This window comes from Papaver somniferum, chromosome 1 (assembly GCF_003573695.1).
Source record: "Papaver somniferum cultivar HN1 chromosome 1, ASM357369v1, whole genome shotgun sequence".
In the NCBI taxonomy this organism is placed as follows: Eukaryota; Viridiplantae; Streptophyta; class Magnoliopsida; order Ranunculales; family Papaveraceae; genus Papaver; species Papaver somniferum.
This window is the reverse complement of record NC_039358.1, coordinates 215,618,656-215,690,744: the sequence shown is the minus strand read 5'-3', so window position 1 is coordinate 215,690,744 and position 72,089 is coordinate 215,618,656. Positions and strand designations below refer to the sequence as shown.

The 72,089-nt window shown below is 37.1% G+C and overlaps 1 protein-coding gene, 1 long non-coding RNA gene and 1 pseudogene across 5 annotated transcripts; all 3 read right to left on the bottom strand.

The window, feature by feature from the left end:
* Window positions 1-39,300: 39,300 nt before the first annotated feature.
* On the bottom strand, window positions 39,301-40,218 carry LOC113336683 (transcription initiation factor IIB-2-like). Its single transcript, XM_026582330.1, has one exon. It carries the CDS (start codon window positions 40,216-40,218, stop codon window positions 39,301-39,303), a length of 918 nt encoding a protein of 305 aa, XP_026438115.1.
* A 14,094-nt stretch (window positions 40,219-54,312) lies between these two features.
* On the bottom strand, window positions 54,313-55,553 carry LOC113336672 (annotated as a pseudogene).
* A 628-nt stretch (window positions 55,554-56,181) lies between these two features.
* LOC113315783 lies at window positions 56,182-59,676 on the bottom strand. 4 transcript variants are annotated; one of them, XR_003342959.1, is made up of 3 exons: window positions 59,468-59,676; window positions 57,883-58,375; window positions 56,182-57,439 (listed from the first exon to the last, which is right to left on the bottom strand). It is a non-coding gene; the product is annotated as an uncharacterized LOC113315783 (long non-coding RNA). The 4 variants fall into 4 exon arrangements; XR_003342960.1 differs by having other exon boundaries at window positions 57,883-58,125; XR_003342958.1 differs by lacking the exon at window positions 59,468-59,676 and having other exon boundaries at window positions 57,883-58,125; window positions 58,286-59,457.
* Window positions 59,677-72,089: the final 12,413 nt, after the last annotated feature.

Sequence of the window (72,089 nt, the reverse complement as noted above, 5' to 3'; positions counted from 1 at the left end):
TAGCTAAGTCTCAGATTATGATAGATAGTGTAGTTGAGCATTAGACTTCACAGCGTTCCTCGATTGAAGACGAAGAACTACTAAGGGGAGCTTGTGGAACTTCATCAACAAAATGTATGTGGAGACTTGAACTCATCTATCACTCAAAAGTCGTATAGCTATATAGACTTCGATTAAACACATTTGATATTTCGAATGAGTTTAATTCGCTTAGATAATTCTCGAAATATGTGTTGGTAAGCTTTCGATTTAACCAACTTCATCTTATATTCTTGACGAAAGTCAAAAGAAGATGATCATGTGAAAATTTCCTTGTAACATCTTACATGATTTGTGTGAGACAGTCATTTGATGTAGACTCGGAATGTTTCGTATTAATCATTCCATCACTTGAAAATTGCTTCGAAGCTAATAGTTTGTGTGAGACAGCTATTGTCGTCTTCCAAGAATGTTTCAATGATTGAAATGGGAGTTTAGAACGATTAACCACGATTGGATATAAACACAGTACGCGTACTTGCATATGTGTAGTCCAAGACCGGCAATGTAGTATGCATACTCGTATGCGTACTGGTTGGTCAGGTGAAGTCCGAGAGCTATAGTATGCATACCCATATGCGTACTGGCGAAGTCAGTTGAAGTCCGAGAACTTTAGTATGCGTACCCGTACACGCACTATATTCAACTGAGCTCGGATGTGAACGACAATATACGTACCCGTTTGCATATTGGTGAACACAGTCCAAGTCCGGCTACTTAGGTATGCGTACCCGTTTGCATACTTGAGTAGGTTATGTTCTAAAATCGGGTTGTTCATGAACTAATACATTTATATATTAAGAAATGAAATATTGTGCAAACGGTGGATATAATGTTCATGAATTGATTCGAGTGAATCAAAATCGATTTTGCTTCAATTGTATCTTATATACTTCTATGAGAATATAAACAATTGAAAAACTCTAGAACTAGTTTTATTTGAGTCATTTGAACTAGTTATGGTTAAGATGAATATGGTTGATATGAAAGTGTCTGTGTTATTTCTTTTCCGCATTATATTTTTATATAATTGAAATATCACAGGTTGTACGTAGTTCAATCAATTAGATAATCGAACCTTTGGTTGTTGATAAAAATTGATTGAAACTTGGATATTGTTCTTTGGTACCATCCAAGTTATGACTCATGTTAATCCAACTCACAGATTTTTATCTGTTCGATTGCAGATTGATCTGAGAAATTGAGATATAACTCTTGGATGTATCTTCCTTGATTGAGTCTGATTGTCTATTTGATTCTCTTGGAAATATGTTGGAGTTAGTCCATACATATTTCCTAAACGAAATATTGGGTGTGGTTGTTAAACCCCTGCTTTTTAAGATGGAACTGGTGAAAATAGTTGTTATGGATCCCCATACGAAATATCAACACAATGATGCGGGATTGAAGGCAATTGATAACTCACTTTCTCAAAATGGAGGTTTGATTACACAAAATCAACAAGGAATAGCTGCCTTCTCTCAGATTCAAAACTTAATCCTAATTATTTTCTGATAGGATGTAGAATACATCATATTTATTATCTATTGGTTATGCTTTCTTTGTTATTTTTCTTGTAAATTATGTATTTTACGCGTGTTTTGAGTTTTATAGCTACTCTAGAGTCATGCGGAAGAAAAGAAGAAGAAATCTTCCTAAATGGATCAATAAGGCAAAAAGGTCATTCAACAGGCGAGCATTATTAGGAGCCCAGTCGAGATTAAGGGTCAGCCAGCTTTGAGTTTAAAGGGAATGTGTTAAAGGAACCCAAACAGTTCATCAGGGCACCCCACCTGTTATATTCTTCTTAAGAGGATTGCTATTGGGCGGCCCATATTAGTACCCAGGTCCGGACCCAAGTTTTACAACCTAAAATTGAGTTCCCTTAATCATTATTCACCTGAATGAGAGGAAGGAAGAAAAGCTGTGCAAGCAGCTGTGGCATATGCTGAAATCGAAAGATGGGTGAGGGTTCTTGATGAGAGATCGGCAGAGAAGATGTCAATCGAAGCAAATCATGGTGTTGGTCGCTGTAATTGATGAAACAGAGATGAGTCCGATATTGGAAGGAACTAGGGTTCCTGAGATGAATGTTGCTTCGACTAATGGTGGTATTGATTGGCTCGACAAAGAGGAAGAAATTGGGTTTTGCTATGATTGAAAGAACTGAGATCGAATTGAGGGTTTGAGCTGTTATGTTTATGAGGGTTCTGAAATTGAATGAATGTAGATGGGGTTTGAATTAATTCTAAGAGATGGGTTCGATCTGTAAATTACAGGGAGGAGATTGGTGTTGTTGATGGTCTAAGATCGAGAAGATAATGATGTTACAGACAAGAAAGAAGAATGGGTTTGTGTTAATTCGTATAGGAAGTGAAGAAATGTTATGCTTCTGTTAAATTAAGAGCAGAAGATGGAGCTATTGAAGATGACAAAAGATGGTGGTCATGGGTTTGAATGGAAGAAGAGTATGGATCTGGTGGTGCAGTTTCAGTTTGAGTCTGTAAGGAATTGGAGAAGCTGATCAGAAGGGGATCTTGCTGTTGCAGAAATAGCAGATGAATGAAATGACTGCTAAACTAGATGTAGGCTAGGATTTCTTAACAGGTGAAGAAACAAAGGCCTGAACTTGGCCTGAGAAAGTCCTGTAAATAGACAGAACTCGGCTGGAGTTCAGTTCTGATGAGTTGACTCAGTGACTCGTTAGGCTGACTCGGTGATTCAGACTACTCAGATCAGTCAGCTGGGTTAGACGGCTGACTAAGAAGCTGACTCTCCCTTGAACCGTTGACTTACGTTTTGACCATTTGACTTTTAAGTATAACAGTACTGTGACGGAATATTCCGTTCATGGAGAAGAGATCCCAACGACCGGTGATCAAAAGGACTATTCGGCTACCCAAAAGTAAAGATTTTTGTGTGAGCTTTTCTCATGGGTTTGAAGACTTGGACTAGGAATTGGTTTGAAAAATTGGGCTTGTATTTGGAAGAGAAGGTGGAAGAATTTTACAAAGACAAGGATATGGAATGTGGAATTGCTTAAGGAAATGGAGTCTTTTCCTAAGAGGATTGCTAGCAAATTAAAGCCTATAAATATATAAGTTCTCTACTTTTCTACATACTTTTTTTTACACACCTCTACACACACAACACTTATCTTTTCTTTATTCTTTGTGTGAACTCCTTAGCATGAGTAGCTAATTTTCTTATTGATTGAGGATGAATTCCTAGTTCTTGACATGTTTTTAGTTTTGTTTTAAATCTACTTTGAAGTATTTCACATGATTATCGTTTGTTTTTACTAATAGGAATGTTTTATACATTCATGGTTGATTGATAGATTGTTTAGAGTGCACGCTAAATTGATTTGTTAATTTGATCTAAAGCTAGTGAAAGTTAGGGGATAATTAATCGTTTCTTGATTCTTTACACAAATAGCAAACACGAGACCTTGCGGAGGGATTTCGTGGAGCAATTGTGTGTGGAAACAACATTAGAAAGTAGACCTTGATCTAAGAGTCTAATTACTAATATCAACCTAATAAGTTCATAAATCTTAATGTGTTTATTTAAATTACATCTTCAGTGATCTACTACTAGGTGGTTTGGTAAATAGAATTCGGTAGTCGAGAACTTCCGTATCCGGTGATACAAGGGATTTAGGGGTTTAGCACTGATCTAGCTGCTTTACCTGCGGTTGGTGATAATCTGTGACTAATAAAAAGTGGAAAAGAACATAACTTGATTCATTGTTTTGCAACGAAGAAGGATTCCTTGTTCTTGTTTCTCTTATTGATTTCCTTTATCTTTTTAATTGCTTTGTTTACTTTCTTTTGCTTCTAAAATCTAAAACCAAAACCCCTTTTTGTGACATTATAAGACAACTAAAACCTCTTGCTCCACGGTGGGAACGAACTTGACTACACTATATTACTTGTTAATTAAGTGGAAAAATATTAATTAATTTGTTGTGGTTACGACACGCATCAAATTTTGGCGCCGCTGCCCGGGAGCAGCGGAGCAGCTTTAGTTGTTTTTTTTTTTGTTTTTAGATTTTATTTTTGTTTCTAACTTTATTTTCTAGAATTTTTATTTCAGATACTTCATGTATGATGGACAAGCGCAAGCATATCGCAACAATCAATACGATTTTCAACCTCAACATTATGGAAACTTTCAACCATCCTTAGGATACAATAAAAACCAATTTTTTGGCTATGATCAATTTCCTACAGAACCTTACGGATATTCTCATACATATCAACAACCTTATGGCGGGTATGTAAGTGAACAATCACATAGATGGGATGATAGTTATACTTGTAATCAATTGTTTTCTAGTGTTGCACAAAGGACCAAGAGTTTGGAACTAAAAACTTATGATACCAAAATAGGATATACTCCTCTTCACCATGCATTTCCCTCACTCTTTCCATAAGAGGAGATACATTCTAGAAACTCTATTAATGTGGAAAACGTGTTAATGTCAGAAAACTTTATAAGCAATACAATGAGCTAGAAGAAGTCGGTGCATCGAAGAGACTCTTGAAAAACTTAACAAGGTTATTGAATTGGAATTTGAACGACGTGAAGATATGGAAGATTATGAAGAAGATTCTGATGATGAAGAGGAACCTTTGCAAATTCGTTGCAACAATGAGGAAGTCATTCCAACTCCGGATCATAATAACGATCCTTCACCTATTCAAAAGGAGGAGTTTGGATGTCACTTACCTATTGGTATAAACGGTGTAACACCGTCACAAAAAGATCTTACAATCTATACCGACGAGAATCATTTTAGTGAATGGCCCGATTCCGATGACGAGGATGTTAAAGAGATGATGCTTGAAACTAAATTGATTGATTTTGCGGAAGACCCAATTGAACTTGCCAATGATTTTAATGATGCCGAGACTTTGGTTAAGGTAGAAAATAACGACGAATGGTTGCAAGATTTGATGGAGGACCACGATATACAAGAGGTAAGTAATTCATATGAATTCTTCAAGGATGAAGAGGATTCCGCAAAACAAGAGATTGTGCAAGGTTTGTCTAAACCTTTGCATATTGATTCTTATCCTTTACCTCTTATTGGTTTGAATGTATGTGCTTCGAAAGTATTTTTGGATGATTTTTTTTCTAGATATCCACCATTGGAAACACTTGATGCTAACACCATCCAGCTTTGCCAAAAGGAGTACATGGAAGTTCCTAAATTCTATGTTCTTTATACACTTCCGAGTGTGGATAAGAATAAGTGTGGGCAAAATTTCTATCGAGCGATAATATTATTAATTGTTTTCTTGTGCTAACATTTGTATGAAGCTATTGTTTGCAAAACAGGTATTATGGGTGGATCCCCAAATTTTCCGATTGTTAGTATATGGGGAATGAATCTTGCAAGAGCTAATTCGGGCCGTCGACATTAAACAAGAGCTTCATGGGAGGCAACCCATAGGTTTTGTATTTCTTATACTTTTGATTTTTATTTTTGTTTATTTATTTTTCTTGTTCCATATCATATTAGGATTTCCCACCTTGACTTTACTAGGAGGATTCAATTACATTGAGGACAATGTAAGGTTTAAGTGTGGGGGAGTGGTGACGTATTTAAAAAAAAAAAATTGCATAAAACCTCTAACTTTTAGAGATTTTAAAGTCACTAGCATACTTTTAGGTATGTTTACATAGAGAATTATGACCGACATAGCTGAACTTGGAAGTGTTAGGGAACTACGTTCGAATTTCTTGCTTGTTAGAGTGTTAAATAATGGATTTAATCATGTCGGTGATGCAAATTAGATGCATAGGGAATGCATTATTAGAGTTTCTGATCAATCATTAGTGGAGACTACCCTATTTATATCATGTGAGGCACCGGCCAAATATTCTTTGTAGCTAACTAAAAAAATCTTTCTTTTGAGTGTGTGTCACCGTACGTTAATTCCGTGTAGAATGCTGAGCTACCTAACCTCCCACTAATAGAAGCACTACTCTTTGATATCTTGAGTGCTAATTTTGTCAATCATGAGGGTGACGTCTATAGATGAAAGTCTCCTTCTTGTAGTTCGATTTGCAGTTAGCACCATTCTCTCTCTCGACAACAACAGATCCATAGAAGCACCATCATCATCAACAAGGAGCAAAATCAAAATCTACAAGGAAAGTTGAAGACGTTCAAGGTTTACAAGCAACGGAACAAGAAAAGAGCAAATTTTATATCCAAGTAAAGCAACATACAATAAGCAGATTTTTACATATACGTTGAAGACTTACAATAAAATGAGCATAATTCTATATCTAAGTATGAAGACTTATTTACAAGAGCAAAGAAAAGCAAAAGGTGAGAATTATTGAAGTTTATGATTTCGAGACGATACAAGTTGTGAAGAATCAAGCGGTAAAGTACTTTTTCCACGACCATGGTTTGTTTTATTTCACTTCGTTTTGTATTATTTCTCTTATTAAAAAAAAATGATGATAAGAGAAATTGAAAAAAAAATGATGATAATAGAAATTGAAAAAAAAATGATGATAAGAGAAAGTTTTTGGTTTTTGTTTATTTAATAAGTCGTGGGGAAGGAAAATCTATAAGGAAGTTTCAAGCGACAAGGATTTAAGGTAAAGAGTTACAAATTGTTAAGGATTTACGAAATTCAAAAGTTTATCATCAAAAGTTGAAGCCAAAGACGAAGACCAATAAGACGAATACGAGGAGCGGAAGACGTTTCTATTGGATGTTGTGTGAGTGGTATTATCATCATTGCAATCGGATGTGAAGGTGAGTAAGTAATCTCATCCTCGATAATAGTGGTTGATTTCCTTTCATAGAGATCGTCAGAAAAATGGTTTTTTTAAAATGTTAAAAGATGTGGGGTTTTAAAATACTTCGGAAGTTGTCCTTCCCACCATTCAACGTGTTGCAGGATTTTTCTCTTTATTCTTACATGCACACATGTGAGAACCGTAAAAAAGCCGTCTTTTTGAGTGCAATTTCATAAAACCCTTTTTGGTGAGGCATGAGTCGAGGCAAAATGCTTATTGATCGCTTCTCAAACACGCGTTCTCTCATTATGGTGTGGTTATTTCTCACTCAACATTTAAGAATGAGAATATGTTCTTTAGTATTTCTAACTTCTTATTACTAGCATGCAGAAACTCTATGTCCTCATAGCTCTTTGGATGCTTGGGACGCTGGAACGCTTTGAAGTTGTAAGTTTTAATTTGATTTGCTCGAGGACTAGCAAAGTCCAAGTGTGAGGGAATTTGATAGGGTGCAGAATACATCATATTTATTATCTATTGGTTATGCTTTCTTTGTTATTTTTCTTGTAAATTATGTATTCTACGCGTGCTATGAGTTTTATATCTACTTTAGAGTCACGCGGAAGAAAAGAAGAAGAAATCTTCCTAAACGGAGCAATAAGGCAAAAAGGTCATTCAAAAGGCGAGCATTATTAGGAACCCAGTCGAGATTAAAGGTCAGCTATCTTTGAGTTTAAAGGAAATATGTTAAAGGCACCCAAACAGTTCGTCAGGGCACCCCACCTGTTATATTCTTCTTAAGAGGATTGCTATTCGGCGGCCCATATTAGTGCCCAGGTCCGGAACCAAGTTTTATAACCTAAAATTGAGTTCCCTTAATCATTATTCACCTGAATAAGAGGAAGGAAGAAAAGATGTGCAAGCAGCTGTGGCATATGTTGAAATCGAAAGATGGGTGAGGGTTCTTGATGAGAGATCGGCAGAGAAGATGTCAATCGAAGCAAATCATGGTGTTGGTCTCTGTAATTGATGAAAAACAGATATGAGTCCGAGATTGGAAGGAACTAGGGTTCCTGAGATGAATGTTGCTTCGACTAATGGTGGTATTGATTGGGTCGGCAAATAGGAAGAAATTAGGTTTTGCTGTGATTCGAAGAACTGAGATCGAATTGACGGTTTGAGATGTTATGTTTATGAGGGTTCTGAAATTGAATGAATGTATATAGGTTTGAATTAATTCTAAGAGATGGGTTCGATCTATAAATTACAGGGAGGAGATTGGTGTTGTTGATAGTCTAAGATCGAGAAGATAATGATGTTATAGACAAGAAAGAAGAATGGGTTTGTGTTAATTCGTATAGGCAGTGAAGAAATGTTATGCTTGTGTTAAATTAAGAGCAGAAGATGGTGCTATTGAAGATGAGAAATGATGGTGGTCATGGGTTTGAATGGAAGAAGAGTATGGATCTGGTGGTACAATTTCAGTTTGAGTCTGTAAGGAATTGGAGAAGCTGATCAGAAGGGGATCTTGCTGTTGCAGAAATAGCAGATGAATGAAATGACTGCTAAACTAGATGTACAGGGGGTTAGTCCACGAGTGAGTTTGGGGGAGTTTAATGTATTTTGAATCTTGGAGATTTTGAGGGAGTGTAAGAGAGTGTGGGGAGTTTGAGAGAGTTTGGTGTTTTGAGTGTGGGAGTTTGAGAGACTCTCCAGAAATCTCTAATTTTTTGAGAGATTTGGAGTGAGGAAAAAATACACTATAAACTCTCTAGAACTCCCCAGAACTCCCCCAAAAACACCAACTCCCTAGCATTCTAATTTTAACGACTAACAGGGAGTTTGAGAGTTTATTTCAAACTCCCCCACGACTAACAGGGTTTTCTAGGGAGTTTGGGAGACTCTTCTAAATTCTCCCACGACTAACAGAGATTTCGAGAGACTCCTTTGAACTCCCCCACGACTAACAGGAAAAAACCAAACTACACCCAACTCTCCCAACTCCCTTGAGGACTAACACCCTGGTAGGCTAGGATTTCTTAACAGGTGAAGAAACAAAGGCCTGAACTTGGCCTGAGAAAGTCCTGTAAATAGACAGAACTCGGCTGGAGTTCAGTTCTGATGATTTGACTCAGTGACTCGTTAGGCTGACTCGGCGATTCAGACTACTCAGATCAGTCAGCTGGGTTGGACGGTTGACTAAGAAGCTGACTCTCCCTTGAACCGTTGACTTACGTTTTGACCATTTGACTTTTAAGTATAACATTACTGTGACGGAATATTCCGTTCATGGAGAAGAGATCCCAACGACCGGTGATCAAAAGGACTATTCGGCTACCCAAAAGTAAAGATTTTTGTGTGAGCTTTTCTCATGGGTTTTAAGACTTGGACTAGGAATTGGTTTGAAGAATTGGGCTTGGATTTGGAAGAGAAGGTGGAAGAATTTTACAAAGACAAGGATATGGAATGTGGAATTGCTTAAGGAAAGGGAGTCTTTTCCTAAGAGGATTGCTAGCAAATCAAAGCCTATAAATAGAGAAGTTCTCTACTTTTCTACACACTTTTTTTTACACACCTCTACACACACAACACTTAATTCTCTTTTCTTTATTCTTTGTGTGAACTCCTTAGCATGAGTAGCTAATTTTCTTATTTATTGAGGATGAATTCCTAGTTCTTGACATGTTTTTAGTTTTGTTTTAAATCTACTTTGAAGTTTTTCACATGATTATCGTTTGTTTTTACTAATAGGAATGTTTTATACATTCATGGTTGATTGATAGATTGTTTAGAGTGCACGCTAAATTGATTTGTTAATTTGATCTAAAGCTAGTGAAAGTTAGGGGATAAGTAATCGTTTCTTGACTCTTTACACAAATAGCAAACACGAGACCTTGCGGAGGGATTTCGTGGAGCAATTGTGTGTGGAAACAACATTAGAAAGTAGACCTTGATCTAAGAGTCTAACTACTAATATCAACCTAATAAGTTCATAAATCTTAATGCGTTTATTTAAATTACATCTTGAGTGATCTACTACTAGGTGGTTTGGTAAATAGAATCCGGTAGTCGAGAACTTCCGTATCCGGTGATACAAGGGATTTAGGGGTTTAGCACTGATCTAGCTGCTTTACCTACGGTTGCTGATAATCTGTGACTAATAAAAGTGGAAAAGAACATAACTTGATTCATTGTTTTGAAATGAAGAAGTATTCTTTGGTCTTGTTTCTCTTATTGATTTCCTTTATCTTTTTAATTTTTTTGTTTACTTTCTTTTGCTTTTAAAATCTAAAACCAAAACCCCCCTTTTGTGACATTATAAGATAACTAAAACCTCTTTCTCCTCGTGGGAACGAACTTGACTACACTATATTACTTGTTAAGTAAGTGGAAAAATATTAATTAATTTGTTGTGGTTACGACACGCATCATTTTACCTAATTTTAAAATTCCATTTTTTTCCTTTAATTTGTTGTTAACCTTATTTGACTTTCAGTTTTATTTAGTTTTTAATGTCGCAAATCCTTATTTCATTAATATTCTATATTTGTCATGTATTTCACCCCTAAACCATATGTTTTCAAACATGAGATTTATTACCTGGAAAGCGGAAAGTTACGGTAACAAAGACATTAGAAACTATCTAAAGAATTTAGTGAATATCCAAATGTTATTTTTTTTTATCTGAAACTAAAAATTTATATAAAAAAATATCTTTTTTCATTAAGTCTTTGAAGTATCCTAATTTCCTCGTAGTTAATCCTATTGGTTTGTCCAGTGGTCTGTGTCTCTTATGGAAAGATGGCTTTAATTTAGAAATTATTAGCTCCCAATTTAATGTCACAAATTGTACCTTTCAATTTGATAGTACATCAAAGGTTTCTTTTTCTTGCATGTATGGTGCTCTAAGTAATGGTAGGGATGCCTAGTGGGATTTTATTATGCATTATAGACAATCTATTTCATACCCTTGCATTCCTCTAGGTGATATGAATTTCGTTCCAACTACTGAAGAAAAATCTGGTGGTCATCCTCATACTCATTCTGTTCTGGATATTTCTAGAGAATTTGTTAATAGATTAGGACTTCATGATATGAGTTATTTTGGTAACATTTATACTTGGACTAATAAAAGGTATGGCTCTGAATTGGTTCAAGAAAGGCTAGATAGATTTCTAGGCATTATTTTCTGATTCTCATTTAGCTCATATAGCCAGTGACCATGGTCCAATTATTCTTACCAGTTCTAGAAGTTGTAACATAGTTAAAAGACATAATAAGTGCAATAAATGTTGGCTTAAAGACTCTTCCTGAAAATATGTGGTGTTTAATAATTGGAAATCCAAAAGTAATGGCTCTGTTGCTTTTGGAATTATTCAATTTAATCTTAATGACATTAGAGGTCAAATTGAGAACCCGAACTCTCAAGGGGTGGTGGACACTAGTAATCCTATTTTGTCTGATTTTCTTAAACAACTGAATTATTAGCAGGATATTGAAGAAGAATATTGGAAACAAAGAGAAAAAGATGATATGATCAAATTTGATGGTACAAATACTAGGTATTTCCATACTAAAGCAAACTTTAGTAGAAAAAAGACACATATTGAATCTATTAAGGATAATGCTGGTATTTGGTTAACAGATAGACATGAGATAACTTCTAATCTTAGAAACCATTTTTCTTCCAATAGTAGAACTAGTAATCCTTGTAATAATACTAATCTTTTTGGTTGTGTTAATGCTTGAACTGCTGATGCTGAAAATGTATGCCTTATGAAATTACCTTCAAGTGAATCAATAAGGGATGTAGTCTTTAGTATGAAAACTTGTACTTCTCTAGGTCCTGATGGGTTTCCACCATGATTTTATCAAAATATGTGGGATATTTTAGTTGAGGATATTGTTAAAATGTTGCACTGCTTCTTTCGAGGTAAGTATATCTTTAGAGAAAACAATCATAACTTTATTTCACTTATTCCCGAAGTGGATTGTCCTAATAATGCAAGTGACTTTAGGCCTATTAGTTTGTGCAATACCTCTTATAAGATAATATCTAAAATATTGCTTATATGATAAAACCACTACTTCGTAATATCATTACTCTTTATCAAGCTTCCTGTATGCAAGGTAGACTAATGACTGATAATATAGTTATTGCTCATAAGCTTGTTGATACAATGAAAAAACACAATTCTAAGAAATTACTTATGGCCCTTAAATTAAGCATGTCTAAGGCTTTTGATAAGATTGAATGGTCCTTTCTGTATGACTGTCTTAAAGCTCTAGGTTTTTGTGATGACTGGTGTTATTTAATAAGCCACTGTGTATCAACAGTTTCTTCTTCTGTTATGTTAAATGTTGTTCCTGGTGAACAATTATGGCCTACTAGAGGCATGATACAGGGAGATCCCCTGTCTCCACACTTTTTTTTATCTTGTGTATGGATGTGTTATCAAAAAACTTGTTGGATTCTAAAGCTAAAAATATTATAAAAGGTATCAAAGTAAGTCAATATATATGCTCCTGCTATCTCATATCTCTGATTCTCTGTTTTGCAAATGACTGCTTAATGTTTACCTAAGCCAATCCTAAAGAGGTAAAATATTTGAACTCTATCATAGATAATTTTAGTGAAACCTTTGGCCAAGCTATTAACTTTGACAAATATGCTATGTCTTTTAGTAAAAAAACAGATAATCATGTGAAACAATCAATTACTCAAATCCTGAACATTAAGAATATAGCTTTGAAAGAAAAGTACTTAGGAGTTCCCCTCCTTCCACAACATGAAAAAACTGAGTCATTTTCGGGTATGATGTCTAAGTTTGGTGGTAGAACCAGGGAGAACTATTATCTCTCAAACTGTTCTATGAGCTATATCTACCCATCAAATGGCTGAGTTCCCTATGCCTAAAAAAAACTGATAAAATAGATAGTATCCAAAGAATTTTTTTCTTGCATCAGAATAATAATGGTAGGAAATGGTACCCTAAATCTTAGTGAAAAGGCGAGGGTACCCAAATATACCTCAAGCTAAAACTTTTCCTACTTATAAGTCCTCTCTCCGAAAGTGATTGTCTATGGACTGAGTCGAGACAATACAACTAATCGGTTCACACTTCGTGTGATCGTCTATGGATACGAGATCGAGACAATACAACAACGAAGTATGTTTACTTGATACAAAGGTTCAGACTTAACCAAACCCAATAGGATTGCTTATCAAGTAAATAGGAACTAACCTTTGTGTGATTTAATTTAATTATAATAAAACAATTATAATGCGGAAAATAAAAGTAAATGACACAGAAAGATTTTGTTAACGAGGAAACCGCAAATGCATAAAAACCCTGGGACCTAGTCCAGAATTGAATACTCTCAGGATTAAGCCGCTACACAAAATTACACCTAACTTCGTATAGTTGAGACCAAGTAACTAACCCTATAGTTCTCTTAGTTCCGTTTGTATTCCCACGCCTCCGACCTATGAATAAGTCACGTACTTGGAACAATCCCTTTGGTTCGTATTCCAAACAGTAAAGGAACAAGAAATATGTTGGGTATCAACTCTATTCAACCAAGTGATATAAGTCGGACAAAGGCTCTTCCATTTATCTCAACATAAACTCCTTCGTCGGGTCTAGATATATCTTATGTTCAATCACCCTAAGGTAATCGGTTAAGATTAATCCAATCAATACATTTAATCACAAAGAAACGTATTGATGCCGATCTACTCAATTAATCAATCCAATCTACCACAAGGATAAACCGATTATTAATTGGATCCTCTTTTCCCAAACAAGTATTGTGCACACCAAAGATTATATAACCCAAGTCAGATCTTCAATATCTTCTTTGTCTTCAAATATTCTTAAATCTTCAATAAAAACCTGCACACAATCACTTGGATCTCTTGTGATCAATCACGCACAGAACGGAGTCTGTTAACAATGGATTATCACAAGATCGTCATTAGAACTAACAATAGTCTAAAGATCCCTGTCGAAACTATGAACTAGTTTGAGTGAATCTTATACCAGAAGAGAAGATTATCAAGAATAAAAAAACTAGGTGCAATCAGATTTCAACGACCGTTAGTCAATCAAATCATTCGAAAACAAAGATAAACCGCAATTATCTAGTTTCCCACCAACGGGTTGCGCTAGAGCTTCTCAATTCCAAAGAAGACTTTAAAACGAGATGTCGTAAGAGATTTCACCTAATTAGATTACTCTCCTCTCCGATAGGAGGCTACACCAATAACAAAGACAAAAGAGGCAGTCAGTTGTTACGAAGGATTAGTTTGCTAGAAAGGAAAAACTTCGTGTATTTATAGACAAGGAAGTTTGGACACCAAGGAATTTCCAAAATAGAAATATTCTCAAGATATTCATAAAAGCACAAATTCGGTTTCCAGAGTTCCTAAAAATGCTCTGTCCAAAAATAACAATAGAAATCTCTCGGAATATATAATTAGTAAATGCACATTACTAATTCTGTAATTTCCATACAAATGAAATTAATAACCTTAATTAAAAGATTCTTAACTTATTTGTGTTTCGATCCTGGGATTCTCTTCCCTTAGCCGTTAAGGAATATCTTTGAACAATTATAGAAATAAACATTCTCAGCACGTGTTCAAAGTTTGTCGAAATTTTTACTTTGTAAGTTCTCTTTCACACTTACAACCTTGAAACCGATTTGCCACACTTCCAAACAAGTTTAGAATTGGTTCATCTGATTTTCAAGAACTATGTGATTGATCAAACCAGCATTCAATCACAATCATGGGTTTACGGTTCTACCAAAACAAGTTTCGGTTCTACCTCCATGTGAGTACTATGCATAGTCACACTAGATTCCCAAAAGATTCGGTTGACTAGGTACTAGGATCGGTTCCCCACATATATATGGTATCTAACTTATATGTGTTGCGCATGTTCACAGGATCGGTTCCCCTTTCTGTTGTAAACCTTGTTGCACCCATACAAGGATCGGTTCCCCTTGATGTACTGCACCCCTTACAAGGATCGGTTCCTCCTTTCCCATTCTAGGATCGGTTCCCATTTCCCTTACAAGGATCAGTTCCCTTTCTCCTTACAAGGATCGGTTCCCTTTCCCCAAGGCAGACATAATCCGATCGTACCAAGGTGATTACGTAAGATTGGTTTTACTAATAAAAGTTATACCAATACAAAAGTCAGGCCTATGTGAATAGTTCTACCAAAAACACAACAAGTTGTGAGCGGTTCTATTTTATCACACATATTGGTTGTTCATAAGATATGCAATGAATAACAAGACCAATAACACCTGGCAATTTCTTTTTCGGTTCACAAAACAAGTTTATGAAATTACTTCCTTAGAAAACATGTAAACATTGTTTCCTAGGATGAAATCCTCACCTCATACCCATACATAATCACAATAACATTCAAATGATTATGGCGATGTCTTATCTACAAAGTTTAATGGTTAAGCAATAAACCTCGTATTGTATTCCTTAATATTATGTCTATCTAGAGTTCAAATATGCTTCGCAGTTATGTTTTCAATATGCACGACTTGAAAGATACGTCAGGGAATGAAACAATTCAAGTCAAATATCACTAACCTCAAGTGGAAGGATGATTGTTGTCGTTGTAGATCCTTTCTTCTTCACATCTTCAAGTCTTCGCAATACTTGTAATGTCTCATATCCTAATACTTTCAATCTAACCTATACGAAGTTTAACTCTAGTACATAATCAAGCGACTCTTAACATGAGTTTTGATTCACTAAAATATGACAACCAAACTTGACATACAAACGCTTGGTGGGTTCAACCTAGCCATGCTTTAACAATCTCCCCCTTTGTCAATTTTAGTGACAAAACTCTTACATCATATGGATAAACAAATTACAATAGTTCATTACAATCCGCTTGATTCCCGATTCAACAGGACAGTGAAACTGCTTACCCTCAATCCTTGAAAATGTCGTTTTTGACATTATAATAACAAAGCTAATACTCCCCGTAAGGAATATAGGTAGATATTCAATCCGCACGTCTTTGTTAGACTAATCTATATGACATGTTACTCCCCCTTAATCTGTGCTTTCACTCTTTCGTTATATAAAACATTCAAGTACAAATGTTCTTTTCCTTAGTGATACCAATTAATATAAAATCAATGCCAGTATCACTGGTTTACTCCATATATTTCTCCCCATTTTTGTCACAAAAATAACAAAGAAACGAAAAAAATAAAGGACAACACGAAAAGAATCTTACAAATCTCAGAATAGACTTGCAAACCTGTAGAGTTAGGCACGAGGGTTCCACACATCATGTTCTTATTTTGATATGTTACCAAGGAAACAATTGCCCGAAAATTTTTTTTCCATTTAGTTTAGCAAACCAAAAACGGCTAATCACATTAGTTCCTTTTAAACCGATTGTTCAAAAACAATCGCTTAATTCGATAAGACCAAAATAAAGAATAAACTCCATTTTTTCATCAGGTTCTAATAATCCATAAACTTAGACCTTTCAATTTTAAACAAACCAAATACTAGGTTAATTAACTAGTATTTCTTCGTTTAGGCATTCGATTAGACTTGAATAACCGAAACCTCACTTTGATAAGACAAACTAGGACCAGAATTAACCTAGTTTCTTATCCGGAATCGAATTGGACTAAACAACTCATCCCGTACACATATTATTTCGTTAAGCCATAAATAATTCATGCAAACCAAAATAAATCAACTTGCATAATTATTCACCTCAACCGGAAGCAATTGAAACAATAATAGACATTATAAGCACCATAATTTTGTAAGCCTAAACGATTGATACCATACAAAAGCAAGATAACAATAGTTTTTCTTAACCGGAACCAATTGAATCACACACACATCAATTGTACCGAAAATTTTGTAAGCCTAAACGATTGACATCACACAATAAAGCAAGATAAAAATTGTTTTTCTTAACCGGAACCAATTGAATCATACACACATCAATCGTACCGAAATTTTGTAAGCCTAAACGATTGATATCACACAATAAAGCAAGATAACAATAGTTTTTCTTAACAAGAACCAATTGAAATACACATCCACACACACATCATGGAATAACTATCAATTGAACCTAAATTTTGTTAAGCAAAAGCAATAATATATATATATAATATAAACTCGGGCTTTTCTTAAACAGGAAAACAATTAACTAACAAGATTGTTACCTCGAATTTCACATCCACTTCTCCAATATGATTGCATCTTCGTCCATGGAGAATTGATATCGAAATATCACCATGTTGTCATCCTTATGCGTGAACAAAAGAATAACAACACACCTCAACCTTTACCAGAGAAAGGTTGAAAACCGGTTTTAACTATTGCAAGCAAAAGTTGAAAACCTTCAAAACACATATGCTTTTATGCTAAACCAAAACCGATTCAACATATTGTGACTTTTTCACATACTGTTTCTATTAGAACCCCTCATAATCCTTTGATAAAGCCTACCTACTAGTGATAGAACTTAATCCCTCTAAATCAAAAATTCACCCAAACCATGAGGGTTCACAATATATGAGATCAAATATTAAGGTAATAAAACTGAAATCAAACATCCCATAAACATACAAAGCAATAAGGTAAAAGCAATTGAGCACATGCTATGTAAACCAAAAACTATCACAAGAAAAATTACTAATCAAATAATTTTATTCATAATAGACCAATACAATCAATGAAAGAAATCAAAAATTGATTTCTATTAAACTAGATTAAGTAATAGTAATAACTTAATCTCTAATGGTGCTCTTGTTGTTCACTGAGGTCTCTTCAGTATTCAAACTCTTAAAGCATGTCTCCAAGGACTTGTCCGCAAACACTTCTTGTTTATCAAGTCTCTCAACTTGATTCTTCATACCAGCTATATCAGCTTTTGTTTCATCAATCTTGTCTTTGAGCCAATCTTGATTTCGAACAGTTATAATGAGATTGGATCTCAATTCCTCAAAACCTTGGATATATTCAATCATACTATCAGAACGAATCCACTTGGTTTTGGTTGGATCTTGAAGGTTGTAAGACAACAGACATGACTCATCTTGTGATCCAGCAGAGCTATCAGAGTTATAATCAGACATAATGCCTTTCTTCTTTCTCTCTGTATTTATTCCTTGACAATCCTTAACTTTCTGAGCTTCCTCCTTATTAGTCTTTGAGACACTGCGAGTTACTGGAGGCATGTTCGATTATGAACGAATATAAAAAGGATTCCTCAGGGTTTCAAATACAGACAAAGATAAAGTTTCTCTTCTTAGAGGAGACAACTTTCAGACCAAAATACCTCTGGAAAATCCGAAAATACTATATATTAAGTTTCCTTAGTCCAAGAATACTAAGTTGGAAGGTTTATTAAAAAACATTCGAAAATTCCAAACAACACCTATTTTTGGAAAATCATGATAAACATGAACAATTTTTGGACTCCCATGGATTCTCAGCAACCCATAAACTATCACAGAGATTATTTTTTTTTATAAACAACTACACAATGTACACGTGCTCCTTGTTTTATTGTGCCTTTCTCATCCAAGATTATGAGCACGAAAGGATGAGAAAGCACAACATACGATACAACTAAGTTGTATCGGAGTAAGATTTTTCCAGCTTACAGAGAATATCAGAAACATAGTTCATGTCTCTTTTAGGGAATTTCCGCCCAAAATATTTTCTCCCAAGACGATGATCTTTTCTAACTCTAGAGATATGATCATGTGGAGAAAGTGTGCTAATGTGAGAATTCTCGGAGATAGTTAGATCTCTCTTAATTCTTTCAATGAGATTTTCATAATATTTTCTCATTCTAAGGACTTACTTATTATTCACATTAGTGTGATCATCTGAAACAACTATCGGAAAATCATGACTGTTTCTTTTGGCAGAGATTCATTCTTTCCCTTCCTTCTGGAGTCGTTCCTTATCAAAACTAGAACTGTTTCGATATGGATATGGAGGAACCTTTTTCCAGAAGCGATTATCAACTCTTTCCTCTGACTCTTTTGAGTTGATTTTATCGGGATGTAGTATAATCTGTCTTTCTACTGTGGAATAATCTTTTAGTTTTTTAAGACAAGAAACTTCTTTCAAAAATTTTACCACCGTATGTTGAAGAAGTATAAGTTTCCTGTAAAGTGACTGAAAGTTGTATTCCTTAGAGACATCACGGAATCGGTTCAAAGTTTCCTTTGGACAAAATTTCGTTTGAACATCAGTAGATCTAGAAGCTGGTTTCTCATCCTCTTCTAACTTGATGTAGTTAGGAAAACTACCATCATCTTGATTTGTTTCAGATGTGATTAACCCGGTTTTGTCACAATCTGTAAAATTCGAGTAAGGACTTTTAGTTTCCTCATCAGAAGAAATCACAACAACATCATTAGTCAGAATCATGGGACGTGTAGTTGCAGGAAATTCTACACTACACCCCTCACAAGATTTCATTAACATTCAACTCATTTTAGATTAACAATCTTAATTTTATTGATGAATCTTTGAACAATTCTTACAAGAAAAGATAAAGGAATCAAGAATAACCACTACTCTAGATTTTCTCTCTCCCATTTACTTGCTTCTCACTCAGAAAAGATCTCTCTCTTTTTCCTTTACAACTGAACGGCTATTTATAGGGATTTACATAGTGGATGACTGCTAATCTGTCCTTTATTTTCGGATATGCCTTGCGACATTCTCGCAACCTTACAAATGTTAATCTCGCAAACTCTCTAATTTTCGCAGGACCATCACATTTTTCTCATGATTTAGTTGACGTCGTTTATTATGTCATTTCTGAAATTGTTCTGCGACATTGTTGTGTTGTGTTGTTAATAATTTCGCTGAGGCATTATTGCTGCGAGATTCTGATACTACATCTTGCCTCTTCTCATATCTTCTCTGCGAAGTAGAGAACGATGTGAGAAATGCCACAGCTGTCCATCTCTTCATATTCTGCATTTATCACACGTATCCTTTCTTCCATCTATTTCTTGACACGTCTTCTGTAACCGCTGCTTTTCATCCGCTCACGTTTTTTCGTATTAATGGTGTTTATATCTTCGAGTAAAAAAAATCTTCTCTATATATTCTTCTTACTCTTCTTTCCATTTTCCTTTTACTTTCTCTTCTCTTTTTACTCTCTCATCTCTGCAACTCTATTGTTCTTCCATAAATTCTGCCATTGCAACTTTTTCTTCTTTCTTCTTCTTTTAATCTTTTTAATTTCTTCTTCATCTCCATACTGTTCCTTCTATAAATCTTCACTGTTCGTAACTTTCTTCCTTTTTAATTTTTTACGAATTAATCTTCCTGCTGGTGTTTTCCATGGATTCATCGAGGTTAGTTTTCTTTTTTCTTTCTTATGGGTTTTGCTGAAATTGATCTTGCTTACTGCCTTATTTGATGATGATGTTTATGTAATTCCCATACTGTTGTTATTTCAGCAAAAACGCCTCTAACACCAAATTTACGGTTCAGAACCCTAATATTCCCAGATCGCAGCATAAGATTGTTGTAAACAAAAGAAAGTCTGCGAATCAGAAGGTAGTAAGAAACATTATTCTTTTCTAATAACAATATTGTTGCCTCTGTTTCTTATCTGGATTGTAATTCGCAGGGTGATAAGGATGCCAACAAACCTCTCAAGAAATCTCGCCACCTCAAAACCGTTGAAACCTCTGTTCCATTCCACTTACTTATCTCTTCAAAATCTCCTGCGACATCTTCGCAAGTTAAACCATTATCTCCAATTCGCGAAAAGGTTTCCTCAGATTTCATTTCTTCAACTGACCTTTCAATGATTGAAACCCCCCTTATTAATCCTTCTGTGAATGAAACTTCTTCTCCTCCTATTGATAATGTTTCCCAACCTTCTATCATTGCCAGTTCTCTACCTGAGCCTCTTCCTTTTTCGAAAGAAACCGTGGAAGGAATAGATATTGCTTTCAAAGTTTTGTCTGAGGTCCTGGATGATGGCAAGAAGTCTCCCATTGATCCTGTCAAGTCTGGTATTTGCGAAATTCTGAGTAAGTATTTTGGCTCTGACAGAGCTGCTTCGCAAACAACTTTGGAAAAAGAGTGTAATGCTCTTCGTCTCGAAAATCAAAAGCTCCAGAATGTTTCGCTGGATCGCGACAATCTTCGCAAAGAAGATGAACTGAGAGGTATGATTTCCTTATCTGTGTCTTCAATTTGCCTTTCTAATGATTTTATCCTTTCCATATTTAATTATCCTTGAAATCCCTCTTTCGCATGTTAAGCCTTAAACCAGAAACGAATAATGGAGAGATATCAATTTGAATCTGCTGTTGAAGAAGCCCGTGTTGATAAAGAGATTTTGACGGATCAATATAACCAATTAGATAACCTCTATTCATACTCTGTTGATCATATAAATAATCTTACCAATGAAAATACCCAATTAGTTCGGAGGCAAGATTTATTAAGTAATGAAATATCTCGCCTCTCTTATTCTTTAACTAAAGCTAATCTAGGGATGGAATCTTTATCAGATGAGAATAAAACTCTATCTCAAGAGAAGCGAATTTGTTTAAACAAGATGGCGATATCTTCGCAACAACTTAGCATCCTTCAGAAAGTATGTGATGACCAAGAACAATCTCTTCGCTCTTTGAGAAATGAACTTAAAGAAGTAACAGAGTCATCTATCGCTGAAAGAGATACACTCATTCAGGTAGAATAACTTTAAGTGTAAGGCGAACCACTTAAGACAATATTCCAAATTAGAAGAATCTTATTCTTCTCTTGCGAAGAAAAATGCCTTTCTTATTTCTAAAGAGAAAAATCTTCAGTCTCGACTTAAAGGTTTAGTTGGAGATAAATTTGATGATGCATGGACCGTTGGGAGAATAGTTGTCTGACCTTGATTCAACACCTTATTTCGCAAAAGGAAGGTAGTCATAATAGTTTGACTGCCTTAACTATCTTTTCTTTGTCATATCTTTTTGAGTTCTTCATCTTACTGAAATTTTGTATTCTACTTTTCGCAGAGTCTGAGAAAAATCTTCATTCCTCCATTTCTGTTTTGGAGGCTAAATATGCCAAAATTCGCAAAGAAAATGCACTACTCGTCTCTGTCCTTACTGGTTCTCGCGACCGAGCAGAAAGAAGACTTGATTATCTTGCTTACTTTAAGGATATTCAAGATAGGAATCATCAGAGCACTTCTTCGTCAAGTTCATCTCCGGTGAAGTCCTTGTAATGATATTTTATTGTCCAAATCTCTTCCTCCTACATCAATCGAACCTTTGGAAGTAGATGATGATGAAATTCCTCGTCCTGCTGACAGTGATTATGATTATGAAAGTGGTGGAGAGAAGTCTTTTGGAAGATGAGAAGAGATCCCTTCTAAGGAAGCAACTGCTGGTGCTAATCAAGATGAAACGAAAAAGAAATCTCTTCTAAAGAAGTAATTGCTGGCGATAATCAAGGTGGCGGCGAAAAAAAGTCCCTCTCAAGGAATTATTGTTGGTGAAGATCAGAATCGAAATGAAGAGAGGTTGGCGATAATGAGAACATTGGCGAAGAGCGTCCATTATCTCCTTCTACTGGAATTAATACTGAAGCATGAGCTTCTTATCTAGTTCTATCTTCTTGAATTGTTTCATCTTTATTATTTCTTGCGAATATATTCTTCAACCAACTTTGGAATTAATTTTCTCTTTTAGTATTTTGCTGGCGAGAAAGATAATGCCTCTTGTTTACTGATTCCCATACTTGCCTCTCATTATCTTTCTTGCGAGAAATGATCTGTTATGAATACTTATAAATATTTTGTTTTGTCATGTGGTCTTATTTTGCCTTCCTAATTAAAGGTCTTATTATGCCACCTCTTGTCATTGCGACAAAATCGCAGGACGTCCTTGCACTTTCATGCAAAAACCCATTGATCTTGCCTTAACTTTTTCTTTTGTATTATTGCCTCTTCAGGAATGTTGCGACAATATAGGCCTAAATATTCTTGCGAAAATAAAGCCCCATGACATTGCCGTCTTGCGACGAAATCGCAGGACGTCTTCGCACTTTCATGCGAAAACCCATTGATCTCGTCTTATCTTTTTCTTTGTATTATTGCCTCTTCAGGATTGTTGCACAAATATGACAAGCCTTAATACCCTTGCGAGTAAAAAGCCTCATGACATTTGCGTCTTAAGACACTTATCAGCTCCCTAATGGAGGGTGCCGCCCTTATCTCCCCCTGGTTGCCCCTTCAAGGAGGCGTACTCTACCATACAAGGTTAGCTCCTCCCATCGTCTTAACAACAACCAGTTGTTTTCGCAGCCTCTTATCCCTTTTACCTATAGGGTTTATGGTTACGAGACTGCACCCTAAGTGGGGTTTTCTTCGGGCCGAGTGCAGTATAAGCCAAGACTTGTCAAGAATGGCAAGGTACGCTCCAGACGCCCCTGGCACTCTTGACTCAACCGTGTACCTCGGCGCCTTGATCAGATTCTGCACTCCTTGGGAGAGTCCTTATTACCTTAGTCGCCCAACCTAAGTCATATGCTTAAGCTGAGAATCCAAGGTGCCTCTCCCGGATGGGCTTTATTGACCCCAAATCTCCATGACTCAGGTTCCGGTGGCGGTGTAGCCTTTCCCTGAGCCATGCAACAGGTACCCCCTTATATGACGTACTTTAGGTCTTACATTTGCCTCTTGCGAAATTTTATTCGCGAACTAGGGTGTACGCCATAAAGGTTCGCCCCTTTCTTTTATGTCATTGTTCTATGATTATCTCTGCGAAAGTTTCGCACATCATGATCTTGTTTTGATATGAATAATCTCGCAACTATTCTTTCAGAATCCATAACTTCTCAAAGCTTCTTACGGATAATATCTTTTTAAGTACAATCTGTTCCATGGTCTGTCAAGTCTATGACCAACATCTCTACCTTCTGGATCCATTAATTTATCCTGTTCCAACTATCTCCTTAATGATGTAAGGTCCATCCCATTTTTTCGCTAACTTTCCACCATTTTCTCGCTTATATATTGGTGTCTCTCGCAGAACTAAATCTCCTGGTTGAATTTCGCGTACTTTGACACGTTTATTATATTCTCGGGATAATCTTCGCTGATAATTCTCCATATTTTGTAAAGATCTTTCTCTTTTTTCTTCTAATTCATCAAGTTTGCTTAAGATCAAACCCGCACTAAGATTTTTTCCCCAAGCTTCTCTCTTTGTTGTCGGAATAACAACTTCTGTTGGTAACACCGCTTCAACTCCGTATGTTAAACAAAAAGGTGACATTCCAGTAGCTTCTCTCCTAGTTGTATTATAAGCCCATACTGCATGTACTTGTTCGCACCATGCTCTATGATGTCCTTCTAATTTCTTCTTTAATATATCTGCAATTGTTTTGTTTGTTGCCTCTGCCTGCCCATTAGCTTGTGGATACAGAGTAGACTTTCCACATTTTATCTTAAATGCATTAAGTAACATTTCTATGTTCTGTCCTTCAAACTGTTTCCCATTATCAGATACCAACTGCGCGGAATTCCGAATCTGCAAATGATATTTTCGAATATGAATGTAAAGATATCTTTGTCGCGAATATGTGTACTGCCTTTACTTCTGTCCATTTTGTGAAATAATCTGTTGCGACTATTAAGTATCTTCTTTGTCCAGATCCTGGTAAAAATGGCCCCACAATATCTAAGCCCCACTTTCCAAAAGGCAACTGGTTGAAGATGACAATGGTGCTCCAGGTGCATGTATTTTCTTTCCATGCCGCTGACAATCTTCGCAACGTCTTGATATTTGTTTTGCATCTTCGTGCATGTATGGCCAGTAATAGCCTTGCATTTTTGCTCTATGTGCCAAAGATCTTCCCCCGCTATGATTGCCAGCATCCCCACTATGTAACATTTTTAGCACCTTTTCTCCTTTTCTTCTTCTCGTGTCAAACATCTGAGTGATGGTCCATTAAAGGATTTTCGGTATAGCAGCCCATCTCTTAATTCATAATTTGTTGCGCGGCTTTTTAACTTGTGTGCTTCCAATCTATTTCTTGGTGTTTCTCCTTTCGCCAAATATGCATGAAGTTCTGTTCTCCAATCTGCGATATTGTTCGTTTGTTCTTCTTCTCCACCGTCTATTATCATCACGTCACTTCTTCTTCTTCTTTATTGATTGATGGTGACAGAAGTGTCTGTATTTTTATGCATCTCGCAGTTGGATCTGTCATCATGCTTGAGATGAAAGCAAAAGCGTCTGCGAGTCTGTTATCCTTCCTTGAAATGTGCCTCCATTTTATTTTGGGATTTTCGCTGACAATTCTTCAACGAGCTTCTTGTATTTCTTCAAGGATGGTTCATTTGTAGTGTACTCTCCCTTTATTTGGCGAATAACTAGCTGCGAATCACTAGTGATCCTGGCATTTTCTAGTTTCATTTCTATTGCGAACTTTAAGGCATGTATCACAGCTTCATATTCCGTTTCGTTATTAGTGGATGCGAATTCCAATCTGAATGAAAAAGCCATCTTCGTTTTGGCGAAATTAAAACATTCCCCATTTGATGATCCATCTACCAATATCTCCCATCTATTTGGTTCTGTTAATAAGTCTTTTGGATCTCCATGTTCTTCTTCTATATCCATCATCTCTTCCACCGCTTCATCTCTTCTAAAGGAAATTCTGCTAAGAAATCTGCACAACTTGTGATTTTGGTGAAGATAAATTTCATATTTATTCGAAATGTCCTACTTGTGCATTCCATCTCTCCACCTACCTGATCTTTTTGAATTCTTCATCACTGATTCAATTGGTACTTTTGTTAGCACCTTATTTTGTGTGCTTGAAAATATGCGAAGTTAAATGCGCGTATACTAATGCTAAATTAGCTTCTCAATCTTTGAATAATTCTCTCTGCAGCATTAAATGTTTTGCTGATGTAATAAATGGGCTTTTCCACTCCTGCGTCTTCGCAATAACACGCGCTTAAAGCATGTGATGTTGTCGCAAGATAGATCAATAGTTCTTCTCCTGGTTCTGCCTTTTGTAAAATAGATGTATTCATAAGGTGTTCTTTGATCCCTTGAAAAGCTTTTTCACATTCATCAGTCCATTTGAATTTCGCACCCTTCTTGAGTATATTGAAAAAATGTTTACATTTGTCTGATGATCGCGAAATGAATCTTCCTAGCGAAGCTAAAAGTCCGTTCATTTTTGTACATCCTTTATTGCTGGTGTTGGCATGTCACGAACTGCTTGTACCTTTTCTGGATCAACTTGTATTCCTTCTTTTGATACAATGTAGCCTAAAAATTTTCCCGATGCAACCCAAAAATGCATTTTCAGGGTTCAGTTTAATGTATAATGCCGCATTGTTCAAAAATCTCCCTCAAATCTTGTACATGATCTTTGGCTTCTTTACTCTTCACTAACATGTCATCCACGTACACCTCTAATGTTTTGTGTATCCATTTCGCGAACACCTTCTCTACCATTCTTTGATACGTTGCTCCTGCATTTCGCAAACCAAACGACATTTTTGTATAAAAGTATAAACCTCTTGGAGCGAAAAAAGCAGTATGTTCTTTATCTTCTTCAGCGAGGGGGATTTGGTTATAACCTTTGTACCCACCAAAAGAAGATACTCTATCATTTCCCGCTGCTGATTCAACCATTTGAGGAATATCCGGCAATGGAAAACTATCTTTAGGGAAAGCCTTGTTTAAATAAGTGAAATCTATGCAAATTATTATCCCTTTATTTTTCTTTGGAACAACCACCATGTTTGCTATCCACTATGGGTATTTAGCTTCTCTTATAATTCCCGTCTCAAGCATTTTCTGTAATTCTTCTTCTGTTTGAGGATGATAGGTTGTTGTGATTTTTCTTATTCTATGTTTAAATGGTCTCACATTCTTGTTAATCTCCAACTTATGACATGCAATTGACGGATCTATTCCAGGTATATCATCCATGCTCCCCGCGAAAATATCTTTATATTCCCGCAAAAGATTGACAGTTCTTTCTTCCTCTTCTGCATCCATCTTGGTTCCAATCCTCAATATTAGGGGTTCTTCTATAGTTCCAACATTTACTTCTTTTGTTGGTTTTGCCGCAGTGTAACTGGCCTTGGATTCTCCCATTGGTGTTGGCTCTTTTATCATCTTCTCAGGTCCATCTCCTTCCTCCGAAATTTCGCTGGGTATTCCCTTACCTTCTTTTGCTCTTATCATGTACACTCTAAATTCTTCTTCTTTCTTTGCCTCCTTTGCTATTTTTCTACGAAATTGTCGCCTTTTTGCTCGTCCTTCATAATTCTTTACTTCAATTTGATAACATAATTTCGCATTGTCAATATCTCCTCTAATCTCACCTACTCCATTTGGCATGGGGAACTTGATGCATTGATGCAATGTTGATGCTACAACTTTAATTGCGTGTATCCATGGCCTCCCCAATAGCATGTTATATGGTGATTACATATCCACTACGCATAATGTCACTTGTGTTTCGATCTCTCCTAGTGGAATTCACACCACTATTTATCCTTTAGGTTTTGTTTTGGATTTTCCAAATCCATGAACAAGATATTTCTTCATATTTGAATCCCATTCCTTTGAGCGCATGATAAAATATTATATCCACTGAACTCCCTGTATCGACTAAAGTTCTGTTCAATATCCATTCTTCCGTGGATTTTGTTGTTGTCCCCTTCTCTTTTCGCGTAATAGGTATTGTAATAACCAATGGAGATGTGTGGTTCAAATTTTATTTTGGTATTTCTGCCGCCATGAATGTGATTTTTTGCTTTTCCCAATCTTTCAAGGGTGATGTCTTTTCTACCGCCATAACCTTCCTTCCTTCCTTCAAAATCTCGTTTATGGATCCTTCCTTTGATGTTTTCATGGAATTTATTAACCATTGTTTTTGTTATCATATTACACTCCAATCTTTTGTCATCTTCATTGACTCTAATCATTTTTCTTTTAACTGGTTCACTGATTTGTTTAATCACTTTCTTGATTTGAACAATCTCAACAACAATCTTCAGCCTCCCTGTTTCTAGCGCCATTATGTAGCTGCAGGAAATCCTACACTACATCCCTCACAAGATTTCATTAACATTCAACTCATTTTATATTAAGAATCTTAATTTTATTGATGAATCTTTGAACAATTCTTACAAGAAAAGATAAAGGAATCAAGAATAACCACTACTCTATATTTTCTCTCTCTTATTTACTTGCTTCTCACTCAGAAAAGATCTCTCTCTTTTTCCTTTACAACTGAACGACTATTTATAGGGATTTACATAGTGGATGACAGCTAATCTGTCCTTTATTTACGGATATGGCTTGCGACATTCTCGCAACCTTACAAATGTTAATCTTTCAAACTCTTTAATTTTCGCAGGACCATCACATTTTTCTCATGATTTAGTTGACGTCGTTTATTATGTCATTTCTGAAATTGTTCTGCGACACTATTGTGTTGTGTTGTTAATAATTTCGTTGAGGCATTATTGCTGCGAGATTCTGTTCCTACAGGACGTGTCTCTTTATCTGCAAGAGATTTACTAAGAGCTTCTAGTTTGACAGCGAGATCTATTTTCTCTTTGGCTAGACAGTTCATTTGAATGTCTTTTTCTCTGATCTCATGCTTAAGAAGATTAGACTCTGTCTTTAAAATAAACACTTTAGAAGATAGAGATTGTATAGGCTTTAGGAGTTTTTCCAACTCTTTATCAGCATCTTCTTTTTCCTCAGAAAAAGACATAGATGTTTTTGTAACTCCTGGATCATGAGTCAACGAAGTATTAACATCTTCAACATTTGAGTATTCATACTCTTGCATAACGTTAACTGAATCAGGCATGGATCCAATTCTTATGGGTTGGATCGCACCAAACACAGATTGTTAGAACTTTTCGTGTTTGCCTTCTCTGATACCAATTGAAAAGGCGAGGGTACCCAAATATACCTCAAGCTAAAACTTTTCCTACCTATAAGTTCTTTCTCCGAAAGTGATTGTCTATGGACTGAGTCGAGACAATACAACTAATAGGTTCACACTTCGTGTGATCGTCTATGGATACGAGATCGAGACAATACAAAAACGAAGTATGTTTACTTGATACAAAGGTTCGGACTTAACCAAACACAATAGGATTGCTTATCAAGTAAATAAGAATTAACGTTTATGTGATTTACTTTAATTGTAATAAAACAATTATAATGCGGAAAATAAAAGTAAATGACACAACAAGATTTTGTTAACGAGGAAACCGCAAATGCAGAAAAACCCCGGGACCTAGTCCATAATTGAATATTCTCAGGATTAAGACGCTATACAAAATTACACCTAACTTCATATAGTTGAGACCAAGTAACTAACCCTATAGTTCACTTAGTTCCGTCTGTATTCCCACGCCTCCGACCTATGAATAAGTCACGTACTTGGAACAATCCCTTTGGTTCATATTCCAAACAGTAAAGTAACAAGAAATCTACTTGGTATCAACTCTATTCAACCAAGTGATATGAGCCGGACAAAGGCTCTTCCGTTTATCTCAACATAAACTCCTTCGTCGGGTCTAGATCTATCTTATGTTCAATCACCCTAAGGTAATTATTTAAGATTAAGCCAATCAATACCTTTAATCACGAGGAAACGTATTGATGTCGATCTACTCAATTAATCAATCCAATCTACCACAAGGATAAATTGATTATTAATTGGATCCTCTTTTACCGAAACAAGTATTGTGCACACCAAAGATTATAAAACCCAAGTCAGATCTTCAATATCTTCTTTGTCTTCAAATCTTCTTAAATATTCAATAATAACCTGCACAAAATCACTGGAATCTCTTGTGATCAATCACGCACAGAACAGAGTCTGTTAACAATGGATTGTCACAAGATCGTCTAACAACAGTCTAAAGATCTTTGTCGAAACTCTGAACTAGTTTTAGTGAATCTTATATCAGAAGAGAAGATTCTCAAGAATAAACAAATTGGTGCAATCATATTTCAACCACTGTTAGTCAATCAAATCAATCGAAAACAAAGATAAACCGCAATTATCTAGTTTCCCACCAACGGGTCGTGCTAGAGCTTCTCAATTCCAACGAAAACTTTAAAACGAGCGGCCGTAAGAGATTTCACCTAATTATATTACCCTCCTCTCCGATAGGAGGCTACACCAGTAACAAATACAAAAGAGGCAGTCTGTTGTTACGAAGGATTAGTTTGCTAGAAAGGCAAACTTCGTGTATTTATAGACAAAGAAGTTAGGACACCAAGGAATTTCCAAAACTGAAAATATTCTCAAGATATTCATAAAAGCACAAATTCGGTTTTCAGAGTTCCTGAAAATGCTCTGTCCAAAAATAACAATCGAAATCTCTCGGAAAATATAATTAGTAAATGCACATTACTAATTCTGTAGTTTCCATACAAATAAAATTAATAACCTTAATTAAAAGATTCTTAACTTATTTGTGTTTCGATCCTGGGATTCTCTTCCCTTAGCCGTTAAGGAATATCTTTGAACAATTATAGAAATAAACATTCTCAGCATGTGTTCAAAGTTTGTCGACATCTTTACTTTATAAGTTCTCTTTCACACTTACAACCTTGAAACCGATTTTCCACACTTCCAAACAAGTTTAGAATTGGTTCATCTGATTTTCAAGAACTATGTGATTGATCAAACCAGCATTCAATTACAATCATGGGTTTACGGTTCTACCAAAACAAGTTTCGGTTCTACCTCCATGTGAGTACTACGCAGAGTCACATTAGCTTCCCAAAAGATTCGGTTGACTAGGTACTAGGATCGGTTCCCCACATATATATGGTATCTAACTTATATGTGTTGCACATGTTCACAGGATCGGTTCCGCTTTCTGCTGTAAACCTTGCTTCACCCCATACAAGGATCGGTTCCCCTTGATGTACTGCACCCCTTACAAGGATCGGTTCCCCCTTTCCCATACTAGGATCGGTTCCCCTTTCCCTTACAAGTATCGGTTCCCTTTTCCCTTACAAAGATCAGTTCCCTTTCCCCAAGGCAGGCATAATCCGATCATACCAAGGTGATTACTTAATATTGGTTTTACTAATAAAAGTTATACCAATACAAAAGACAGGCCTTTGTGAATAGTTCTATGATAGACGCATTTATGTGTCTAATATGTCTCATTTGTATGTATTGTTAGTGCTCGATTTTGTATTTATTGTGTTATTTTATGTCTTTGTAGGAAATTTTAGAGAAATAAGTCCTTGCGGCGAAATGGGCTCGAAAAGTAGTGTTTTACACTCCAGGACAAAGTACTAAAGGCACCGCAGAAATGCATCGGAAGCACCCAAGAAATGCACCGGAGGAACCCAGAAAAAATGTTGGAAACACCCCATAAAAATTACTAAAGACACCCCAAGGGACATGTGTTATTCGGACTCCAGCATTCTACCAAAAACACAACAAGTTGTGAGCGGTTCTACTTTATCACACATATTGGTTGTTCATAAGATATGCAATGAATAACAAAACCAATAACACCTGGCAATTTCTTTTTCGGTTCACAAAACAAGTTTATGAACTTACTTCCTTAGAACACATGTAAACATTGTTCCCTAGGATGAAATCCTCACCTCATACCCATACATAATCACAATAGCATTCAAATGATTATGGCGATGTCTTATCTACAAAGTTTAATGGTTAAGCAATAAACCTCGGATTGTATTCCTTAATACTATGTCTATCTAGAGTTCAAATATGCTTCACATTTATGTTTTCCATATGCACGACTTGAAAGATACGTTAGGGAATGAAACAGTTCAAGTCAAATATCACTAACCTCAAGTGGAAGGATGATAGTTGTCGTTGTAGCTCCTTGCTTCTTCACATCTTCAAGTCTTCGCAATACTTGTAATGTCTCATATCCTAATACTTTCAAGCTAACCTATACGAAGTTTAACTCTAGTACATAATCAAGCGACTCTTAACATGAGTTTTGATTCACTAAAATATGACAACCAAACTTGACATACCAACGCTTGGTGGGTTCAACCGAGCCATGCTCTAACACTTGGAACATAGTTGCTAGTCCTAAGAATGAAGATGGTCTTAATATTAGGAGATCAGCTGAGTTTGATAAGGCCCTTTTGTGTAAACTAGATTGGAAATTAGTTACAAAGCATGATGCTTTCTGGGTTCAAATTATGGCCCATAAATATTTTCCTGACTTTAATCCCTTGTATGATACTGTGAGTAGTAATGGATCTTGGATCTGGGAGTATATGTCAAGGAATATAGATTGTTAAGCAGCATTCTTGTTGGGAAATTGCAAATGGAAAATATATTGATGTTTAGAAAGATGTTTGGGTCCCTAGTCTAGGTAAACAAGTGCCTAATAACATGTCTTCTAGTAGTATTACCAAAGTTTCTCAAATTATTGATAATGATACTAAAAACTAGAATTATAATTTTTTACAGGCTTTGTTTCCTAATGATATAGTTGAACATATCCTGAAGTTAAGAATTCCTATGACAGGTAAAGATCAAATTAGATGGCTAGGAACTAGAAATGGATATTTTACTATGAAATCTGCATAAAATATTTTATTGTAAGATTATTTAAGACTTCACAATGTTAATGTTCCAAACTTTCCTTGGAAGAAGTTATGGAAAATCCAACTTCCTCCTAAAACTCTTCACTTTATATGGAGAATTATACAGAACTATGTGGCAACTGGAGATAAATTACACATGGTAGTAAGTAATATTGACCCTATTTGTCCTTTGTGTAAACATATTGATGAAACATGTCAGCATCTATTTATTGATTGTCCTGTTACTAAAAAATTATGGTTTTCTCTTGACCATACCATATTAGGTACTAATATAAACATTAATCTTTGCGACTGGTTAGCTGCTTTATTCAATGCTAACAATTTATGGACTCAAGCTATGCAGGTAAGAGTCAGACATATATGTTGTGTTATCTAGTGGATATGGAAACACAAATGTGCTGCTGTTTTTGACAATAAGCAATTCAATCCTTTTGGTTTTATTAATTCTGTGAGGGAATTCATTTGTGATTGTGAAAGAGAAATTAATCCAGTTACTGTGAAAGACTAGTTAATAGAAATAGTAACTAGAAACCCCTTATTGGAGATTATTTGAAACTAAACTTTGATGCTTCTTTCATTTCAGATAATCAACCTATTTGATTTGGATTGTTTTACATTCTGATACATGTGCCTTCTGTGGAGCTAAAGGTGGGAATGCAAAGGCAGTAGATGGAGAGCAGCCTGAAGCTGTGGCTGCTTTAAAAGCTATGAAGTGGGCTAAGGAAAAAGAGATCCAATTTTTTAGAAATTGAAGGAGATTATATCAATTTAGTGAATTCTATCAATGGCAGTTTAGGTTCTGTAAATTGGTCAACAAATGAAGTTGTTCAAAAATGCATTTTTATCTTTAAAAACTTTTATTGGTCTTGTAAATATGTTAAGAGAGAGGCTAATGAAGTAGTTGATTCTCTGGCAAAAAAATCAAGACCACTTATTGATAATGTTTGTCATGATTATCCTCCAGAATTTCTAAATGAGACTCTAGAAAAGGATAAAAATTGTATAATAGTTTTAAATCATTATTAAAAGTTCATTTTCCTATATAAAAAGAAAAGAAAAAAAATATGTTTTTCCCTTTTCCTCTCCTATCCCGTTCCGTAGGTCATAGAGCCTCAAGCTAGTGAAATATGTGTTATAGCAAACGACACATCCTAGGATAATCAATCAAAAACTGAAAATAGAAATGAGATCATAACATAAACATAAACAAGCACACACAACACAAGGATCTGCAGTGGTTCGATCAAGATGGTCTACGTCCACTTGCGAAAACCACGGATTGATTCCACTATGTATCAAACAAGATTACAAGGTATGATATAAACCCCACTCAAGAACCCCCTTCCTTATTTTTGCCTCCTACTCACAGTAACGTAAGGTTTCTCTCTTTCTTAAATGTAGGGGTAAGCAAAACACCCATATCCGCGAATTTTACCCGGTCTAACCTGGAATTTAATGGGTGGACACCCGATCTGTAGTTTGGTGGATTGGACGTGGATTTATTTTTAAAACTGTTTGTTTTCACGCGTTGGACGCGGATGAGATATCACCAGACCAATGGATACCCGGTCCGCAAGATAACTTTGATATATACATAAATGAATATAAAGGATACTTTGGGAAAATCATACACCATATATATTCTTCTCTACCGACAAGGGATCAGTGACACAAAATTTTCCCCTCTTATTCCGTAGATGCCATTCCTTTAGTTTTTTTATTTTTCCTTTACGAAATCTTCATTCTATTTTTTCTTTATCTCTATAGATAATACTCGGCCTATAAGATTTCGTAAAGAAGGCCGAGCTTAATTTTTGGTAAAATTATAACACGGGATAAGATTTAGTTGTGTTAAATTTTGGGGGAATTTGCATGTTGTTCTTTATGAATTGTGACTATCATGTAATTGTAACTTGCAGTGGATTTCGTGTTCATCTTTCTATAATGTGCAGTAAACCGTGAGGCTTCATTCCCCCTGCTTTAATCAGTTTTCGACCCGATGATGTACTTATCTTTTATTGAACATAAAAATTTTAAGGAATGAAATTTTGGTGGAGGAATCATATCCGTTATCCAATATTAATTTAGCTCAGCTGTACTTATTATTTTGGTTCGCTCACTTAGGTACTGTGTAGTTTATGATTTTTAAGACTATCTTAATTGAAGCACATCCATTATCTTGTGAAATTTCAAAGTTCAAGTGGTGGAAAAGTAAATTGGAGGAGCATACTCATCTTAATTAAAATCCACCAATCCACTCGTATGCACTCGGTTCATCTGTTCACCCGCGGATATTGCATCCTTCGGGTAATAAACTGGACATGGGCACACTTTTAAAACTGGTCGTTTAGATGGATTGGACACGGTGGTACCAAATTCGCATCCATCCATCTGTTGCTCACCCCTACTTATAGGGAATCTCATTTCCTTTTATATGAGAACTGTTGACCTAAAAGTACTTAAAACTATGTTTTAGGGAACACATAAAAATTTTGAGGCATACAAATTTATTTTCCCAACTAAGGTATGTTTATAAGGGGCGTCTAATGGGTATGCAATGACTTATATACCCTTAAACAGTTTAAATTATCAAAATTGCCCTTATCCTTAATTTACAAACCAAAAATCAAAATCAGTTTTAAACTTAAACATCTTATTTTCTTCTCTACCCGATCCCCTCTTGCGAAACCACCGGAAAAAAAATTGATCGTGAAAATTTGATCATCGATTGGTCGATCAAACAAAATTATAAAAAAAAACTCGCTCAAATAAACCTGCAGTAGGTAGTCATTCAAAATCTTCTTCTAATCTGCCAGTTGAAGGACACGAAAAAGTTAAAGGATCGATGCAGAAATTCAACGGAATCAAGAACCAACTCCTAAAATGATAGTTAGAATGTATTTTCTATAAACCCTCTCTTATTTTATTGTTTTCGATTGATAGAATATGATTAATTCAGAAAAAAACTAGAGCTTTTTGTGTTTACAGAACGAAGTTCGGTTGATTAGCGAGATGAATTATGAGCCGAACAGTTCATTGTTCTTCTTTCTAAAAGTGCTTATGAAAAGTTCGACTGATAATTCATTTCTATACGATAGCCGAACTTCCGATGTGGTTAATACAGTGTCAGGTTCGACTAATACCTTCCCAACCTTTCCCTGCCGAACTTAAGAAGTGAAGTTTATCTCGGGTGGTTGTCAGGTTCGTCTAACCCGATTAGATAACTTTCAAGCCGGAAATATCTATGTAGACACTTAGAAATTATTGATTTCTAGGCTTTAGGTTCGGCTGGCTCGTGCTGATGATTATTAGCCGAACTTTGTAGACTCAAGTCTTTCGATCTTGTTTTGGTCATAACTTCTTCGTCCGATGTTGGAACGACCTCATTCTTTTTGAGTTGTCTTCATATTTTCATTCTCTTGAAGATGGAGGTAAAATCTCCTTTATTTTAACGAGTTGAATTTGGACCTTGGTATTCTCCATTAGTAGACTTCACTTTCTTAACAATTTTATAGTCATTTCCACTTCTTTTGGTTGATTAATCCTAAAAAAGGATGCACAATAGAAAACATACGTAATAAAAAGTCGGACCCATATGTACTTAAGTGTTTTTTTGTAAATCAGAAACATGTTCGGCTAATATGATTGTTTGAATATGAGCCGAACTTGGAAAGATATATGGTTCGGCTAATACGATATTTAGAGTAAAAACCGAACCTTTAACTTCAATTTTTTCCAAAACTCTCAGGAGAAGGTTTCGTTTGTAATGAAAATTTCATATTAGCTGAACGTTTAACTAGTAAGTAGGCCGGAAATGACAAAATATAAGTTCGACCAATAACTATTTTATTTCGAGTAAGCTGAACTGTTCATCTTCTGTAGTATACCAGTTAGGTTCGGCCAATAATTTCAAGCCGAACATATCTCTGGTTCGCCGAACTTGATGAAGAAAAATCAATTTTTTGATGATTTCAACTGACAAAAATGAAATTAAACATAATCTAGAAGTAAACTTGTGTATTGTTAGCATTGGGTTCTTCATCGATGTATTCATCTTCTAGATTTGGCTCATAAAAATCGTCATTATGAGTTTGAGTTTGGGTAAAATCATTCTCATAATTTAGAAATCAGCCACCTTCAGATCATTTTTGTAGTTGACGTGAAATTTCCTAGCTTTTCTATATGAAGATTCTCCTTCCTCATCCATTTTGATTACTTAATCAAAAAACAAGTTTTTTCCACCGTTCCCTTTCTCTTTCTCAAAAAAAAAAAAAAAAGAAAAAAAAAACTTAACTTTTTTTTCTTCCCCCAAAATTATCAACCCAAAGTTTATAACTTAGTATACTATCAATCCAAAGTTTATAACTTATTATACTTAACCATTTTTTTATTAATACTAATCACTAATCAAAATTTAGTTTAACTAATCATTAGTATTAACACTAATACTAAAAGGAAAGTTTTACCATTGCCAAAAATATTTGGTTAAAAGGCTTTTGGATTTACTATCTAATGACCCTATTTTGACATTACTTGATATGCCATAAAAAAAATTCAGTATGCCCTAAAACAAGGTTCAAAATTTATGCCCAATTGTTACAAGTTACAGTAGAAACTCTATAAATTAATGCTGTCGGGACCATCAAAATTTATTAATTAAACGAGATATTAATTAACCGAACACAACTTCAAAAATGTTGAATTATTTTTTTTTTGCCACCAAACGCAACTTAAAAGATTTAACCTTGTGATGCAGGGATTATACGAGCTTTTAAATTGTATTATCATCGTCGATTTTATAGAGGTCTTTTGGAAGGTTATGAATTAGGGGCGTCAAATCCAGAAAAAATAAATGAGTTAGATGCAATGAATCTTGCAATTTCAGGATGGACTATCGATGTTCGTACAAGTACACTTGCAAAAAAATTTTCGTCGTTGTAAACTTCGATCAACAGATAATACAAGTTTAGACAATTTGGATGAACATACAGACAATGAAATCACTCAAGACTTGAAAATTTTGACCGAGAAGTTGGGCTATCGCAATTCAATCAATGTCGAAGATGTCCTGAATTATCCGGAAGAAAATAAAATACATAGTTGTTGACAGATGAAGAAATAATCGAGAGCGTTATGGGAACTAATAAAGATGTGGAAGAAGATGATGAAAGTTCTACAATAGAGCCCCCTTCATGAAACGAGGCTATTAAAGCGGCAATCACATTGAACAATTTCTTTCTGAGTTAAGAGCAAACAACGCCAAAAGTTCTTACAATGATAAGAAAAATTAGAGATGAAATTGATTTTAGCAAAAAAACAGAAGACAATTAAATCATTTTTCAAAAAGTCTTTGTAAATCTTTAATGTATTGAATATATATATATATATATATATATATATATATATATATATATATATATATATATATATATATATATATATATATATATATAATGCATTATTAATTTATATTTTATATGGGGTCTACATAGGTAATCATAAATGTATTATCTTATAATTTTAACGAATTATTAATTTGTCACGTTGTCCCCGACTAGGGACTGGCCAAAAATATTATTTAAGAGAATTTATTAAATAATCAAGTATTAATTAAAAGAATTTCTACTGCAGTAAGTTACAACAAGAAAACTAATGGGCTAACCTTGCTGTTGGGTACCAGGCCCATACAGAAAACCCAACATCACTATTCAAGGCATCATATACAACAAGCTTGTAAATATTGACTAAAGTGTATTTCAAATTTTCAATGGTCAGATGATATAAGAAATGGAAAGCATGAAAGACCAAGATAAAACCTCAGACCGAAACGGTGTAGGAAGTTAATGTGCAGATTAAATCTTCTAAGTCCGGAGACAGAACAACCAGGCTAGCGTTTTTTGAGATTTTTGAAGAAATTTGGGGTGTCTTTATACCAACGGATACAGTTGAAATATGGGCATATCGCTTGCAGCCTTGTGCTGACACCATCATCCGATTTGATCAAAGTTATGGTACGTAGCCAACGATATATATTCCCTTGTGGCTATGAGCTGCTGTCGATCAGTTGAGGTGACATGGTTGGTTTGTTAGTAGGTAGGAGAAAGACGATGAAGAATCTGAAATACAAGATTGAGTGGCTTCATTAACACTTTAACAATGTAAAACAGGATGTCAATGAGATGCAGGAACTGAAGACCCCACTACAGGAGGAAGTTCAGCCTACAATAGTTACCAAGGCACAAGTAACCGCAACAGAAGATGAGTTATAATTAACCACGGAAGTGATACACATCCCGCGGGTTGTACCGCAAGAGAGAAAAGGAGTGGTGGGGACTAGTACAAGAGTTAATTCCACTGCAGCAATCTGATACTCAACTGTCCTTAAATGAGAACAACCTGTAACACAAGCAGGTATATTAAGACTTACTTGTTGTCAGTCATTACTAGCAATTTGCAATCATTGGGCTGTATTATCAACTGTTTTAGCATATAATTCTAATGCACAGCTCAAAATTTTGGTTGTCATTGTTAAAGTGTATAAACCATCCAACGGGGAGAGGGTATGCCGTATGCATAAGCATGGTGTTATTAAATCAGGTATATTAAGACTTACTTGTTCTCAGTTGATAGTAAAATCCTTAATTTTTGACCATATGGACAAAAATTCAGACATTGTATTTCAGATGAAATGCAAGATGTAAAGCACAAAAGACCAAGATAATAAAATCTAGGCATCTCATATTTCTACCGCAGCGGAGACATGATCTATCAAGTGCAAGTTTCTCACCAATTTTCAGTCATGACCGTTTTCTTTTAAGGGCTAGGCAACTTCTTGAGGTCCTCCTCATTAGCATACCAAGCTGGTACCAGTTTTGCCACATGAGGGTAAATATCCTTGTAAGAATTCTTAAGAGTGCCTTGTGCAACACCAGTTACATCAGCAACCTCTCGAATCAGTTTTTTCTCATCCGACAATTGAGCTATCATGTAAATAATGGACGCAGCAACCGTTAGAGAATTCCTCCTAATATCACAATCTGCAGTCCTTTCAACTGCTTCTTCAGCAGCTATCACAGCTTTATTACTCATACCAAGATTGGAACCAAAACGCCTAATAAAATCAACAGGTCTTGTAGTCACATCCGGAACTCCTTCCAGATGTTTACTAATATCCAATTTGGCACGTCCAATTTCCTTCCGAGTCACACCGCCACTCATCACGGAATGGATCTCCTTCATCGTTCTCGGTCCTAGTTGGCTACAAGCAGTAAACAAGCAAGCAGCCATCAATGCTTCCTTATTCCTCCCTCTAGTAGCCTTGGCATCATCCATCTTCTTATAAATCTCATTAGCCAAATCCTTTATAGTCGTAACAAGCCCTAACCTCTCAGCCATCACCCCAATAGTCTTAAACGCCTCGATAAGGCCCCTATCAGGATCAGGCGTATTAATATTACGGAAACGGGCAGTAGAAGAGCGATTCGCACCACCATTCGGCATGGAAATCATTGTGGTTAAGCCGCTATTAGTAAGAAGATGTTTTGATTTCTCTCCAACACGGTGAGGATCATTCTCAGTTGTTTCATTAGCAAATGTTCTCCATTCAGATGTTTCATCAATCGAGTGGGCTTCTAATACAAGGCCACACTCGGAACAGATTGTATCTCCGGCGGAATGGTCAAATACTACCGCTGTATTTCTTTTACAGTCGGAGAAAAAAGTATCCTCCATTATAAAATCTATCAAGTTTCTGATTTGGACTACAGAAGAAGCAGATGTTTTGATTTTTGTGGGCGGTCGCCTAGGGTCGAGAGGAATGGGAAAGAAAGGGAAAAACAAGAAACCTATTTCGAGGCATACTAGATTTTTTCGAGGCATACTAGATAATGCCAAAATAGGGTCACTAAATAAAAAACAACATCACCCCTCATCCACCATTTTTGATAATGGCATAACTACCCTTATATAATTAGTGTAAATGATTATTATTAGAATTGATTAATTATGAATTTTAAGGATTGATTAAACATTAAATTATTAGTGGTGAATTAGTAGAAAAATCAAATTTATGTGAGAGAGTTGGGATTTTTGAGAGGAAGAAGAAGAAGTGAAGAAAAAAAGCTTGGGTTTTGACTTTTGAGATTTTAGTGATTAGAAGTGACCAAAATGTGTGATTCAAATCAGAGGTAAACTTCTATCGAGGTTTAATTTCCTTTTATAAGTTGAATCTGCCAAAAAATTGAATTTTTAAAACCCAGATCTGCTGATCAGATGAACAGTTCGGTTGATAACTTTTGAGTCGAACCTCTATTTTTTTGAAATTATACCTAGGTTCGGCTGATAACTTGTCAGCCGAACCTATGTATAATTTCAAAAAAACAGAGGTTCGACTCAAAAGTTATCAGCCGAACTTCACTCAGAAACTGAATCATCCACTAGGTTCGACTTGAAAAATTGAGGTTCGGCTGGAAAATTGAGGTTCGGCTGGAAATATTGTAAAGTCGCACTAGCTGAACGTAGTGTTTTTGTAAATCATACACTAAGTTCGGCTCAAAATTGATACTGCAAGATCAGCCGAACTGATCTTCTGAAAACCCTAATTTCATCTTTGAAATCATATTCTACCGATCAAACAAAATAAAATCAATCAAAAACAACATGGGTTTGTTATGCATACATTCTAAAATACATCTAAGAGCAATTGAGATTTGGATTTCGCATTCCAACATCACTCACTTCGATTCGTGTTTCCTTTGTTTGATTAATTTCTTTACTGAATTGGAGTCCTAGATGTTTAAGTTTAAAGTTTATTTTGATTTTTAATTTTAGATTTTTGAGGATAAGGGAACTATGACAAATCGAAATTATTTAGGGATATATAGGTAATTACACTACCTTTAGACACCCCTTATAAACCCACCCTAGATAATATAATGGATGAGTATGCCTCAAAATAGGTTTCAAAAACAATGAAAAGTGATTTTGTGAGGCCCTAATATTTGTATTTATAGACAAAACTCTAGGTCAGTCGTTTCCTAGAAACTCCTCTTTTTACGGTCAAACGCTTTTTAGGAACTTTGGCCTCTTGTGAAAGAGGAAAGAACGATTGGTTCCAAAAAGTTTAACGGGTTTCGGCCGCCAAGCTCGAATGCTCGATAAATCCTGGACCCTCTGATTCGTTGCTGCTTCATGGTATATATAGCTCGGTTTCAAAAGTAGTGAAATATACGAAGGACAAACATCAGTCAAGGATATATGCTAATCATAGTAATGCACGATTATTACCAACTCCTCCAAACTTCATTTTGGTATTAGGAAAAAATAGCATTCAATTTTGGTATTAGGAAAAAATAGTATTTTAGCTAGAATTGTTTCTACTAATATTCTTAAGTCCGGGAGGTTAAAGGAGTGCCTTGGGGAGAGAACATTGGTTTTCAAATAATAGAAGTGGAGTAGACCCAACCTCTTTACTATCTTTTTTCGTTGTAAAGAAGACTTCACTTGGATATCTCTCAATGGACCATGGTACCTTTTTGGAAACATCTTAGCAGCAACAACACATCAAGGAATGAATATTTCAACCAATCCAGTTAAAAAAAATACCCTTATGGTCTAGTATTTCTAATGCAAAGCATAAACACTGAGGTCGTGAAATGCTAGGTCTGATTGCAAGCAAATTAGGGCAAGTGCAAAGAGTGTGGACAACTAGTGAAGTATCAACATCTGATTGTCTACCCAGAGTCCTGGATCAATATAAAATAACCTTTTATAGACACGCTACTATTGAAAGCTGGGAATTACCCAGTTACAAAAATTCACTTCAACTCTATTAATTTCCTTCAAAATTCTGTAATTATTGTCTCCTTTCAATAGTTGTGCTATTCTGCAAGGTTGTCCTTTAGAAGATATATACGATATATCAGTTGCATCTTCATATCCAGGGGACGATACTTTCTGGCTAAACGACGTACTTGTTAAGATTTAGAATCCTAAGGAAAACTTTGATAATCATGGAGTTTCAGTCCTAGTTGAATCCTATCTCAGTTTATCAGCGGTGCCTGAGACTTTTAATGATTTGTTTGGACACTCCTATCCAATCATCTCGGAAAATCCTATACGAGTTAGTCATGATTCGTACGAAGTTCTGAACCCTGTTTTTATAGATGAAGATAGGCCTCAAGCATCTAACTCAGTCTTAGGGGAAAAGACTTTCCCTTTTAACATTCCTGAAAATTTTATACCCTTGTCTATGTCTGCGTCTGATTCCTACCAATCTGCTAACTCAGAAACTCAACGAGTTTTGGAATCGGCAAGAGCTTCTGAATCATTACTTATACTTGGTTCTGATTTACTTCAAGATATCTCTAATCCGGTTCAGCCTAGATTAGAGATTACATCTTCAATTTCCGGTAGAAAGCTCTCATTTCTCACCTTATGAGAATGCTAGAGATTCTTTCGAATCCCCATTTTGAATCTCCTTTGCCTCGCCTTTAATCTATTCTATTGTTTCACCATTGTCTTCAATTAATTCTGATTGTATTGCGTCATCTTTTAAAACCCCAATATCACGGCAAAAATCATCTTTCAAAATTTCAATACGTGATTTTCCTTCTTCGTCATCTTCGAATAATCTTTGCACTATCTCTGTAAAAGATCGCAAGTTTCTATCGATCGATAAATATGGCTCTAATCTGCAAGAACAAGACAAATAAGAAGAATCATATCTCTCAATTCCATTACCATCTCTCATCCTTCGAACCAAAAGGAGAAAACCCAAGTACTTCACTTAAAACTGATCCTATATAGATAATTATTACTGAATTTCTCATTTTATTACACTATTTCATAACACTTCTACTGATTAACGCAATTTAGAATCAGGTTGCAGTACTTCATCTATCCTGTCTCTAATTAATAATTTACTTACAATTTAGACTCGTTTAAGTTATATATGCATAATCGATCTTTAAATTTCAGAGTTTTATTTGTTTATTTGGTTCAATTTGTATTCTAGGTTTTTCTGTTAGGATTGTAGTTTGCACAATAGAGGAAACTTTAGTTCTACATCCCTAGCTTGTTTGAAAATCTTAAGTCTCCAATATAACTAATTAAAATGAAAATCCTTGTCTGGAATGTTCAGGAATGTAAAAACCCACTAACTGACAATCATTTAAAAAGTCTTATCAGTAATGAAAAGCCTGAAGTTATTTTCCTCTCTGAAACAAAAAATCAGAGATGCTTGGTTAAATCTCTATAATCATCTTTTATTAATTATCACATAGTGGATCATATATGCATAGAAGGTGGATCAGTTGTGGCTTGGAGTGATGGCTTCCATTTGGGAATATTTCAATGGAATACTAATATGATTAATATAATTGTAACCATTGCTTTTGACACCAAACAATGGGCTTTATCTTGTTTTTATGGCATCCCTTATTCCTTAAGAAGAAACATAGCTTGGGACTTCCCAGAAGAGATAAGTGTCCAAATTAATCTTAGAAATATGCATTGGGTTCTGATAAGAGATTTTATTTAATCAATCTGAGAAGAAAGGAGGTTTTCCTTTTAACAAATCAAACAGTGAGTATTATACTATAAAATACTTTAAAGAGCTGGTCTATATGATTTAGGATTCTCTGAATATGATTATATTTGGGAAAACCATAAAGACAAGGTAGTCAAAATATTCAAGACAGACTTGATAGAGTTGTCATCAATGTTAATTGGCATTCACAATTCTCTAATGCTTCCCTGACTCATCTAGTAGCTATTGGATCAGATCATTTCCCTATTCTTCTTAATATAGATAATAAAGTTGCTAAATTAGATTGGGTTTTTAAGTTTTAAGATACTTGGTTAAAAGAAAGTTCTTGCACTCAAATAATAAAAGAAACTTGGAAAAACTCAACTGAAGAAGATGCTTCTAAAAGTCTAATTTTGAATTTGAAATCTTTTTGAGTAAACTTGCTTGATTGGAAAAAGAATATTTTTGTTTACCCTGCTAAGAAAATAAAATAGGCTTCTAAAAGAAATTGAAAGATTAAAGGCAAGTAGACCAACAAAATATCAACAGAAAAGAGTATGAGAGAAATTACTGGAACTAGAATCCCTTTATGACACTCAAAAAGCAATAGCTAAACAACAATCTAGGGATAATATAATTGAGTTAGGAGAAAGAAACACAAAATAATTCTACAAAATTACTCCGAGAAAACGAAAATGGAATAACATATAAAGTATGTTAAATGATCAGAATGTAGTTACTAGAAATATAAGCGAGATCAGCAAAATTCTAACTATCTATTTTGAAGTACTTTTTATTGAAAACATGACTGAACATTCTACAAATGCTCTTATCTTCAATAATATTCACCAGTCATTTCCTTTATTGATAATTCAAGTATTCTAATTCTGCCAATAAGAAAATAAATCTTCTTAGTCCTAAAAAAACATGAAACCTAATAAGTCTCCTTGTCCTTATGATTTTCCCGTTAGTTTATTCTTTCATAACTAGGAAACAATGGGATCACAAGTTACATCTACAGTTCAAATTTTTTCGTAAACAAGATAGTGTGTTCTGAAATAAATAAAACTTATCTTTTCTTGACACCGAAAATAAAACAACCAAGAAATCCTAGTCAGTTCAGGCCTATAGGGATTTGCAACACAGTTTATAAAGTGATTACAAAAAATTTAGCTAATAGAATTAAACCTTTTCTAGAAAAAATAATCTCACCTTTTCGATCTGCTTTTCACCCCTCTATACAGATATCTGGTAATATAATAGTGGCCCATGAAATTTTTCATTCTTTTAAGAAGAAAAAAGCTAGAACCGAAGGTTTAGGGATAAATATTGATATGTCTAAATATTTTGATAGAGTAAATTAGAACTTCCTTCTTTCTGTTTTGAAAACCTTTGGCTTTAATAAGGATGTTTGCCTACTCATAAAGCAATGTATTTCCACAACAACCATCTCTGTTTTTCTAAATGGAACACCAGGTGAACTTTTCAAACCTTTTAGAGGTCTACGCGAAGGATGTCCACTTTACCCATACTTATTTATCATATGTATGGAAATGCCTTTTTCAGGAAAACAAAAAAGTTTTACACGGGGTTGAGATAACTCATAAAAGTGACCCAATTCTCATCTCTTCTTTGCAGATTATTGTCTGTTGTTTGTCAAATCTTATCAAGTAAAGCGTGGGAATTTATTAGATAAAATATCAAATTTTAGGAACGTCTCTGGTCAACTTATTAATTTTGAAAAAACAGGAGTGCTTTTTAGTGAAAAAGTGGAACAAAAACACCAGAGAATGATGTCCAATTTGCTGGAAACAAAAACATATTAATCTTAGAGATCCTTATTTAGGAGCTCCTTTTTTCATGGAGAGATCAAATATAAAAACATTCGCTCCAATCCTTGAAAGAATGGAATCTAATTATCAACCTAGTAGATCAGTTTTAAACAGAGTTGTTTTGTCCTGCATTTCATCTTACCAAATGAGTTGTTTTATTCTCCCAAAACATATAACCAACAAAATTAAAGAAATCCAAAGAGGTTTTTGATGAGGGGAAGACTCAGGAGGAAAGTGTTACTATCCAAAATCCTGGTTGATCTTTATAAACCAATTCAGAAAGGAGCTTTATGTTTTAGGGATGCTCGTAATTTTTATTTTGCAATGCTAGCAAAGGTGGATTGGATATTAGCTAAAGAACCGGAGGCCCTATGGGTTCCAAATATTTTAGATCTAAATCGCCTCTTTGAACTAAACCCACATCAAATTGCTCGTGGACTTGGAGTTGCATTATTCGAGGGCTTGAACTTATTCACAAATACAATATGAAAAATTGGAAATAGACAAAATATAAGTATCTGACATGATAAATAGATACCTGGACTAATTAACACCTTAGCCAACCAAGGTAATTAGAATAATAAATACTTAACTTTGGTTTCATACTTAATCAATCCCGATACTTGTTTTTGGAATATCTCTCTAATTAACTCAATCTTCCTTGCTAATATTCCTCATAAAATTAGTAACATGTATCTTTTCAAAGATAAGGACCAAACTCTAAAAAAAAATCAACTTAGATGGACTCTAACCAGATCAGGGGAATATAGAGTAAAATCCCTGCATGATAAATTGAATGAAACTGGATCTGATATTGTCAGTCTATCCTTGCCTGATCTTTATGGAAAATCTATATGGAAGTTAGATATCTCTCAAAGAATTACGTTATTTTTATGGAAATGCTTACAAAATGCTTTTTCTACAAACTCTAAACTGTTCTGAAAGTAAAAGAGGTTGACCCTCATTGTACCATGTGTGGAATATAAATTGAAACAACTGAGCATATTTTATTTCACCGTCCTTATGTTATATGGAACTCAGCACCTAATCCTATTTCTTTAAATCTAGATAACTCTAGTAAGTTTTTAGACCCTTGCAAAGATTGGTTAAACAACCTTAAAAAAAAATATAATTAATTCTTAGTAAGATGTGGTTTATTTGGAAAGAAATATGCAATAGAGTTTTTGAAGATCAATCTAAAACTGCAACTAGTATGGCTTTAGAAATTCAAGGGCACATTTCTTTCTGGTCTAAAAGAAGTTATAAACCTAAGAAAACTCGTTTACAACGCCATGTCCAAGCAATAATGGTAATGTCCTAGTCTGTCTAGGTCGTTCCGTCAAAATGCATCCAAGTGATGCATATTTGGTCCATGGTATGGCATAGTGATGTCCATGCTTAATATGCTCCATTGGAAATGCTACGCATCTATAAATTAGGATAAGCATCTTTTATACTCTTTCGGCTAAGTTATGAAGCTTACTTGGTGCATGGTCCGCATATGCACCTTCAACCAACTACTCATACCTATATATTTTTTAAAGACATTTCTACAACTTAAATTAGGAGAGGAAAATGACTTTACCAAGTCCCAAGGCCGTGATTGCTGCACATTACTACCCTTGCCAAATAAAATGTACGATCGTGATGGTTGTACGTTCAGTTCTGGCTCCCAAGCCAGTTCCAATGTCCATCCATGATGGCTGAACATTTCTTGAGCCATGTCCAGTAAAGGGCCGTGAAGGTTGTATTTCCGGATTTGGCTCATAGGCCACTCCAATGTACATCCGTGATGGTTGTACATTTCCAAGGACAGCATGCTTTGGCATGTTGCATATTAACCATATGTCAATGACATGTGTAATGCGCCATTGTGGCGCTATTTTGTTCTAGGCCAGCCACCCAACTGGCCTGAAGCACCTTTGGTGCGAGATTGAGTCTTGGCCAATATATCTCCCTTGACCAATAAATCTTTGCAATACGCCTTACTTGGCGTCATATTGGTTCTATGACAATGTTCCTCTTTACGCGTAAGGGAGCTTGAGATGAAGCTTCATCTCATGCCATGGCGCATCTTTGCATATGCGCGATGCTAAACACACGGGGTGTTACAAAGCCTCCGACCAGTATTTTCTCATCTTGATCTCAATCTTTATTTATTTTATTTATTATCTTTACATTATTAGTTAATTTATCCCCTACTTGGATACAGTGAGAACGATCCTTACTGCAATTATATCACTTATTATTATTAGTGGGAAATACCCGATTTAATTTGCGCACAGACGACATGCATCAAATTCGCCAATGAAAAGAGAACATAACATTCATCCCAAAATACAGAGTCACGAGCATATCACTCTTAGCGTCATTGTGAGTGCTTAATTTGAAATTCTAGGTTATAGCAGTATTCCAGAAGTTGGGAGGGTAGAGTCTGAATTTGAAGCAATCGTGTCTGTTAAGTATCCTAATGCAGGTGTTCCCCTTGGGTGTCACTTCAAGAAAATCCGTCTGTGACATAAACATGTTTGGGGATTCAGTGTGCCATGACTTCATTAAGCTGTAAAATCAAGTACGAGAAAATTATGCCCACACAGTTAAGTTAAAGAGGTATGCACATTGTCCTAGATTGGCGACATACATAACTGGCTTACTACCAGTAATAGTTGTAATCGTTACCATGACCATGAATATCGTTAGTAATGAACTGCTCAGAGGATGGGAAAAATCGGTGGTAAGATTGAAGAACTGTGAGTTTAACATGGCACGGCTGTGACAACAAATTGATTGTGTCGGGGAGCACCTGGCAGCAACTGATGCAGTCCCTACCTCGGTCTTGATTGAGAAAGAGGAAGAGCAGATTCAGAAGCTATCCCAAAATTTAAAATTGAAGAGTGATATACTCAAAAATATGAAGGAAGCATACACCAAGGTGTTGAAGCCATTGCTAGATGGTTTTCCTTTACGTAGTATTTCTTTTCCATGCCAAAATTTATAAATCTTTTTTCAGATTTACAAATTTTTTATTTTGATATGTAATTTTTAATAGGTAGACGATCCGAAAGCGAATTATAAAGATTTTCTGACTAATAAGATTTTGGATTTCGAAGTAGAAATTTTGTTACGAAAAGCAAAATGTTTTGTGCGATTACCTCACCTCCTAAAATTGTGATATGTGTCATCCTATTTATCTATTTATTTTAATTATCCTATTTTATGTTTTAGTATATATGTTAATTTGTTAAAAATTGTTTTGATAATTTCTTTGTATATATTTTTATTAAAAAAAGAATTTTACGGTTGTCCTAATTGTAGCTCTTGTAGATTCTAGTTGAAAAAAATAATCTTTGTGGTCTTAAATTTCAAACATGGCGATCTTTACCAATTTTAGAATAAAAATAGGCTTGTATGGATACTATCAAGGACGGAGCCAAGATTTTTGTGCAAGGGGACGAAGCCAAAATTTTTTTTTACGTAAACCATTACATTTTTTTATTCAACCAAAGATATTTAACTTTCTTTTAAGTCTCAAAAATCATCAATAATTGAATCAATGCTAAACTTCCTTGCAATTTCTTTTTCAATATGCACAACCAAAGAGTCTCCAAGAAATTCATGACCCATTTTACTACGAAGTAAATGGTAAAAACTGTCAACTGTTCTTCAATAATCCATAATAAGCATATAAACGTAAATGAAAATGGGGCGGGATCGGCTGACAGCCTTAGTTTCACAGACTTTATCACAAACCGGAGGGACCGTTGATTTTTATCACGTTGAATGGCTAAGATGAAATGATAACAAACACGGATTGTATGTCGTAAACTTTCGACTGTCATTCTCTATCTCCTCCTCCGCTAACAGATCCAAGACTTTTCTGCAGTAAAAGAAATCAAGGATTTCATCTATCGAATGGATTTAACCTTTTTTTTTGTTGCAGATAAGTAACTGTAAAAGGATAACTAAGAGAGGATGAACCGAAAACTAAATCCATCTGACGCAAAAAGAGAAAGAAAGTCGAAACATTGAAAGTTTAACCGCGTCGTGGATCACTACCAAAACCCGCGTACTTTCCTTTTAATCTCAGTCGTTCGAAATTTCGATCCATTGTCTGTGGGAGTCTGTAAGAGCTCTGTCATTTGAGCTCTGTGAGCCGACCCCTCCCCAATGAAAATACAGAACTAAACCATCATACAGACTCTCACCTTTTTAGATACACTTTCATCTGTATCCCCATGAGTCGGACTAGGGCTGTCAATGGGTACCCATTATCGGATCCGGAACCGGATCCGGTATATTAGGGTCCGGTTCCGGGTCCTAAAGTTGGACCCATTAGCTACTTAGAACCTGTCGGGTAATTACCCGATTGGACCCGAATTTAAACGGGTCCAAACGGGTACCCGCGGGTATCGGGTACCCGTTTATTCATTCTTTTATTCATGTTTTTAGCAAAATTATAAGTATTTTTTCTAGTTTTAGCTTTGATATTTTACTCATTTAAATTTTTTCTCTTACATTTAATCTTTATTTAGTACATTCATAAGAAATAATAATAATTTTTTATAAAAATTACTTAAATCCAAGCTAAAAAGAGAAATATATTAAGTTTTTGAGATTTTTTAAATAGTTTTCTTTAGACCCAATGGGTACCCGGAACCGACGGGTACCCGTGTATTTAAACGGATCCGGTTCTGGGTCCACAAGTTTAGAAACTGGACTCGGAACCGTTAGGAACCGGAACCGACTTTTATAAGTAGGGTCCGGGTCCGGATCTAGTGATACCCGGAAAGACCTGGAACCGTTGACACCCCATATGTATGGAACAATTAGATTTGTTTTTGCACCTATAAAAAAATTGGATATGAAAAAATTGGATTAGTTCTTATACAGTTTCAAATAAAAACAATAATATTTTCTCCAAATCAAGAAAAATCAATCAATTATACTTTCCCCAAATCAATCCTACTTAATTCAGACAGTACTTAATCAATAAAAAATCAATCAAATAACTTTTTTGATCGCATTAGATAAAATAAAAGTTGCAGGGCTTTATTTGTTAGTTAGTTCTTTTTTTCCTCTTAGATAAAAATACAAAACACGTGTGTAAGTGAATAATAAGCCACATCCCAAATACGTGTTAGGTTAAGAAAACTGTAAGTGGTAACAGCTCAAACTTTCGCGTAACCCTTTCCTCGTATAGCCGCCATGTTCTTAACAAACTTGGAAAAAATCTCCAAGTATCCATCTATATAGTTGATAATTAATTTTAGGGGGGCGGATGCTTGATTTTCTCCCTAAAACTAAGGAATTTAACTACTATCAATGGGAATTTGCAAAAATTTAGGGGAGGCGACCGCCACCCTATGTTATACACAGCTCCGTCCCTGGATACTATTACTGGCCTTATCATCCTAAATTTTAATCCAACGACTTTTTTAAATGTTAAAACTAAACGTGATTAGTCGTCAACTGTTCAAATTTATAGCCCATATATAATGACTCTTTTAAGTCGCATGGTATAAATTCTTAGACCACAACGACTCTATTTAAAATTTTAGGCTACGTGTTGCGTCGTCATAGTCTTAAATTTCAACTATGACGATTCTTACCAATTTTGTAACAAAACGGGCATGCACAATTTCCAATTACAGTCATCATCTTTATAAATTTTAACCATGGCGCCTCAATAATTCTAAAACAAAGATTGAAAATTAAAATTGTCATAGTTCAAATTTATAGACCATGACCTTAATACAAATTTATAAACCATGACAATTTTTCATGAAAATATTTAATTTGTTTTTTTTGAAGCAATGAAAATATTTAGTGTTGACGTAATTGAGTACCTTAACAATTTTTCACGCAAGTCTGGAAAGATATTTAATGGTGAAACTGCAGGAGTGGTAAAAGCACTTACCTTCGTCCATATAGAAGGACCTGCACTACACTAGAGTTTATATTGAATATTAAGAAAACAAAAATTTTCAGACCCTCTTGTGATAGACGAAGGGGAAGTGATGGAATGTTTCCCGCTGAAATCTCAAGACCAAAAAATGGGGTCAAACTTTTGGGTGGTGCAGTCATCCTTGATGATGGGTTGTGAAGGGACTTTTCATTAGGAGAGCAGAAAAGGAAGTGAATTTGATGCAGCTTTTATCCAAGCTACGCGATCCTCAGAGTGAACTGTTACTCCTACGTGCATGTATGGGTATCTCAAAGTTGCGTTTTTGGCTTCGTATTTGCCATCTGGAATACATTGTGGAAGCTGTTGATATTTTTGATAGAGGTTTGAGAGAGGTGATAGAGGGCATTGTGGTTTGTGGGAGTCCGTTCTTTGGAGATCTACAGTGGAGGCTATCCACGTTACCTATTAGATATGGAGGCATGGGCTTACACACTGCTAAGGAAGCATCACAATATACCTTCCTTGCATCGCGTACGCAATCTTGGGGGTTACAGGATCACATACTTAGGAGTAGTGGAGTAGAAGACATGGATGACAAGTTTAATAAGGCTTTGAAGACATTACAAGTAACTCTTCCTGATTTTGACTTTCGTAGCTTTACCAATAAAGACACCGTTCCCCTTAAAGGACAAAGTATCATGATGAATGCTCTTTTTGGTAAAGTGGTTAAGGATACGAATAGAGTTCACGAGTTATCGGATAGACAGAAAGCGGTTTTTGGTTGCCTGCAAGCAACACATGCCCAGGATTTTCTCCTTGCTATTCCGATTGAGGGCCTTAGACAAAATATGACCCCCTTAGAGCACCGGTCCATTCTTAAATACAGGTTAATGATCCCTCAATACCCTTCAAATTCACGATGTCCTGCCTATATATATCATAGGATGTTTGGACTCATATGAGAACATGTAGTTTATTGTAAGGTAGATCATGGGTTCAAATATAGACATGATCATGTGAGAGATACTTTATACGATGTATTATGGAGAGTCGGTATTTCAGCAAAGAAATAAGTTGTTGTCAATTTTTTGACAGGCCCACTTGAGGGGAGATCTACACTCAGACTAGAAGATGTTCTCATTTTTGGATGGGCTAATGGAAAACACACATGTGTTGACCTTACTAGGGTCTCTCCATTAGTAGGTATTGGGCATGGCGCTTTTACAGTGGGACAAGCAGCTCTTAAGGCTGCCTCAGGTAAGATATCGAAGCATGACAAAGCATGTGTTGATAATGGACATGCTTTTATCCCTTTGCTTTTGATACTTTTGGTTATTTGGCTCCAGAAGCGGTTGGACTTTTCAAGAGAGTTCAGAAAGTCATGCACGGTATTGTCATGATTCCTGGTTCGAGAGAGTTTATTTTTAAAAAGATATGTTTTGCAAATTAAAAAAGGGCTTACGACGCAAGTTGTTGCTCGCTTGCCTGCTATGTATTCTATTTTTAAAAAAATCCATAACTTCTAAAATATTCCTAAACTAAAGAACATTCTAAAGATATCTTATTATGCTCAAAAAACAATAATAATAAAAGTATTATTAATCCCTAATTAAATAAGATTAGTCCTAATTAAGAAGGGGTGGCCTTGCCATTTTAAAAAATTACGGGTTAGGTAAGGGGTTTTTATTTTTTCAGAGTGACCCGGTTTACCGAGAGACATATTAAAGATTTTTGTTATTAGGAAAGCTAAAGCTGACTAGGGGGAAAGCTGACTTTTGGTCAACTGGATATGACCCAGTGTCAATTAGGGGTAAAAAGAATAACAATCCATGAGAAGTTAATTTTACTCCTCAAAACGTAACGAGACAACCATCATCAGGCAATGTCATCTTCACTTTGAGGATTAGCTATATCATTCGCCATCAAAAAATGTGCTTGCTTAACTGAGGTAAACTCAACAGAACGATCAACTAATCTGTGTGTGCTTGATCCTACGGGTAGTCCGGCAAATAAACCCTGTAACAATTTTGTCATTACATTTTTTCTTACCATGGACACTGTTAATAGTAGTGTACTTAGTCTTGAGTTGCCAAATCTGTCATGCGTTTTGTTTGCGTTTTTCCTCCAAATTCTCTATCCTATAAACTTGGGGAAATTTTGTAGCGGCACAGTTTCTCAAATGAGGTTACAACTTACAACTAAAACCAAGGAATGTAGTTTCAGCAGCAACACAAGAGTCTGCCTGTCATGGGTTCATTGACTAACTTGGAGACCTCAAATTTCATATCCTTCCATTTTGCAGGCAAGTGCTAAAATCTTTGGCACTACTGTGCATCTATGGAGTCTGGCCGGGCCAACATAATCCAACCCCAAGGATCCCATTTGGCTTAAGGTCAACAACAAATGCATACCCCTTATTCCAGAAGATGGAACAGTAACATCCAAGGGTGTCTGATGCACTTTCATGACAACTTGGACAACACAGTCAGATAAGATGTGATGCACCATATGGAGAAAAAGATTTCTGACATTGTATTTCAAGGTTCCCACGAAATAAGAAATGGAAAGCATAAACGACCGAGATAAAATCTCAGACTGAAAGGCTATAAGAAATTGGTAAAATTCAGATAATGTGCCTATAAATGCTTCAAAATTGAGGTATATCTCATCTTTCTACAATAATACAGCAGCAGCAGGGACAAGTCGAGTGCAAGTTTTGCAGCAATTGCAGTCATGAATGGGGGATTTTGTTTCCATTCTTTTCAAGGACTCCACAACTTCCTCTTGAGGTCCTCCTCACTAGCATACCAAGCTGGTACCAATTTCGCAGCAAGAGGATAAATTTCCTTATAAGAACTCCTAATAGTGCCTTGTGCAACTCCAGTTGCATCAGAAACATCTGGAATATGTCTTCTCTCCTCAGACAATTGAGCTATCATGTAAATAATCGATGCGGCAACCGTTATAGGATTCCTCCTAATATCACAATCTGCAGTCTTATCAACCGCTTCTTGAGCAGCTTTCGAAGCTTTACTACTCATACCAAGATTAGAACAAAAACGCTTCACAAATTCAACAGGCTTTGTACACCCCTCATCTCTACTGTCCTCCAGATGTTTACTAATATCCAATTTTGCCCGTCCAATTTCCTTCCTAGTCGCACCATTCGCAACGGAATGAATCTCTTTCATAGTTCTCGGCTTCTCTAGTCTCTTGCAAGCAGTATACAAACAGGCAGCCATCAATGCTTCCTTATTCCGCCCTTTACTGCCCTTCACATCCTCCATCTTCTTATAAATCTCATTAGCCAAATCCTTTATAGTCGAAACCAGCCCCAACCTCTCTGACATAACCCCAATCGCCTTGAACGCCTCAATAAGGCTCCTATCAGGATCAGGCGTACTAATATTACGAAAACGCCCAATGGAAGAGCGATTGGCACCACCAGCCGGCATGGAAATCTGTGTAGTTAAACCACTGTTCGTAAGAAGAGGATTTGATTTCTCTCCAACACGATGAGGATCATTATCAGCTGATTCATTAGCAAATGTTCTCCATTCTGATGTTTCGTCGATTGAGTAGGCTTCTAATACAAGACCACACTCAGAACAGATTGCATCTCCGGCGGAATGGTCAGATACTACCGCTGTAAATCCTTTGCAATCTGAACAATATGTTTGCTCCATGAATCAATCAATGAATCAAGTCGGGCAGATAAATTTTGATTTTTGATTTGATTTTTCGCCTTCTTGGGTTTTGGGGGCGTCGCTTAGGGTTCAGTGGAATATGAAAGAAGGGGAGAAGAGAAATGAAAAGTGAAGTGATTTGGTGAGACCCGACCCTAATTGTATTTGTAGAGGAAACTAGGTCGGTGGTGATCTTTGGACATACCGGGGTAACCGGTCAAACTATTGGGCTTGTTAAAGGGCTTTCCTGCTGCCGCCGAAGACGATAAAATTCCGAACTTATCCCTGGTTTGTTGCTTCATGCTGTAGGTGCAAGTTTTGCACTAATTGCAGTCATAATCCTTATTGCATTTCGCAATCAAATGTTCTTGTCAAGCCTTCTATAAGCTGTAATTAGTTCCTCTCGAGTGTTATAAGCCTTATTCAGTGTAGAACCCCAAAATCTGTACAGGGTCTGAGTTTCAGAATTTTGAAATTAGTGTTTTCATCCCGTAATTTTATTTCAAAGTGAATTTTGAATCTGAAACACTTAAAAGAAAGTCCACTAAAAAAGGATCTACTAAATACACAGTGTTTAAAACCTATTGATCAAAATTTGTTTTGCCGGAATGAGTACATCCAGCACAAGATCATATGTTGTAGCTGTTGATGCTGCAGCTGCTTCACCTGTTGTTAACCCAGGAAATAAAAGAGCTGGTAACAAGAGGAATGCTGCTGAGGAAGAAACCGAAATAAAGCTGAAGCTAAAGAAGAAAAAGAAGGTAGCAGCAGATGCTAAAAAGAACAAGAAGATCCAATAGTTTAACAATGGAAACGATTCGTCTCCTAAGGATTCTGACAACAGGAATTGGATAGTACCATGTAGCAAGAAACCAAACACAGGGAGGTGCTTCAGCCAAAAACAAAAGAGTCCAGGGATGAGCTAATGACCTATCCTGCACCTCAAGTGCAAAGCACTGGAGAATCTAAAACAGTTGTTGCTAGGAGCATATCCTTTTTCATGAAAAAAATCTGACGTGATTTGAGTTCTTTAAACAGACTGGGGAAGTTGTTGATGCATGCTTCAAGGATCGAGGTACCTGCTGAATTGAGTTTGCAACTAAAGAAGCTGCAAACAAGGCATTAGAGTTGGATGGCCAATACTTGGGTAACCGGGAAATTGTAGTTGGCCCTCTGTTGGAAAGCACTGGAGCATCCAAACACTTGTTGCCAAGAACTTATCATCTTCCACTACTAAATCTGATGTGATTGAGTTCTTTAAACATGCTGGGGAAGTTCTTGATGTGCGTTTCTCTTTACGTCAAAATGGAGAATTCAGGGGAAATTGCCATGCTGAGTTTGCAACTGAAGAAGCTGCAAAGAAGGCAGTTGAGTTGAATGGCAAATACTTGTTGGCCGTCCTGTTGAAATCGGCTTTGCTCGTGAAACCATATTTATCCGAGGTTTTGATACTTCTTTAGGAATAAACCAGGTCCGGAGCTCCCTTGAAGAGATTTTCTCAACTTGCGCAAAGATCTTGTGGATGCACATTCCAACGCTTCTTTGCACTAGTGTTCCCCAGGGGATTGCTCTCATCGAATTTTTTGATTCCCGAGATTTCCCCAAAGCTCTGGCTATAAATGTACATAAACTTGGTGAAACCTTGACAGTTGAAGATGCGACACCACTTCGACTTGATGTCAAATCAACCGGTGGTAGAATGAGAATTCTAGGAAGACGTGTTGGTCCTTACTGTGGCTCAATTTACCCTCACAGATACTTACTTTGTTCTGACAGAGGCTATGGTGGTGCTGGCATGGGAAAAGGTGGGAGCATCTACCATTTTCCTTCAGGAGATAAAACCAAATTTGATGATGGTCAACCTGAAGGAGGAACAGGGCGAAGTTTGAGATGAATGCCAAACGATCCAACGGTGTGGTGGAAATGTTATGTCAGCTGTTGCGTGTGCACTCAATCTGCTACCAGAAAATCTACAATCTTCTTCCTCTGCCTCTTTCAACCACTGCACAACCACATAAGACATTAAATCAAGTCTATAACTAGGATTCAATATAAATGGGAAAAAAGACGTTTTCAGCTGTGAATATAACATGAATCAAAAAATGAAAAAGACTAGCACGACGTGTCATTTTCCGTGAGATGTGAGAGGTTTTTGTTTGGCAGAGGCGTGACTATCTCCTTAAGCTATCCATTCTCTTCTGGTGATTAAAACTTGTGCCTTTGCAGATTTCCCTTTGATTTCTTGGATGCAGTTTTTATATAAGTTCTGTTGCCTAAGATTTTAAATGTTATGCGAGTTTATAAAAAGATGTGGCCGACATGAAAGTATCTGCACCCAGTTTCTCAATTGTCCATGACAGAATAGCCTCTTCGGTCAGAATACTCATACAGTGCATGCAAAATCTACAAAAACTGAAAAAGCTCTATATATTAGAAAGAACAGACCTCAAAGTGATTCACCAGTAATTCCTATCCTGCTGGTATCAGTATCTTCTCTTTGTGAAAATCTCTGCCCGATTTTACCTGAAACCAAACCTGCCATAACATTCCTGTACTTGGCAGAGAAGAAGGTAACGCAAGCTTGATTTGAACCCCCAGCTCTGGAACAAATGTGAAACTAACACAAAACTGGAATAACCGTATCAAATATGAAGCACCCTGTATCACCCTTTTCCCTTGTACAAGAGCCTGCATTTGAACCACGAAACAGGAAAAGATAACCAAAGTTATTACTTTGAGAATAGGGTCGTTGGAGTAACAAGAAAAAAGAAGAATCATGATTGCGCACAAAAGTCATTTTCGTTTAGAACTGACAAAAGAAGAATATATAAGGTGATAGAAACAATACATCTCTGCATGTCAATCAAATTTTTTAGCTTTGATCACCATGGCATTGGAAATAAATAGTAAGAGATATATTTCCTCGTGAAGCATATGCCTGATAAAACAAAACATAATGTATTTAATACTCCTTAGGTAATAAACATATATGAGAGCCATGAGCAACAAAAGTTGAGAATCCTTTATTTCTAGTAACAGTCGTAACCACTTCTTGCATTTGTTTGTGTTATGCAAAAATACAATCGCTGGCCTTCTGCTCACTTTCTTTCAAGCTCAAAATCAACACTGGTAAATGTCCTTGCTCACCATCCTACCAAACAAACCATATCAAGATAATCGCAAGACAACTAATTTCCTAGCCGGCTAAATTTTAATATTTACCTCAGTAGTTAAGCAAAAGTTCTCTTTTACCAACTGGGCAAGATTCCACTGCCTAGTCGGATATAAGCAATAAACAACTAAACTACCAACATAGCATATACAAAAAAGACAAAGAAGCAATTGAGCCTCACAGACAGTAGTAGTTTCTTGAACAAAACATTTTGTCGCGGATTCTGCCTGCTCCAACGAAACAGGTACTGATGACAATGTAAAATTCATCAAGTAAACAAATAAGTCAACTTGAACATACCAATATTAGCAGAATTTTCATTCTACAGTAGCAGATTTCAATATCAGGCATAACGTACACATTTCTAAATCCTTGAGAAATTGCCTATTCATTTCTAGTTTCAATCGTAAATGCCTTGTTAAACCTAGTTTCCCACCTACGAACAGACATAATTGGTCAAGGTGCACAACCCATGACCCCAAAAGACATCAATGCTATCTATTCTGAAAGAATGAGGTCGAAATACACAGACCAGGTGACCTAGAAAATGCAATCCTAATAGAACCCACACTACCATTTTCTCATAAAACCAGCAAACTTTGGCAATACATTAGTTACATCACAAATTCATGAGTCTAATCAATATCAGAACCAAAGATTTAAGGCAACTTACACAACATTTCAGAAACCCTAAAATTCAAAATTTAAGTAATTCAAGTTATCAAAATACAGAATTAAAAATCACCCACCGCGTATATTTCTACATACATAAACTTAATCAACATCAAACTGGAAAGAACCACAAAATATTTCCAACAATTAAAGAAACCCGATCTTTTATATTATCCTTTTTCTCACCTCATTTATCCACGTTGTTGAGAGAAAATAAAAATTTGTTTCCAAACCTTTTTACATAATGGATAAGTGGGATGAGAAGAAAGGATAAGGGCTTCTAAATAAATGAATAAATGTTCTCTCTCAGTCTCAGGACTCTCAATAACTTCTTCTCTCTAACTTCTGTGCGTTTTTTCTCCTCCTCTCTTCTCTCTTCTTCACTGTAAATAGGAGGAGAGTTTCGGAGAAGTTTCTATGACAAAAAATCGTATTCTTTTTATAACAGTTTTTTTTTTCATTTTTACTCTTTTACTGTATTTGGTTTGGTGAAAAACTAAAGTCTCGTAATAAGAGCATCTCAGTAGAGAGTGAAATTATTTATTTTTCATGACAAATAGAGTTTTACACCCCTATTTTCTATAAATTCATCTCCAATAGTAGGTCCTACGAAAAAGGAAGGGTGTGAAAATAAATAAGAAGGTCTTATAGAAAGTCTAGATCTTGAGAATGACCTCCATGTCATCAATTTAACAACTTTTTTAATTATTATTTTCAAATAAATTTTTCTAAATCAATAGAAAAAAAGAAATCACTTTTATTATTTATCCAAAAAACTAATCTTAAAAATAAGACCCTTCACCATTGGAGATGGTACATGAGCAAACCATTGTTATTTTTCCCACATATATAAAACCCCATAAATAAGGATCTAAATAAAAACTCCACGTAGGATTTTTAGCAGCCACTGTTGGAGATGCTCTAATACATTTCAGGATCTCCTCCCGACTGATCATAGGCGGCTATTTCTCATTAGCTGAAGCCAACCAAACGCTACACCGCGGTTGTTGATGGTGGTTTTTAGCTTAGGGTTAAAATCGTAAAACCTTACATCAAATGTGACGTCACTCTGCAAGGAAGTGGTGATGCGAGTAATAACCTCTTCACCGACATATTTATTGAGTCGCTCAATACACTTTTATCCATAACACTCTGTAACTTTCGGCACCTCGCCAATACGAGACTCACTGAGTACTTTCCTGTGCTATGTTCCCCAGCAGAACCCTTAATCGGTATGGCATGACGGATTTATGTTCACTCGCAGCGGAGTAGCATGAACCTCTAAGTACCAAAGTTAAGGCCATTGCACGAAATGCTCAGACAGAAAGCACACTGCATTCTGTAGATAAAGATTTTGTGTTGCAGCAAACAAAATCCAGCTAATTATTGTGATAACTCGCAAAGAACTCATAAACCCAGCTAATTTGCAAATTAGGGTTTCGCGCCCCGCGCAGTATACTGGACCCCCTTGGTCGAAACCATGCTTAAACAAGCTAGGCAACCAAATCCGCCACAGCGCGCTAAAAGTGCGGTCGCGCCCTAGCATGCCGGCCCTCTTCCCGTCGACCAATCAAGTCCCTTCAAACCTGCCACGGTCTCAAAAAGGTCGTCATACTAAGTTGGCTTCCCAAAACACGCCAGCTTCCCAAAAACGCGCTAGCTTCCCAAAAAACGCCAGCATGCCGCACGTGCATACTGCACATGCCAGACGCGCTTACCAGACGCGCTTGCCAGACGTGCATGCCAGACGCGCTTGCCAGACGCGCATGCCAGACGCGCTAGTGCGGATCTCAGCCGTACAAGTTCGCCACCAAGCCTGTGGAAACTTTTGGCCGCAATGCCAAATTCCACGGTTTGTGTCAAACCCTAATTTAGCCACACCAAAGGCATGCGCAATCCATGCCAGCACCACGGCCACGCCACTAGCCGCCAAACGGAAGGTAGCCGCGATCAACGGCTACCCTTCCTCCTGAGATGCAAAATCTCGGCCGTCGAAGGTCGTCATTGAACCGACAAGGCTCTCTATCTTAACTTGTCGCACATAGCAACATGTTACACGTTTTCCAATGAAAACACTCGAGACATCAAAACATGTCACAAAATGGGGGATGCTCATCAAGGTATTGGTCTGGCGGTTTACAGTGTGCGGCGTGCAATACGCCCATTACAAGAAAGTGTCACAAGAGTGAGGCGGTTAGTAATGGCAAGAAATAAGTGGTGAAACGCATATTCATTATGGAAACATCAATTCCAGGCGTTACCCGTTAGCACTTTTCCACCACTCGGCCGCTTCCACTTCTTACGAGGTCAGGGTACGTTTTATTACGACTTGCATAAATAGGTTTCACCTATTTCCACCAAACAACAAGTTTTTGGTCAGGAGAACAATACACATCCAGAAATCACCTGGTAGCTTTCCATTCAGATCGCCAGTTATACTTTCGGATACAAGTCGCAAAACACCCACACTTCCAGAATCAACTATTCTGGTCTCAACACCTTCTTCGCTTCCCTCCCTAAGACCAACCCTTCTCCTTCACTTTGTGACCTAAGCAAGCCTGGAACTACCATTTCTTGGTTTAGGCCAGGATTGTACAGATTGATCTCTCGAATCAAAAGTACTCCCTTGCAGTATATTGTTTTGGGTTTAGATTTGTTTCTCACCCACACTCACACGAAATTACCGAAATTAGCAAAAACGGTTTTTACCCACAAACAATTGGCGACCACAGTGGGTGATTAATCTCTCGATTACAATATCAATTTCTAATTCCCGATTTCATTTTTTCAACCCCGATCTCAAGATGGTAGAACTCAGGTCAGGATCAGCAAAAAACCCCGAGAACACTGGCGCCGAATTTATTCTCGGTGTTAACATTTCTCCCAGTGTTGCTAATACGCCATCTGTCAACACCAGCAACATGGAGAATTTTCCTTCAGGTGGTACACCTCCAATCACAAGAGCCAGAGCCTCTGCTGCGGAAAATGCTCCTTCAGGTGTTACACCTCCAATCACCAGAGCCAGAGCTGTTGCCGCCGCTCCCAATGTTTCATCAAGTATGAAACCTCCAACTGTTACCAGAACTGCAGCTACTCCGCCGTCAGGATGAGAAACTGGAGGAGCCAGAGGGAGCCGACCCTACATTACTATTGTTGATTTGATGGAAAGGCAGGAGGTTCTCGCCAGGTCCCAAACAGACATGGCCTCAACCCAGAAGGAGGTGCTTTCTTTTCTCAAGACACTGACAGAGCGGCTACCACAAGAATCACGCCAGCCAGAGCCAATGAGGAACACATCCAATACCCCTGGCGCTAGCACCTCAACATGGCACACTTTTGTGGACGAAGAGACTCGCCCGAGAACTTCAGCTGAAAGAAATCAACCTCCAAATTTTGTCACGAGAGAAGATTTGGAACGACTTCTCCGAAAATGAGACAAAAGCGACTTCATGGACATGCATCAGCATCATCCCCCGTATCCTCCTGAAGTACAAAGAATTCATCTTCCAAGGGGTACTCTTCCCCTCAATTCTCTCTGTACGACGGTACCGGCAATGCGTGTGAACATGTCTCTCGATTCTCGGAGTCCCTGAGGGAACACGAATATAATCACGTTCTCCGTATGAGGGAATTTTCGAAATCACTTACTGGAAGAGCATACACATGGCACAACGGCATTACGCCAGACAACATCTCCAGCTGGTCTGACATGGTTGCAGCTTTCTACTAGAAATACTTCTTTGTGTCTGAGCAATTTACCTTCTCAGATCTAGGAAGGATGTTTCAACGAAACAACAAACATCCGAATGATTTTTTCAAAAGGTTCAGAATTCAAGCGCTCGTTTGGCATGACCCAAATGTGACCGAACAACAATTGGTGGACTCCTGTATCAATGGAATGATTCCCATCTACCGCGCCTTACTAGAGAATTTGCGATTTCAGACATTCTCTGAGCTTCATGAAGCCGCAAAACGGTCAGCCACAACAGCATCGGCGTTGTTGGAAAGAACCAGGCCAACTAGAAGCGAGTACACACACGAAACTCGAGGAAACATACGCCTCATCAATAAGCAATACAACACTGGTCCCTCCTCTGTGAGCGTGGTAGACGAATGAGGAAAAAGTAAGGCTCCAACAGCAGAACAACCATCCAAGCGCGTAGCGCCAGCACGACAGGCAACTCCGTCACGGAAGACCACCGCTAAAGATCTCATGCGACATCAATAGGATGGAGAAAGTGTCTTGGATTTCCCATTCCCCATCGAAGAAGTGATTGAAATCTTGGAAGCATAGATCCAAGACGACGCCATCAGGATACCTCCTATCAGGCGCCCACCAACCGAAGCGGAAATGGCGAACCCCAAATATTTCCGCTACCACAGATTTTTCCACCACCCGACCATTGACTGCAACAAGCTGAAGCATATCTTCAAAGAAAAGATAGGCGCAGGGGAGCTTCAACTAGACAATGAAAGAGTTCACAGAGATCCACTTCCAGACAGGATTTGCATGGGCTCTGGGGACTCCATACACGAAATTGTGCAATCCATGATGCAACATGTGTGCAAAATTCTCTACCTCTCCAAGGCACAGCGTCAAGACATCTTCACATCCCTTAATCTTGTTGTATCGGGCAAGCGACTCTTTCCTACTGAAGAAACCACGCCAGAACCCCAAACTCTCCCAGGAAGCGGTGCTGGAAAATACAACTGGGGACTGCTGACCACAGTTCATCTGAGGAATTCCAAGCTCGATAACACATTCATCGACGTGGCGTCTGACTTCAACATCATTACCATCAAAACTCTGAGAGTTGCGGGAGTTCTGAAGCAGGAGGCTACTCATTCCCCAACCATGGTCAAAAACTTGGAAGGAGAGGCGATAGACGCGTATGTCTACATCAATCTTGAAATCAAGGTGGGAGACACTCTAACACATGGCAAATCCTGCATTGTCAAAGAACTCTCAAGCTACGACATGATTCTGGGGGGCACGTGGGTACACGGTAACAAAGCGAAGTTAGGGGTATCCCCTCTGCCGATGTCGATACCCGAAAGAATTTCCAACAAGCCGTCCAACTTTGAAGATTACATGCTGCCATATCAACAACTTACCAATGTAACTCAATTGCATGGAGAAATCCCGTCGACGTTCATCCGCAGATTCCGAACACAATTAAGTCTGGTTAAACAACCTTTTCTGGACACCCAGTCACCTCTCCTCTCGGCCAAGCATGGGGACTCGGTCTGATTACCAACCCTGGCGTCATTAAGAGATATGAATGGGATGTTGGGCCTTTCAAGTACTTTGTCAAAAATTTGGAAGCTGTCACAACCAAACATGACGAGTTCAGTCAAGTGGTTGCGCAACGCTCCAACCCATTTCAAATTGGAGATGTAGTAGTCAAGATGACCTCGTTTCAAGTAGGGAACATAACAATAAATATGGCCACTAGACCTGGTCCGCCTAAAGAAAAGGAAGACGAGCCATATCTGGTGGTAGATGTTATCTTGGGTGGTTACTGCAAACTCATCAATACCGACAAATTGGAAGGTGTCACGATTCACTCGCGATGGCTCAAACCCTTCAATACCTAAAACGTTGTTCTACCTTCACCTCCAGCGTTCTCCTTAAGCATTTCTTCAGCATTTTCCTTTTCATGCAATGTTTGTAACTCCTCAAAAATGATTGCACTGCTTTCATTCATGAGTAGAATTTTCAATTCCAATTAAAGAACATCTTTCCTTGAAAAGTTTTTCCCCTTAAAGAAAAAATACCAAGTAAACCTAAAACTCTCACAGAGTCATTATCCGTCAATTGAAACCAGAGAAATCAAACCACCACAAAAATACCTATTCAAAAATACTCAAGAAGGAAATATGCAAGGAAGACGATCATCAGGCGGCAGAACAAATGTCTTCTTCAAGAATATTCGGCTCCAAATCTCAGAGACCGTATGAAGGTTTTATTAATTCATTCAAAGATGTGAAAAGGCTGAATGACGGAATGTTACTTGAAGAAACCCTAACTCCACCATGAAAGAAAGAAAGTAAAAGAAAACTTCTGGAAAGTCAAAAGAGGATACACGGTAAGAAGAAATAACAAAAGTGGTCGTTAACGGAAGACGCCTGGAGCAATAGCGCCTTCATCAGAGCTTCTTCAAGCATTCTCCCCAGCACGTTTTCTGACAGCAAACTATCCATCCAAACGCCGCCTCGGCAGAAACAACCTCGGCGTTCCATCCAGAAGCCGCCTCAGCAGCAGCAATCGCAACGTCCCATCCAGAAGCTACCACAGCAGCAACTTCCACTTCCTGTACGGCGTTTTCTTCAACAGCAGTCCCAACGTATGTTTCCATAGTTTCTCCAGTTGCTACAGCATACACTGCCTCCGTCTCCTCGTCCGCCTTGACGGCATCCTCAGTTTTCGCGTCAACACCCCTGACAGCAGTTTCGGCGTCTACTCCAGAAGTCGTTTCAGTTTTGTAAATCGTGTCGACGTCTTCCCCATTAGCCTTTCCAGCTACTTCTTGAGGATGTCCCGGTTCGTCCGCATCAAAGTCAAGGATTACGATACCATCATGGACAGGGTAATTAAACTGGTCCTCACCTAAAAGTTTCATGGACTCCGTCTTCCGCCGCTTTAACCGAGAGGAGAATCGTTCAACCCTACCACTGGGTTGTAGAAAAGCTTCGTTGCTCTGAGATCTCCCGATAAGGCGGGATTCTTCATCGTGCCTCCACTTTTCCTCCATGTCCACTGAAGCCAAGAGAGTCTGAACACACATCCGCACTCTGCATAAATGGGCGAGAGACATGTCTCGTATAATCTCTTCAGCCTCATGGAACAGAGAATCAATTCTGTCTAATACCTCCTCATGAGAAGAAAACTGGTTTTCATCAGGTTCAGAATTTCTTTCCGAAGAGGTACGATCATCACTGGAAGATCCCATTATATGCTACAAAAAAAAAAATTACCACGTTTGTACCAGCAATCTAAATGACGAGGAAGACAAAATTGAACTAGGGGAAGAAACACAATACAATACCTGTGGGGAAGATGGACGCGATTTTTATGATGATTTGTATGGGCGAAGGATTCAGGGTCACCTCTTATATTCAGCAGAAAATATTTTACCAGCCGTGAATTAAGGCTTCACACGCGTGATACCAGCTAGATTAGATATTTCTTTATATGGAACAATTAGGGTTTGGTGTCCGAGTCATTCTGACTTAGCCCGCGCCATCCTCTTATCCCAAGACGCGTCCGAGCCGTGTCCAAGCCAAGCCGTGTCCAAGCCGCGCCAAGCGAGCCGCGCAAAGCCCAGCCATGTCTAAGCTAGACAAGCTATCCGCTACTTCAAGCTAGCGGTACCAATGACCCATGGCCAAGATGAATCTATGCAAAATCCGCCAGCACAAGGATCATGGATTTCTCATGCCTTCCACTAAAGGTTAGTTAAATTTCCTTGGCGATCTCTTCACATGTTGCTCTCTCGATTTCTCTCTCGCATGTCACCATCTCATGCTTACCCCGCAACAATGCCACTGTTACGTGCTAAGCAGGGGACTTAATGTTGATGGTATTTTTAGCTTAGGGTTAAAATCGTAAAACCTTGCATCAGATGTGACGTCACTCTGCAAGGAAGCGGTGCTGAGAGTACTAACCTCTCCATCGACATATTTATTGAGCCGCTCAATACACTTTTATCCATAACACTCTGTAAATTTAGGCACCTCGCCAATACGAGACTCGCTGAGTACTTTCCTGTGCTATGTTCCCCAGCAGAACCCTTAATCGGTATGGCATGACGGATTTATGTTCACTCGCAATGGAGTAGCATGAACCTCCAAGTACCAAAGTTAAGGCCATTGCACGAAATGCTCAGACGCAAAGCACACTGCATTCTGTAGATAAAGATTTTGTGTGGCAGCATACAAAATCCAGCTAATTATTGTGATAACTCGCAAAGAACTCATAAATCCAACTAATTTGCAAATTAGGGTTTCGCGCCCCGCGCAGTATATTGGACCCCGTTGGTCGAAACCATGCTTAAACAAGCTAGGGAACCAAATCCGTCACAACGCGCTAAAAGTGCGGCCGCGCCCTAGCATGTCGGCCCTCTTCCCGTCGACCAATCAGGTCGCTTCAAACCTGCCACGGCCTCAAAAAGGTCGCCATATTAAGTTGGCTTCCCAAAATACGCCAGCTTCCCAAAAACGCGCTAGCTTCCCCAAAAACGCCAACATGCCGCACGCGCATGCCGCACATGCCAGACGCGCATGCCAGACTCGCTTACCAGACGCGCATGCCATACGCGCTTACCAGACGCGCATGCCAGACGAGCTTACCAGACGCGCATGCTAGGCGCGCTTACCAGACGTGCATGCCATCCACGCTACCACTCCTCTGGCCACCAACGTAAGGTATCCATATTCAATGGTTACCCTTCCTCCTGAGGTGCGGATCTCAGTCGTACAAGTTACCACCAAGCCTGTGGCAACTTTTGGCCGCAATGCCAAATTTCACGGTTTGTGTCAAACCCTAATTTGGCCACGCCAAAGGCATGCGCAATCCATGCCAGCACCACGGCCACGCCACTGGACGCCAAACGGAAGGTACCTCGATCAACGGCTACCCTTCCTCCTGAGATGAAAAATCTCGGCCGTCGAAGGTCGTCACTGAACCGACAAGCCTCTCTATCTTAACTTTCCGCATAAAGCAACATGCTACACGTTTCGAATGAAAACACTCGAGACATCAAAACATGTCACAAACTGGGGATGCTCATTAGGGTATTGGTCTGGCGGTTTACAGCGTGCGGCGTGCAATACGCCCGTTACAAGAAAGTGTCATAAGAGTGAGGCGGTTAGTAATGGAAAGAAATAAGTGGTGAAACGCATCTTCATTATGGAAACATCAATTTCAGGCGTTACCCGTTACCACCTTTTCAGCACTAAACCGCTTCCACTTCTTACGAGGCCAAGGTACGTTTTATTACGACTTGTACAAATAGGTTTCACTTATTTCCACCAAACAACAAGTTTTTGGTCAGGAGAACTACACATCCAGAAATCACCTGGTAGCTTTTCATTCAGCTCGCCAGTTCAACTTTCGGATACAAGTCGCAAAACACCCACACTTCCGGAATCAACTATTCTGGCCTCAACACTTTCTTCGCTTCCCTCCCTAAGACCAACCCTTCTCCTTCACTTTGTGACCGAAGCAAGCCTAGAACGACCATTTCTTGGTTTAGGCCAGGATTGTACAGATTGATCTCTCGAATCAAAAGTACACTCGTGCAATATATTGTTTTGGGTTTAGATTTGTTTCTCACCCGCACTCACACGAAATTACTGAAATCAGCAGAAACGGTTTTCACCCACAAACAACGGTATTGTCTTTAGTTGAATCCCGCAACATCAGCATAAGGAGCAATTCACTTCTTGAACCATGCTTTGTATAACAGGCATGCATTTACCATCCAAATATCTTGTGTGGTTTAGGTGAAGAATGTGCATGCTCAACCTTCTGTAAGTCACTCTCAAAACCTAGAAACTCACTTTTATCCTCTCACCGATTTTAGGTAACTACATTTTGGCGACCACAGAGGGAAGTTGTCCACTTAGTTACAGATCTCAATCATTGTCGATATTAGGAAGAAAGTCGATTCCACTAATCCATACATAAACACTTTCCATTGATTCAGTCTCTATAAATTCTATAAATTAATTACAGATTTAGTCAAAAGAGCTATCCCTACTAGCACTTTTCTCTATATATGAGTTTTGAATAGGTTAGTGACATTCTGAATCACCTGAATCTCTCCCTCCATAGCAAAAATAAAACGTCCTAGTAACTTATTTCTACAAAGATCTACTACTAAACGTTGGATTAGGACCTGTAAACTCCCGGAGACTCAACAGGATCTTACAAAAACTCAGATTGACATCCTGACTTATTTGTAAACCTCTTTAGAATTCCCACTAGAGATAGATCCAATAGATCTAGATCGGGTAAATGTACCCTAGAGAAGGAACACTAAAACTGCTTGGAATAACACGTATGAGTCAAGTCTATACGCAATCGGCCTTACTGGAGAAGATGAAGCTCATTAGGAACGCGGCAGAGCAAAGGCGCAACCATCCAGCTGACCTCATCATTCTCAAGTATCAGATGATGATAATCTAAACTTGAAGATTCCTCCGAATATTTGGTCTAAAATTCATTTTGTTCAGGGGACTTAGGAAGTTTACTACACTTCACTATTTTACCTATAACTCTTTCATTATGTATCTGATTGACCTCGTTCTTTTTTTTGTTGGATTTTTCTTCTCGTCAACCATAGGATAAACTTAGAGAAAACTTGGAAAGGGTCCAAAAAATTCGTGACTAATCAAAACGTTGTAGAGACACCTACTTTCACGGACTACCATATCCGGCCGAGATATAACTTGTCGTTCATTCAGCTCTAGCGGATCATGACCAGAACGAAACAAAGTATAAGACGGTACTAACTTCCAAGACGATGCTCAACCAAAGCTCACGATTTTCCGAGAATGCAAACTTTTGGTTGATATGCTATCTCAACATCCATTCTGTCAGAAAAGGGAGGAACTAGCCCTAACAATTGTGCGACCAAGTTTTGATAAGCCTTCAGTTCAGCTGCACCAACGACCATAAATTTTTATTTTCCGATGGGATCTCAGTTACCAAGAAGGATAAGGACAATATCTTTGCACCTGAATTTATCAAGGGAAAAGAAATTCGTGATGATACTCGTGAGGCCAACAATTCAGATAAAACTCCATTACTCGACATACATCCATAACATTATAGTCATTGAAGTAAAATAAGGGAAGGATCCAAGACCGTAGATCCATGCCACACGCTACTTATACAGAAAACCACTAACAGTTCTGAGTTCCCTCAATCAAAGCCTCTTTTATTAAAAAAAAAAAAAAAAAAAAAAAAAAAAAAAAAAAAAAAAAAAAAACTCCACAAGCTTCCCTATGTGTCCGAGTCAGACGTGATGACTAAAGGACAAGATACATCTCCCCCAATCCCAGAAGGTGTCTACTAATCTCAAGTTTAGTTGACCATCTCCCATAATAATATATCTCAACAGAAAATTTGCAACAGAAGTTCACATGAGTCCTTGTCAAGACACCTAGCAAAAATAGAACAATGAATTTGTCTCATCCCTAAAGACACAATCTCGAGAAATACTTAGGTCTTACCTCGATGATTAGACATCTCCAGTAAATGAGCATCCCTGTTCATAAAAAACTGGGGACTGATGAAGAATCGTGCATCATACATCTGTGTGACTAACATAAGGCGGTCCGAACATCCAACTCCTAGATGACAAACTCTTACACCATTGACACAGAGATTCCGGGTGTGCAACAAATTGGTAGAATTCAAAATGCTCAAATTATAGACTTTTCACTAGAGGTTTATGAACGAGAACCAGATATCCTATCTGAGACTCATCTCTCAAGGCTGAGGTTCAAATACAATTAAAAATATCCTTTTCTTATGACAGAATGCTTCAACCCTTATGACCAAATTAAGACTTGCAAGATGTTATCCACTTGGGACTAGAAATCAATCCCGAAATAGAGATTCCGGAATACTTCCACAAGTCGAAGATTAGAAGATGCAAAATAATGTTTCGCCACATCCAGGGAAGGACTCATTCATCAAGACAAATCTAGGGTTTATATCATAATCAAGAAAGCTAGTCTTTACCAAACCTGTCTTGGGTTTTCACATATTGAAACATGTATTAGGATTATACTAAAGGAAAATATGTGTTAAAATCCTTCTTCTACTCAAGATTCACGCATGAGACAAGCTAGGGTTTGCATAAATTGAAAACTTACGAGGGTCCCTTTACTTTAGCAAATGCATACGGGAAAAGGTCAAAAGAGGCAACATATCAACCCTAAAGAAAATCCTCAAATAGAGGCCCCTAGAGAAAATCTCTTGATTCATGTTCAGATGCTTCACTTTGGCGTCTGCATCTCGAGCCGTCTTATTAGCACATTTCATCTCTTCATGTACCATACACTCCTCCAGATTAGGAACCTCTCTAGAAAACAAGGACTTGAACTCAACTCACCCTGACGGACCCTGACAGAATTGAGCCACTCTCACAACCACCTCATATTGAAACGAATATTCTCACGATGGTCATCAAGTTACCAAGATTTACGAGATTAGCTGAAGCAAGGTCGTTTAGGGTTATCATCTTCAAAACACCAAATCGCGCAACAAGTGTCTCATATGAATCGAAGGTCGGTATAGGTCCCATGAAATGAACACTTGCATCAGGATAGCAACAGGGGACCACGTTACACTCAATCCCTTTTTAAATATAGGCTCAATCGTTTTGTCTTCAACATGGGTATTCTGAGAACTGTTTCCGTGATCTACAAACAAACAGAAGATCATACGAGGTTGCAAGGATCAAATTACATAAGTTAATCAAGGGAGCAACAACACGGGTTTTGCTCGCGAGCAACAACACGGGTTTGCTCGCCTCCCCTAAAATCTTGTCTCATTCAATACCTCTAAGCCTTATACTCTCCTAATCCCTTTAAGCCTTAACCTCAAGACTCATCCCTTATCTCATGAGTCTTCACTCACCCTTAAAACCATAAAAATCAGGCTCACTGCTCATGAAAGTACACAAAACTCAAAATGAAACATCTTTCTCACCACAAGGGTAAATTAGGGTCCACCCTAAGAGATGCTAGAGTTTGCCCAAAATTCAACATGGGATTAAGGCTTTGGCCCTCT

Excerpts from the sequence above, each read along its gene's own strand:
- LOC113336683 (XM_026582330.1), bottom strand. The coding sequence starts at position 40,218 with ATGGAGGATACTTTTTTCTCCGACTGTAAAAGAAATACAGCGGTAGTA.